This window comes from Pieris brassicae, chromosome 3 (genome assembly GCF_905147105.1).
Source record: "Pieris brassicae chromosome 3, ilPieBrab1.1, whole genome shotgun sequence".
In the NCBI taxonomy this organism is placed as follows: domain Eukaryota; kingdom Metazoa; phylum Arthropoda; class Insecta; order Lepidoptera; family Pieridae; genus Pieris; species Pieris brassicae.
This window is the reverse complement of record NC_059667.1, coordinates 9,758,621-9,830,709: the sequence shown is the minus strand read 5'-3', so window position 1 is coordinate 9,830,709 and position 72,089 is coordinate 9,758,621. Positions and strand designations below refer to the sequence as shown.

At 33.7% G+C, this 72,089-nt stretch overlaps 1 protein-coding gene and 1 pseudogene across 8 annotated transcripts; one reads left to right on the top strand and one right to left on the bottom strand.

Annotated features, from left to right (window-relative positions):
* Positions 1-11,445: 11,445 nt before the first annotated feature.
* LOC123707774 lies at positions 11,446-19,463 on the bottom strand (annotated as a pseudogene).
* Positions 19,464-45,542: 26,079 nt separating this feature from the next.
* Positions 45,543-63,605, top strand: LOC123707590 (alaserpin-like). 8 transcript variants are annotated; one of them, XM_045657761.1, is made up of 10 exons: positions 45,543-45,685; positions 50,278-50,366; positions 52,590-52,733; positions 53,680-53,883; positions 54,600-54,698; positions 55,544-55,684; positions 55,964-56,173; positions 56,591-56,735; positions 62,988-63,115; positions 63,526-63,605. In XM_045657761.1, exons 1-9 carry the CDS (start codon positions 45,664-45,666, stop codon positions 63,113-63,115), a joined length of 1,182 nt encoding a protein of 393 aa, XP_045513717.1. In that variant the 5' UTR covers positions 45,543-45,663; the 3' UTR covers positions 63,526-63,605. The 8 variants fall into 8 exon arrangements, with proteins under 8 accessions (XP_045513717.1, XP_045513716.1, XP_045513719.1 ...); XM_045657760.1 differs by lacking the exon at positions 62,988-63,115 and adding an exon at positions 62,466-62,593; XM_045657763.1 differs by lacking the exon at positions 63,526-63,605 and adding an exon at positions 62,466-62,593 and having other exon boundaries at positions 62,988-63,102.
* Positions 63,606-72,089: the final 8,484 nt, after the last annotated feature.

The following is a 72,089-nucleotide window of genomic DNA, read 5'->3' as shown; positions in this document are numbered from 1 at the left end:
GGATAATATCATGGAAATGTGAATCTGCGGTCATAGCGTTCAGAATGTATTTCTAAAAATACTGATAAACTTACGTACAATATTTATTTATGTATAATATTTATTCATGCCTATTCCCGGACAGAGTCTATGGATCTCTACTTGGTCCAGCCATACCTCTCTTGCTTTATTCACCATGCCTGCTCTTCGGTAATGGGATTTTTTAACTTGTCCCTTCTCTAGTACCACCTGGATTGGGTATTCAAGTTTCTTACTGCATTAGCGTCTTTGTATTAATTTATTTTATTATTGAAATATTGACAAAGTAAAATGCTTGTCAAATATATTTTAAGATATTAGATATAGTAATCTGTGAGAGACTAAAGACGATAACTTGGTACTAATTATTTGAGTAATTTATAACATAGGACCAGGTGTCCTTTTCCGTCTATTAAACTCGAAATCTAGCAATCTTTTGTGGCGACTAAATTCTTTCTTTATAACGTAAAATTGTTTTTATCGTATTTAAATTATTTTTTCCCTCTTAGTAAATACGAAAAGCCGATAGAAATACTCAATCAAACGTGAATTGTGCCTTGGGATATAGCCAAAACTTTATTTTCATATTAAAGAGGAGACAAGGGGTAACACATGTCATATCAGATATAGATCTGATAATCTTACTAGGAACACATCTCGAATTATACTTCATAATATTTAAAGGGCTTCTAAGAGAAACCACGAGAAAATCTATATAAACAAGACTGGGACTTCGCAACTCATAAATAAACAAAATCTGAACACGGGCCAGGCTAACAACGCAAAAATTCACGGCTCGCCGACCTTCTAAGCGGACCCATTCCTCAAATCTTTCAATTTATTTGAGCATTTCCTTCTGGAATTAATATTATTTATTCACACTGTTAATGCAGTTTAATGTTCAGTGACAGTGACAGTTTCTATGTGTCAAGTTGAACTGTGACCACAATGAAAATGTTGTTTTATAATTAAATTCAAAACTATTAATAGCCCATACGCATATTTTATTTTATAAATAAAATGTTAAGCAGAACTACTTTAAAGAGATTACATTTAAACCTTAAAAGTCCCTATGTTGTCTTGTGTACAGTGCTTGTGTGCAATCTTTAAATACCTTCAGTATATACCTAGCCATAAGTTCTTTTACAAATATATGCATTTTTTAATGAAGTAATGTCATATTATTAAAATTTATACCTTATGTTCATTAAGTCTCAGCAAAAAATTAAAAAAAATCTATTCGAAATGGCCACCTTTGTCTTTAATACAGGCCTGTTAGGCCAAGAATCTTTGGATTTACGCACTGTTTTCAAGCTATCACTGCAATCCTATTTTCTTTAACATCCAATTCTATATATGTATTTGATAATAAACACGAAATAATGTGTGAAATGGCGCAAAATTGAAATAAGTTTTTAAAATAATATACGTGTTCCAAATACAAAATAATTTTAAAAAATATTAAAAATTTATGGCAAAACTAGTTAGACAATATTTATAGAGTTTATTAGGTAAGTGCATACAATAGGCAAGCTATTAAAAAATAAAGCTCCCACGTATCGTAAGTAATTACTAGTACTATCTAGGACGGAGGAACTGGGAAGAACCGAATGGAAAATCCTTCTCAATTCAGTGAAAGATAAGAATTTATGAGTATTTATTTTAAAAAGCCACACTAATGAAACACCTACATATTTACAGAGAACACATGACATACAAAAAACACAACACATGTATGTAGCAATGACAAGTGAGCATAAGTTTTAGAAGGAAACATTACAATTATAAAGAGAAAATTACTTATGCATTAAAAATAAAAGCCAAGCTAAATGTGCAATTTTAAAATAATATATTTCTACTTTGCAATTGCTATTATTGGTGACGGATCAACAATTGTGCAGCATCTTACGCCTGAAGACATGGAGACTGTCATTAAAGGGTTCTGCTTAGCATGTATTCATAGCGTGGTATAATGCAGATAGAGATCTGTTTTATAAAAACTAATAAAATAAATCAGTAGTGCTACAACCTTTTAGGGTCTGGGCTTCAGATTTATTTATATGTTTCATGATCATTTGTCTATCTAATAGGCAAGTAGGTGATTAGTTTCCCGTGCACGCCGTCGACTTTTTGGCTGTAAGACAAGCCGGTTTGTTTCCTCACGATGTTATCCTTCACCGTCCGAGCGAATGTTAAATACGCTTATAGACAGAAAGTCCCAGTGCCCAGTAGTGGCAATGGCTTGTTTTCATAAGTTCGATTTTGCGGCACTTTTTTCCACACACCACCACCATGTGGAACTAGCTGTCATATATCCGAACCAATTCGACTTAAGGTCCTTCACGATAACAGTGTATCGACCTAGAAGGCCGACAACGCACTTGAGGGTCTTCTGGCAGTGTGCCCATGGGCTCTAACTTATCACCTAACATCAGGTGAGCTTCCTGCCCATTTACATCCTATAAAAATAACACTCAAATCCGTTAATAAGCTACATCCATGGCAACTTTAATAGGCGTAATTTTAGGTTTGATTCTTGTTTAAACAATAATTGTTTCGTGTAGCTACCGATTGTTATATAAAAATAAGGAATAATTCACAAGCGTAAATATATTAGTTTTCTTTATATTATTCTTGTTTAATTTATTTATAAATGCATTGTAAAATCATAACTTTCGGCTCAGGTTTCCTTGCGATAAGTATTTTCGACGAAAATACTAATTACACATTTAGAAAGTAAAATAATAAAACCCCAAGTTAAAAAGTACCTAAACTTATTATGCTCTGTAAGTTACGTTTGTAAATTAAAAACATGTTTAACATTCATAGTTGACATATGAAAAAATCATGAACAACAGTAGTTCAGTTGACATAGTAATTACGGTGAAAGTTTGCGCTGCAAAGTTGTAAGGCGGTAAAAACTCGTTACGCCAAATCGGCCACTAAAACTCGCGAAGCGAAAATTCTATCCAACTTCAATTTACTTTTATTGTTCTTGCTTCCTGTTGTGAAAAAAAACTTTGCGTCAAGACACGCTAAACACACTTATAAACTAGCTGACCCAACTTCGCACGGGTCCAGCGGCTTCGTCCACTTATTTTTTTTGTATTTCTTGCATTAACTCTGTATGAACATTTATAACAATGTTAGCCCTTTTACAGTAAAAGAAGTAATGCCCTTTAACTTGAATTGTTTAATGTTTAAGTATTGTTATTCTTATATTTTTTATTCTAAACTGAGACTCCATGCTATTTGGACGTCACAGATTTGTTAAATTAATTTCACTTGCTCTGTATAATTTATAACAATGCTAGGAACGAAGAAGGTATCAAATAGCCACTCTTTTCTTGTGTCTTTATCCTTCTGTGTAACATTATTATTTAACTCATCCAAAACACAAACGCCACTTAGAATAAAAAAAACCACACTTACAAATTCTACCCAAATCTCGCGCACCAGTATTAGTTGCGTATATCACTAACATGTAGGTACATAGACACGGCAAGACGTTGTTTTATGAATGTTTGTTGTTTGTTGAGCCTAGTATGACTTCCGTATGTCAATATGTATGTTTGGATTCTGAATCATATATATTCAAGTTAAATATTGCAAAGATTTCGTTTATAATTTACAAGGGGAATGCACTTAATAGTTAATGTAATAATCATATCTATTGTCGGATAGCTTGAGTTCCATGAGATTCCATGATTTTTGAGCTAAACGGTAGTGCTAAATCAGTATGTAGTTGAAATGTTATTAGATTAAAAAGTGCAATGTTTAGATAAACGGCTCAACTATTGGAGTACCGTCCAACTTCGAGTTTGTTCCATTTGGAGTAGATATTCTTGAGCCGTGGGGTGCACAGGCGCTAATGATAGATTTAAATTGGCACCTGGTAGATACAGGTGACCCCAGAGCTGGTACTTTCCTTGCTCAATAAGTATAGCAATACAGTGAGGAAATGCTGCCAGCGTTTAAGGTACACTTCCACAGGGACCACACTTTTTACATTTGTTTTAACTTTCTTATTATTAAAATACATAGTTTTAATTTGTAAATACTGTATATTTGATTGTTATCATTAGATACTACACAATCATCATATCATTAGATACTAAACACATTATTATTAAAGTTCTGCTTTACGCATCTATGATTATCAATACTACTAAATAAATGTTCGGGTGTATTGTCAAATCGGAGATTTTTATAAAATAAGTGCCTACAAGTGGATTTTTTATAGCGAAACCAGGGCGGACCGTCAGTTATATACTAATTCTTTTGAGTTGCAAAATTTCACGTTTGAATTCGCTTTCTTTCTGATCAAAAGCCTCCGGGAAAATCTTTCTCAGTGATCTGTATTTGAGTTTTCGTTCACGTTCGACAGAGGTAACATTTAATTTGCGGATTTTCATCAAATGGCCTTTGTTTAGCAGACGAAAGATATTTTTGTATGCTTTTCAATTTTCTGAATTACTACGGTGACATTTAAGTTGTTTTTAGCCGCTCTAAATAATAGTGTCTATTGATAGAATCTTGATTATAAAAACTCAAAAATACTTCACTTGTTTTATAAGAGTAGTAACTTTTAATCGGTAACGAGTTTATTTATAGTCTTTTATTTCGAGGGGCACGGGAATATAGGAAGTGTTTTTTGGGGTTTGCTATTGCGGTTATTAGCAGGATTGAGTATCGCTCAGGTACGGAGGGCAGTTTTTTTATAGTACCTAAGGAATGTTAAGCTGCAATTAGCTTTTAATTCACTTGGAATTAATAATAAATGGAATTTTAATTCAGTTTATCGTCGTTGGAAAAAAAAAATCCGTAACATTTTTCGGTTACACGTCACATTTTGCCGCTTGCGCCATCTTTTTCTTGTCCCTACCAGGGTTGATTCGAAGAGATTCGAAGCCATTAATAACAAAATATATAATTACGATAGCAATGATAGTAATCATTCTATTACACCCCTCTATTACACCTCTCCCAATAATTATATTATCCCTTTTGTTAAACTTTATCTAATTTAAATTTATTCAACCAATTTCTGTAGATAAAGTTGCATATAGTAGCTCATTTTTCGAAAAATAAGGTCATAAGGAAGTGTCACTTCTTACGTGTGTATACAAGTACACGCACATATTTTTTCTGCCCAAATACAAATATAAATCTTCTTTGCATGTGTTCGTAATTAAACAACTAAATGGCTGGACAGATTTTGATGAATTTTTTTCAGTCGAGAATTATTTATTATTAATATAATTATTTATTTATTTATTAGATTTTTTTTGTATGTGTGTACAGGACATCTATCGGATCCGCTAGTAGTACTATAAAATAGTATTGAAAAGTTTTAGCTATAGTCGTTGTATCGCTATCGAGACCATCATCAAATCAAATCAAATTCTATAATATATATTTTTTTCCTACGAACTTTTCAGCCCACCGATTACACTAATTTGTTCGGAAAAGACTATTGATATTAAATACAGATAACAAGTATATTTTAAATAATTATATTGCCATCGTTCTGTTCTATTAATCATTGGGTGACAAACGTTCAAACAAAACGCCAAAATCGATTATAAATTGAAAATGCATTTAATAAAATACTAATTGTCGATTTGCGTGTTAACTTTATACAAAGCTTTTGTTTTTGAATAACACACGTTTGGTATTGATACTATATAATTACTGTTATAACACTTTAAATGGATTAATACTTAATTAAGAATTACATATATATCAAAGATCGATGGAATAAGGAAGGTGACATGTTACAATATACATAAATAAACTAAAGGGGACGCTGCTGGAATCTTCGAAACCTTACCTAAAGGGACTCCTTTTAGTTTATATTTATTATATTTTATATTGTCAAAATAATTTATTTAAGCTGTTTACTTTTTATACGTTAATTATATTAGGTTAGGTTACATTATCAATAAACTAAAGGGAAATGGGCGTGGCATATCACAAGAGGAACAGAAAAGTGGAGTCAAAAGTGCTAAACTTTTGCCCATAGTACAATAAACGCAAAAGAGGAAGACAACTTAGAAGGTGGAGATCAAATTAAAGAAACAGTCGTTCGCACAGTGTGAGAATGGTGGTATTTGGAGGAGGCCTTTGCCAAAAAAGGACACACAGATACTTAAAAGAAGTCTGAAATAAAAACGTATTTAAAAGTAACAGAATTAAAAGGCTGTTATTATTACTTACTTGCGGGATTTGGACCTCTAAAAGCGGATTACTTTGATACTGTGTAATTTTCAATTGCGATACGGATTGATGTATTTTTTGTATACAAATTCAATGTTCTCTAAACATCTGTTGCGATATCAACCGCTGTACAATAAGTTACTTTTTGGAAGTTACATAGTATCCGCGCTGGTTTGTCTTTTTGTGTTAAAATTATGCTAATCATTTAGCAATTAGAAATGTGCCGTTTATTTAGTATTTTTTCAGCGTCCTGTTATTGCATAGTACCTACTCATAACTGTGCTTATATCCATCAGGTTTATAAGATATCGAAGTTAGTATGGCCATATCTTCCAGTACGGAAGCACAGTGAATGAACTATAAAAAAAAATTCTAACATATTTCGTGGCTTAAGAAATTAACAATAAAAATTACACGAACAAGCTTTTGAAATAAAAAGTATATCTAATTCAGACTGCGGCCATTCTAATAATGCGTAATATAATTATCTACGAAGCTCAACACTTTTAACAAATAAATCTCAAAAGCAACCTTTATATCATCTCGGTTTTCCTTATTAATGTTCTTTAATAAAAACAAAATGTCAAAACGGAGAAAGAAAGCAATTGTATACTTCATCATATTTTTAAATTTAACCTTAAACAATCTAATAAAAGCCAAAGATTTTGGTCATAATAGCAACTCGTTCTTATAATTACACTCATAATGGCTTCGAAACGATTAAACTAATTGCTGTGATAACAATGTGGCTTATAATTACATTATTTAAGTTTAATAAATTAAAACCATAGTTTTCACAGTATAAAGTAACATGATTATTATTACTTTGGTTACAAATTAAACCGTGAGAACGTAATCTGTTCACTATACGCTTATTTGATTGGTCGAATGGAATGACTTTCTGATTGAATTAGAAATACTGTTGACCAATCACAGTCAATCGAATCTATCGTTTCGTTTCTCCCAAATCAATATTATTATACTTTAAGCTTAAGTCTATAAGGTAAGGAACATATCTTCTTTCGTTAAAACAAAATAAGATTAATATAACGTTATATAAATGTAAAAAAAAATACAAATTGTTACAAAAAGGCATTGGCAGTGTAAATGGACGAGCAGCTGGGCTGACAAAAAGCTTGTCTATTTTTAAAGAATTTCTTTATCTGAAATTTATATTTCTATGCCTGTAATTAAAAAATGAAACCCTACCCTCGTACCATGTGACAAAACTATAACATAAAAGGGACTTTTTTATTACTGTCCTGTTCACTGTTTAGATATATTTGAATTCCTTTGTTTTGTTCAAATAGTTTTGTCTAAATGACTATATAAGAGATAATCCCGGCAGTTGCACTCAGTTTTATTTAGTTATGTCAATTGTAGTACATTTCTGTTTAGATATAAATTAGTAAAATAAAATGTACTTGTATTATTACGAGATAACAAAAACATTTAAAAATTCGACAATTTTCTAATTGCAAAATCCATTGAAGAAATTGGATATCTTGTTATGCATAACTCTTGCTTGTTGTACAAGTTTGGAAATTACATTTTCTTGCCGCATTGAGAAACTGTAAAAGTTATGTTCATGAATAGCGATCAAGTTTCGATCATTGTTACTCAGTTATAAGAATTTTCAAAGAATCTTTGTTAATAAAATTTATTTCTTTCTATTATTAATAAATTTTCTAGTTTACAATTATATAAATGTAATAATATCGTTTCAATAAAGAAGCTGCTATATTTATACTTCGTTAGATTAAAATATAGCAATATTAAGGGTAAAGTACAAGAAGTGCATAGTACACTGATAAATTATAGACTTACCTAAATAATCTAAAATAATAAAAAAAAACTAAAAGCCAATCTCACTGAATGCAAGTATTATTAAAAAATATATATAAAATCTCTAAAACTAAGCATGTTCTTTTAACACATTTAGTATCATCAAAAGATATTTAAAATGGCATAACAGATTTCTCCATTAGAGCTATTCAAGAAGTTGAGCTAAAATCCTTTAGCAGCTGGAGCATTATATTTTTGTACCGTGGCTGCAAAACGTGAAGCACATACCAACGGTCACCCGATTATAGTTCACAGCTCTCACATTATGAAACGGGCATTTTTTGAATACAAAGTCATTTCGGAGACACTCGTCAGTGTACTGACTCAAAATTCTTCTATAATACAAGTCTAATTCAAATTCAAAATCATTTATTCATTTAGGTAACACAATGTACACTGATGAACGTCAATAAAGGACCTTTCAAATGCTTCTAATTTTACATCTTCTGCCAGTTCTCAAATCAAACGTAGAACGGACAAGAAGAAGTGGCAATAAACTCTCCGCCACTCTTTTTACACCATGTCTTACATGACATCTTAAAGTAATTAATAGTTAACGAATAATAAAAATAAAAAACAAACATTTATCTTCTATCAGCAGTAGGCATGGTGTAATAGGAGCACGCACTCACATTCCCGTGGGAACAACACGCAAACACATAGTCGAAATAAGTCACATTGATCGAATTCGTATATGCGGTGAAATCCGACCACTCACCACAACTAGCACTCGTTCATGAATATGACGCATAGCCAGCCATCGGCCACTGGCCATATTTTAGGGAGAGAGACAACCCAACGCATGGACGCCGCCACAAGCAATGACATTTAAGCGAGCATAACGATCCTTGAAATGTGAACTTTGCTTATTAGCGAGTACTATGAGATATTTACCCACTGAAATTCTTTTTTCTATAATTACAGCAAGCGATTTAAATATCAGTACTGCGATTCCCAATAAGCGCCAAAGGACAATCAAACTATACAAAATCAACTGGTTTATGTAAAATAATAATAAGTTTATAATAATACAAATAGCTTTAATCCGGTTAAAAAATTGTTTTCTTTCAACTGGTTGTTAAGTTAGTTATATAAGTTTATATTTCCTTTTTTAGAGAAATCAACTTTGAAGTAGCTAACACACTGTTTGACTGTACGGGAATCATTTCTTTTTTTATAAAGAATAATGTAAAATCTATAGTTGCAATATTTGTAAAGTTGTGAGCACAATAATTCAGTAATCTGCTGCATTGTTTTATAACATTCAAGCCCATGAGATCTGGGCATATAAAATAGTGACGAAAACTTTATTGCCACTTCTCGTCCGTTCTTGATTTGAGGACTGCCGCTAAACATAACATTTTTTTTAGGTTCTATAAGTTTAACTTATGTAACCAACTACCTATAAGATTGTTAAATGAATCCAGTAACACTATATACACCCAAATTTCAATGATACCCAAAGACCTAATTAAAAAAAAATTCAAGCATTTGGGCTTCAGATTTTTATCTCTTCCATGATCAATTGTCAATCTAATAGGAAAGTAGGTGATCAGGCTCCTGTGCCTGAAACACACCGGCAACTTTTTTTCGTCTAAGGCAAGCCGGTTTCTTCACGATGTATTCCTTCACCGTTCGAGCGAATGTTAAATGCGAAAATAGTAAGAAAGACCATTGCGCACAGCCGGCGGTCGAAAATACGACTTCAGGACGACTTCAGGCCAACACTGCCAAAATATAATTAACATTCCACAAGTCTAAATTTATAGACTTAATCCTGATTGCTTAGTTGCATAAATTATTATATATCCCTTGTTTACACTAATTAATTATTATTGGCGAAATTAACTATATATCAATTTCACATTTGTCTAACGATAGTACAATTTACGGGCAATTAGCAGACAAAGGGAAAATACGAACTAGATACAACAAAAGAAGCGACGTGGTTTTTGTCATACCGTATTCTACTTGGCCATATGTGGCTTCATTGCCAGGTGACTAATGTGTCCTGTCCGTCAATGATTTGTGTCCACACTAATGACTACGTGAATGTTATAGTAGCCACGGGCTGGGGCTATTGCCATTGTATATTCCAGGTGACATACAATTTAACATGTCTATGTAATGGTTATAAATGAGAAAATGGAAAAAAACATTTTTTTGGGTTATATGCCCTCGAAAAATAAATGGTAAAAGCATAATTTAAAGATCTCTAGACTTAGATATATGTGTACAGTCCCATACTTTGTATAGGCTGGATGCAGAAGGTCTCTAGCGAGAAAGTTGTTGTTGGAATGTCGAAAAAACTTATGCAGAACTTGGCGTGTATTGAGTCTTCACCGCTACCATCTCCTTCAAATAATTATAATTGGTAAAATCCAGGATCAAAGGCGTGTTGGTAGAAGGAAGTAGTCATAGCTTCGCAACTTCAGGGAGTGAAAGGGCTGCTGCATGTGGCAGAGGACAAAAACACGCTTCAAGAGACTGACATCCAGTAGGTGACGTTGGCCTCCGGTACTGGTGAGGCACGAAGAGCAGAATTTAGTTTTATATTAATAGTTATTGAAGTGAAACTTCTTTATCGGCGTTGGAAAAAAATACCGTCACATTCTTCCGATACGCAACATCTTTTTCTTGTCCCTACCGCAGTTGATTCAAAGGGATTCGAAGCCATTATTAACAAAAATATTTAATAAAGATAACAATGATAGTAATAATTCTATTACAATTCATGAAATTCTGTAAAAACGAATTTTTGTAAAGTTGCATATAGTAGAACATTTCACGAAAAATAAGGTCATAAAGAAGTTTCACTTCTTGCGTTACGTACGTTACTTCTTACACTAGGACACGCACACATTTTTTTAACCATACACGAATCATATTTACTAAGCCTGCGTGTTTAATAATAGTTACATAAAGAGAGATGAATTAAGCCTGATTATAATTTAGAGTTTTTGTAAACCAATTACAATCGAAAGATAAGTTTAAACCTCGCAAACGCAAATTTTTATTGTTGCCCTCGAACATCACACATTCAAGAAGTACAATCATATACTTATGAAGATATGTTATAGAAAGTATATACACGTGTTTAAATGACATGTGATCCTAATAAGGCGCAGCGCCAACCAGATCCATGCAACTTCCTCACAATCGTGTAGTCCGACACAACTCTCTTTGCATCGAAGAAGTCGCATTGTACGAAAAATTATGCAAATTAATTATTTGACGGGAGTCATACTCAGCGGAAAGACTTTTCTTTTTCTATAAAACATACGTTATTCGTTAAAAACAACAAACTCAAATAATACTTTATTAAATACATGTCAGCTTTCAATTCCCATCAGTAAAGTAATTTTAATTAGCTTTAACACCGTTAAAAATGATCAAATCGTTGAGCCTTATTTCAAAGTAGAATGGTCTATCAGCCAGGAACCTCTTAGGCTGTTCTCGAATAAATCCAGCGGTGAAGCCAACAGCGAATACTGAAAATAAACGATTGATAGATATTTTATTAAATTCCGTATCGAAGGAACATTAATATCCATTTATAAATGAAAAATATAATTCTCTAGGATAGCAACTGATTGGACGTAGAATAAAGACGAATTATATAGTCTAATTTACGTTAAAAACTTTTTACACACTAAAACTTCAGCAATATAAATACGAAAGTTACATTATTTACACAACTCAATTTTGTATGTTAATAAGGAGCTAAACTAAATTTGTTAAAGAGGTTCAATGTCAGAACTTGTGTGGTATCGATTGCGAGACTATTTTATTTACGTTACTTTTCATTTAACATATAAACCTGATAATTATATAATACCACCGGGCACTACAACCTTTTTTCGGTCTGGGCCTCAGATCTCTGTACGTGTGTCATCATTTGTCACTCTAATAGTGTAGTAGGTGATCTGCCTCCTGTGCCTGACACACGCCAACGACTTTTTGTATATAAAGCAAGCCGGTTTAGTCATCATCTTTCCAACCTTCCAGCGAATGTTAAATGGTGAGTCCATTGATGCCCAGCCGGAATGATCCTACGACCTCTGGGAGTCGCTCGCTGAAGACACTAGGCCATTGATCTTTTTGATGACACTTGATAATTATTTACCAATTAAGCTCTGTCAAAACTAAATTGGGTGAAGTTTGGTGGCATCACAATGTATTATTGTGGTTCTGACACAATTTATTATAATATTAATAGTATCGTATCATCGTAAACATAATGTATTACTCATCTACATGACTTACCGTTAGCTGCTGCAGCTTCGGCACCATCCTCATTGACTTCAATGAAAGCCTTTTGTATAGCACCACTTATTGCTAGCTCATCCTCTCCTTTTGTCAGCTTAAATGAGCTTGGCCACGTGTAAACATTTTTTTAACGCCCATCTAAGGGAAATAACATTTCATTTTAATTAAATGATTCGGATTTAGCAACGTATGCTTCATAAAGAGTATGGAATATTGTTAAAACTTTTAAGTTTGTGAACAAAGAAAATAGTTGAACATTTCTTTTAATGTAATAGAAGGCAAACGGCCAGGGGACTCACCTTACGTTAAGTGATACCGCCGCCAATGGACACTTACTTTGCCAAAAGGCTCGCAAGACAAGACCGACGCTTTGATGTTCAAACATATAGTACTTAATCAAATTGAATTCATGTCGCTTTTAGCTTTATTAATTAAGTTCTTCATAAATTAAAACCTCACGAAATTAATCTTCATTTATTTTAATAGACGCAATATGTGTTACAAAATCTAATTCATCGGGAATGATACTACGTACCTTTGATAAAACATCTTTCAGGTCTGTTGTAGTCTCGATTTTGAACTTAGGAATTGTGACGTCCACTTTAGTTGAGTATCTTAGAAATAGCATCGTTCAGTGCTGATAGGTCTCTTAACTTCTCCTCTAACCGCGTGATTCCGTCAACTTCATTCGGGAGAACCAGTATCATGGAAACATCATTTCCTTCGTAGAACAATTGAAGAATCTGTAAGAAATTGTAAATATTAAACGTCTTATCAGTAAAAAAAATATTATCTTCATTAGTTTTTCTGACTTTTTAGTTTGGCTCCTGGACAAGGGAGCGTCATGACCTGGTATCGGTCATAGGGGTGGACCTCACTTTACCGGGTATTATATTGGCTATGCTAGGAAGTGAGGAGGCCTGGACTACAATGGGCTGTGAGCATGTAATGCTGCCGAAGGTGGTTGCTGTGCGATTAAGAGGTCTAGGGTTGACCATAGACTGGTCTGTAATTCAAGGCTGGGGTCTCAGTCTTGAGCGGCCCGAAAGCGTAGGTCTTGATTGAGCTCTTTGTCGGATATAAGCCCGGATCCCTTGGGTTAAATGCCTTGGAGTACCCCAAGGGCCCATCTTTAGAGCGTGTCCTCCACACGATCTAAAGATGGGCTGAGGTGATTTTAGTGGGTAGGGTCTTACTATCCCTCTGAATAGCGGAGGGCTTTGCGTGTAAGCCAGCGTCAAGCTCGATCCTTGGCTCGGGCGCGGGCATTTTCATCTCATTAAAAAAAATCTATTTAGCATGTTGTCCATATTATAGATCTTACCGTGGCATCTAATTCCGGGACCTCAGCATATTTGAAGTCAGATTCTTGGGACATCATAGGAATTGTAACTGACGAATCTTTTGTAACATAAAACGGCCTGTTATTTGTGGCGAAAGGACTGAACGAGTTCTTCTAGTGACCCTATAAAAATTATGCATAAGAACTATGTTTCACACTAAAATAAAATATAATAGATACATAGTAATAATTAAAAATAATTAGTAATATATATCCTTCATTCTGAAACTATAACCTAAATAGGGAATTATTTATTTATTAACACTGTTTTGCATATTTGGTACATGTACAATGTACAAACACCTTATAGCTAACAAGCGATCTCTTCCAAGCTTGTAAGGAAAAATAAAAAATAAATACTGTGCAAAAGACGAAACTTTTAAACATTGTCAACGTATACAATTACAAAAAAAAAACTAAAACCTAATCAGAAGAGTCATGAATCATAATGCATCTAGCATTGTGATTCAAAATACGGTAAAATAATATACAAAAGTCACTATTAAACAGATGGAAAAGAGAAATTGTCAAATTTAATTAAAAATAAAAATATAAATTGATGTCCTTTTCTCAATTCAAGTCCATACTAAGCGACACCGCTTATAATTTAATTAAGTATTATAAAACAGTTTAGAATTTGAGATTTATTTATTGTATAAGTGTTCTTAATATAAAGGAAGTTGATGTGGTGGAAACACAAACTGTGCACAGTTTTTCTATCTACCAGGACGTCGAACATAATTAAATCATTAACACACATATATATATACTAAGGCCAGTGACATATAAACTGTAAATTTATAACAATCAAACCATTCAAACGATTTAAAATTGCACGTAAAACGTCATAAACAAATCTAAACACTGACGTGCCATAGATAGCCGATGCAAGAAACCTGTTCTTGTCGAGAATTCTCATTCACATACAGGATGAGTTCCTATATTCGAATATATTTTTTTTAATGACGTATATAGCATAATTTATGTTATGCATAATTTATAATTGTTTGACTTATGTAGTATTTTTTTAATTAAAATTTAATATTGTTTCTTGTTATATTAGTAAGAAGTGTAGCTGGTATCGAGTTTATTAAATTTGGAATAATGTAATCTAATGTTTTTTTCCCATATAAATTATTGTATTTGGGTAATAGAAATTCGTTTTTTAATTTTCTACGTGTTGAGTAGTGATAGTGAGTTTTAATTGTTTTGATGTAATTTTCTGTAAAGTAGTTTTCATTTAATAATCCTAGTTGCACTTTCTCGTGTATAGGTATAATTTTGAAATATGCAAATAGCTTTCTGTAGTCCTCTTTATATTGTGATTTTAATTTTATGGGAGCAATTGTTTTTAAAATACGTGTTTGTATTGCAAATATTTGATTTAGATAAGTTTTGCATGTTCTCCCATAGCTTGTAAGTCCATATGTTATAATGGATTCGGCTAGTGCTTTGTATAATAGTAGCAGAATTTTAAGAGGTATTTTATTTTTTATTAAAGTGAATTTGGCAAGTATCGCTCTTAGCCTATCACAGACAGAATTAATGTGCATTTTCCAGGACATTCGGTCATCTATTGTAAGCCCCAGGTACTTATGGTTATGAACTAATTCTAAGGCGTTGTAGTTGCAGCTTTTGGGGTACGAGTTATAAGAATGTGCACATGTGTGGTTGTGATGGTTGTGATAGCTGATAGACTTATGTATAGAATCGATAATACAGAATCAGCGCTAATAAACTGTTTAAACATTCTAATATACATGCTTGTATTTCAGCTTTTCTTTCTTTTTAATTTAGTACTGAAGTGGATACTACATATATCTTTAAATATCATATTTATTTATTTTTAAACAATTATATCATTTTATATAACTAATGTGGTCATAAATACTGTTACATAAAAACTTTTCTCTTTTTCAACATTTTGAATATGGAACACGTAAATGATTTTAAAATTTTTGATTTGGCGCCATTTCACATATTTTTTCGTCTTCATTAGCAAATTACAAAATGGAATGGGGTGTTAAAGAAAATATCAGCCGTTTGTTCAAATATCGTACTAGCCTCAGATACAGCCTATATAGCCTGTTGGAACATTGACGGAGGCAAGAGAGCGGCGTCGCGACACAAACGACCTGCACTGTTTTGGCATCGGAGGCCATGATGTCCAAGGTTACTTGCTTCGAAGCTTACTTATTTATATATTATGTTTATTAATGTACATATTATAGTTACCTTAAAGTATATAGCGTTCACCAGAACTGCTCGAGTAGCGGCATCCAATGAATGGGGGTCAACGAGGTCTTTAATTTTTTTTATTTGTTTGGTCGTCAACCTGTAAATAAATATAATAAAAAAATTGCTTAACTGAAATTAAAAAAAAACTAAAATTTATATTTTTCGACACGTTTAAAATGATCAATCAGAAAAGTCTTCGGTTGTTTGATGACCAGGCAGGCAAATTGGTTAGGTCACCTTTCCGATGAGGAGTACCTGGTTAAGGTCGCTTTTACTTTTACCCACCTCAGAATAGACAATTATATCTACTTTTAAAAGTAACTGTTTCAATACCTAAGAAATTTCTGGGTCGTAGATATTTCTTTAAAAAATGCCTTGATACGCGAATGCTTATGTACAGTTACTATTTAAATACGTTTGAGTGTTACATAGATATAATTATTATATTCTGAATATTATTTATAAAAACGAATTATTCATGCCAGAAATAGGTTGTGACAAAATCACCTATCACTAGTCCCCACACTAGCGAGTCCCTGTGTTGTTGTTATCTATATAACAATTATTCCGTGGTACATGGTTCATGTTAAAAATCAATGTTTAACAACTAATCAAACACATGCCGTATAAGACATTAAGTATGCGTGAATGTGTGAGTATGTGAATGGGTGTATAACGTGAGTGCGTATGTATTTAAGAGTGTGTGTACTAATTCAATTATATATGATACTAGCTGACCCAGTTTTATATATAATTAAGGTAGAAACGTTGTTTTGCCATGTATATTATTTCAAAGAAACACTTTTTTAATAAATATAACCTATCTATTATAATAAAAAATAGGGGTTGATCGTAGAGGGGTGACACTTAAGGGTTGTATGTATTTTTGTATATATAAACTATTGGACACCCCTTACTTAGGGGTTTGAAATATAGATAGTAGCCGATTCTCAGACTTACTGAATATGCATAAAACATTCATAAGCATCCGAGGATTATGGGAACGAACATTGTGACACGAGAATTTTATATAGATCGAGATTACCCAGGAGTTGATTTCGTTTGCGGCTCTTTGTGCATGTGAAAAGTCTATATTTTTAATTTCGCAATTAAATACATCACGGGTGGACGTTGCAAAGTCTTCATTTAGTTGGTAGATTTGTCCGATGTACACTTTACTTGCTGTTTTAAAATCCACACCTCTCACTGTTTTGAGGATCTGTTCATTCTGAGAAAATGCAGCTTTTGTCTGAAATATAGAAATAAGCAAGATTCATTCAGACATTCTTCGAAAATGAATATATTGTATAAAGAATAAATTCACCAATTGCATTTTTAGTGCTTCTCAGTTGAACTCGCTCTCAGGCTGATTATATTATATGGAATGGTCGATTTTACTGGAATTTGAATTTATAAAACCTACCAATATTATGTATAATAAAAATAAATCAATGGCGCTACAATATTTTTAAGCCTCAGATTTCAGTATCTGTTTCATGATCATTTGCTAATCTAATAGGCAAGTAGGGGATCAGCTTTCTTTGTATGACACACGCCGTCGACTTTTTGGGTCTAAGGTAAGCCGGTTTCCTCACGATGTTTTCCTTCCCCGTTCGATGTGCACATAGGAATTGGTGCACAGCCGGGGCTCGAACCTACGACCACAGGGTTGAGAGTCGCACCCTGAAGCCACTTAGCCAATACTGCTATTGTTATGTATAATGCAGAAGTAACATATATTTTACCAATGCTTATAGACATTGTTATATTATATCAAAGTCAATTAAAGTAAATAGACAAATCATTGATATGTAAATGCCGTAACTATCATAGTAATTGAAATTTTTGTCACAAGCTGTATTTAAATAAGAATGTTAATAAGTTCGAAATGTTAAGAAACCGTGGCGTTGATAAAATGAATAAAAACCTTTTTACACTATTGTTAGATGTGAAATAAATTTTATTAAAACTTTGCATTCATTGAATTTAATATTTTACCTTAATATAAAAATTATCATTGATTCCAGCTTGTAATAGTGGCCATCCCGCCCTCGCCAGAATTTTTTATATATTTATTTTATATGATCAATGCTGGTCTATTACTTTATTTTGGTATCTTTGGTTACATTTACAAACATATATAAACACTTTGCCGTATATTAAAGTCTAATTAGAATCAGATTGGCCTTTAATTTTCAATTTCCAAATTTACTCTAAATGAGGCTTTGTATTTATGTATAAAAACACTACTTCAAAGATTATATTTAATTATGTTTTTTTTTGTCATAATGTCGATAATCAGAAACTTATAAATATGTGTGCGCTAACCAGATCCATGCGTCTTCTTACTAAACATACATACAGAATACTTAGCGCCTATGAATTATAATTTGCAATATCTTTTTCGCTTTTGCCTTCTGGTAAGTCCACATGATCATTGGGCATGCCAATTGCCTTCAAAAGCTCATCGTGTGATTCCCCCTCAGAGGCAATGGCGAGCTGGGCTAATGGAGTCAAGACAGAGAAAGGTGACATCACCACACTCTGTTGGGGCTTCTCTCTTACTATTTCCTGAAAAGGGTTTAATACAAAGTTCAAATTTATTCCAAGATATTTGACGATAGAGATAATTCAGATACGGTTTTGCCGATTAAAGCAGACTTTGAAGGGTTTTTTGCAATTAATTTATTTACACTTCATTACCTTATACGAAAACATGCATATAAAAAAGCAGCTTACGTAAGTTATAAGGCAACGGGGGGCCTTATCGCTAACAAGCCAATCCAGGCAACCAAACAAAAACATTAAATTACACAACTAAAATAACGTAAAATTTAAAAAAAGTTATAATAATATAAACAAAAATGTAAAAGCTAATCTTAGTGTTAATGATGCAATGATGTTAAAGAAAAATTCAAGTGAATATTCTGTATAGTATAGAGAAAGGTATCCTTTTCTTATTTTTAAAAACTACATTAACTAATTGGCATGAATTGAATTTCACATACTTCCTCGACTTCCCATTATGAAATTAGGCTGTTCGTATTAAAAAGAACAACTCCTCTGAACCTTGTAAATGTGGTAGAAGACACAGAGAGGCCAAATATCTCTACGCAACGCCATGGGAAAGAGAAGGGAGGGAAAGAAAATAGTAGTCAACGATTTGAACGGCTCTTCATTGAGAAGCTAGTACAGGAGAGCTACTGCTCATAGGTGAGAATCGTCCTTCATGTGGTGCGTATTTTGTGCTTTATACTGTTGTAAGCGATAGCCCGAGTTAAAGTACCGTCTTGCCATGCTGAGCACACCAAGCTTCTTGAAATTTAGCATTTCTGGAGGGACTTTGAAGCGTTCGATATGTCGACGCCGAGTATTCGAGACAATGACAATGTGTATTTTTTGCGGCTAACGCGCAAATATGTGTCTTCTTGATTTGATAATTACTTTAAAAAGTAAAAATACTTACAATAAACATGCTGTATGTAAAGAGATCATTTCCATTTTTGAGGCCTCGGGATAGTACGTTGGCCATCGTGACAGCTGTCACTGTGAACACTGAAAAATATTAATACTCATCAGGGATTATGTAATATGGTCTTGGCAATCCATCCAGAACTTTTTGAGTTACAAACATAAAAAAAGTATTTATAATATTTAGTCCTAAAATATTATTAAACAGTTTCCTGCGTTTATATTTAAATATAAAGTTAAAAATCCCCGTTTAGGATCGTATACAAGGTCATAGAAATATGGTATGTTTATTACGTCATTTTAACTGAACATCGTTACATGACGGTACGATGTTATTTACTAATGTGATAACTAACTGCAATAAGTAATAATTGCTCCTGAGAAATTAAAATTACAATATAAAGAGGACTACAGAAAGGTTTACAAAAGAAAGTGTTAGTATTAGTGCAGTAAGAAGTACTGATATAACAAGAAATAATATTTAATTAAAATCAAAAAAATATTACATAAATCAAACCATTATAAATTATGCATAACAAAAAAAATATACCAATCAGACATCAATCAAATCAATCTTCATTAAATTCTATTTCGAATACGGAATGCAACCTGTATACGAATGAGAATTCTAGGTGAAAACAGGTTTCGTGCATCGACAATCTATGGAGCGTCGATATTTCAATTGCTTTGTAACGTTTGAATAGCGCAATCTAATGACTATATTGTAATGATACGTATGTCATTGATCGTATATAAGTTAATTATTAAAATCTGTTCGACGTCCTGGTGGACAGAAAAACTGTGTCCAGTTTGTGTTTCCACGACACTGTTAAACTACTTTTTATTTCAGATTATGTATACAATAAATTAATAATCATTGAGATTGAGATCATTTATGAAAACAGACACTATACAGCAGTTGTGGTCAGCAACAAAGTGCCCTTGAAAGGTCATATAAAAGATAATATAACATTTGTGTTTCTACCCTTTAAAGAAGACTTCTTAAAAGCGTTATAAACCATAGTACATAGTATAATTTCCGTACAAATGGAAATACATAACGATCGCATTAAAAAAATGGTAAAAACATACCCGGAACAAAATTAAAAAATAACAAGACTACGCAGTGAGTCCTATTATTTTAAATTATGCTTGGTTTTTTACGATCATCGGTTCAAGATCAAGACAAAACACTTGAACTCAACATTACGTAATAAATATACATCTACGATTATCTGTACAATCGATAGAATAATGTATTGTTGTCCTTCTGGCATTAAGAGTGTCCATGGGTGGTATCACATAACATCAGGTGAGCCTCCTGCCCGTGTGCCGTTTTTGTTCTTCAAAAAAATATCTATAAAGAAGCCCGTTGTTGCCTCTTATTTAGGTATTTATTTATAAAAGCTTGCCGATGCTCGGCACTTATTGGTAAAAGAACAATAGAATACAATTTCTCATGTGACAAGCCCTTATAGGCAAACATAACATACACGAAGTGATAATAAAAAGAAATAAATAAAACAATTTAATCATAAACTAAACGAAAATCGATTTTAAAGTGAGGGGAGCCACTATGGATATCCAAACCCAGCTTGTTTATCAATACGCTCAATCTGGATATCAGAGTTTTGACCAAAATACGGTCTCCGTAAAGGCGGAACAAATGAAATGATGGGAAGCCTGGTATCTAGATAGTACACGAAATTTAAACGACTTGTTTGTTAAATATCATAAATGCTAATTAATATCAATTAACTTTTCACGATTCTCCAATGAAAACACCGTAAAGTGCGCTAGCCTGGTTTTTATATGTTAGCAACTTTGCCACTGGAGAAAAGTCACAGTAATCTTTTTGTAAGCGCTCGAGACTTTTAACAGACTATTTGAATAAATAAGTACAACTTTCAGATGGTAACTAGAAGTGCTTTGTAAAATAAATATGTACTAACGTTCGCTTTGACCGTAATTTGGCGTTCTTATGATAAAACGTAAAGAATTAAAATAAATCTCATTTGTCTTTTTCTGACAATTTTCTTGTTACTACGTCCATTATTAGCAAATATATGTATAGCGTCAGATATAATAAAAATATCCAGCCAAAGGTTATTTTTATTATTTATATTGTAAATAAACTTAAGTTATTTAAATACAACGCATACAATAAGTTAACGCCTGATAGAAAGTACCGGTATTTTTTTTATACATGTGTGTTGTGTCTTTACTATGACGTCATGGAACATTATGATCTAGACTAACTTAAGACTAATAAGTAATTTAAGTCTAACCTAACTTGCTTAAAAGGATTTTAAACATAAGGAACTGTCCAATAACACTACTTACAGTCTCTATTAAAGGGAAGACAGTCTGTTCTTGTGTTCTATTTTTTTACTCATTTTTTAGCACTTAATACTAACGTGCACTCATAGAACTTAACATAACGAATAATATCGAGGAAATTCTGCCAGCATTTAAGGACTCTTTCACACAAATTTTAAATTTGATCTAATTTAATATTATTATTACTATATTGGTTACTAATATTGAATACTTATATTGGAAATAAGTTAGTGAAATAATAAAAAATAAAGACTATAAAATAAAGCGAGCTTCATAAATTTCGATGTTGTTATCTCAATTAGCAACGAATTGAGAATTCACAGAATCTTCGTATATATATATATATATACACATATATATTATACTTGAAAATCGTGATTTTTTTAATTCACTAACTTTTTCACTTTTATTTGGTTTTAGTTGCTTTGGATTACCATACATCATAAATTCGCACGCGGTTATATGTTTTTTCCGTCATTAAAATCGAATGAAATGAAATATAAAGAGAATTAATAGAGAATATGCCATTATTTTAAAACGGAATATAACAAATATATAGATAACTTGTTTGCATGTTTTTCAACGATTTTTTTTAATAGGAGGCAAACGGGTTCATCTGATGTTAAGTCATACCGTCACCCATTGCCACTCACATTGCCAGAAGGCTCGCAAGTGTGTTGCTGGCCTTTTAAGAGTTGGTATTCTCTTTTCCTGAAGGACCCTAAGTCGCATTGGTTTGAAAATACTTATCGCTGTCACAATTGGAAGTACATAATACAGAAGAACAGAGTACGAGTACAGTTCATTCTCCGCTGACTAGTTCATATTTATTACAAAAAGTAAAACCTGAACTAGTCACCTATGAATACTGTTATAAAATGTTTAAAGAGGAGTGTTGGCCTAGTGGCTTCAGTCTGGCTGAGGTCGTAGGTTCGCTCTCCGGCTATGTGGTAATGAAATTTCTTTATATTTTTGCATTTAACATTCACTTGAACAGTAGAGGAAATCTTGAGGACGGCAAGCCGCCTCAGACCCAAAAAGTCGACGGCGTGTGTCAGGCACAGAAGGCTGATCAACTACTTGCCTATTTGATTGACAAATGGAAACAGATACAAACAATTATCTATTATGATACCGATTAAATTTTAATACATATTTAGATTACTTTCGATTAGGTATTTAAAAAATCCTATTATTCTAGCGTGTAAGTAATAAATTAAGTAAAATGAGAGTTCGTAGGAAATTTTTCATATTAAATTAATTGACATAAGAGTCAGCTTCAAGGTGAGTTATTGTTATTGGGATGTGATAATTACTATTTGGATATCGCGATTCAGTAAGAGCTTTTTTATAACTAATTAAACAATAGTTTAAATCAAACACTAAACTTAATATTATTTTAATAAACGTTTTGAAATTTTAATTAAAATACTAATAAGTTTTTGCAATTGGAATCACGGCGGTGCACGCAAGCACGTTTCATTCCATGTGCGCTTTTAAAACTCGCTCGTGAATTGAAATTAATTTATATTGTTAGAACAATGGCGTTATTGTCAGCTGCCGTTGTCGTTATACTTTAATAACATCAAAATCAAATTAATCCAAAAGTAGGGAGGTAAAGGAGTAGGCCTTGGACACCACGGCCTACATTGCAAAAAGTTCTGGTCGTTTTTCTCGCCACGCCGCGGTCTTGCCTCCGTCAATGTTCCAACAATTTTGGAGCCAACAGGCATCGCAAGAGACGATAGCAAGCGGCTGGATGGGATTTCGTTGATACCTTGGAAAATGGCACGGGCTTTAGTATGGGATGCTACTTGTGTGGAAACGTTTACCCTGTCTCACGTCCTTCGGACAAGCAAAGAAGCGGCCAGAGCAGGCAGAAAATAATAAACGGCACAAATAAAAGATAAGACTTCCCTCCAACTTTGATTTTGTTTTCTTTGGAGTAGAGTCTTGGGCCGCAGTGTTCAAGTGCACAGGCGCTTATTAAAGATTTAAGTTGACGCCTGGTAGATAGTACCGGTGAACCAAGAACTGGTGCTTTGTTGGCTTAAACAATAAGTATCGCAATACAGAGAGGAAAAGCTGCCAGCGTTAAAGATACACTGCCACAGGGAACACACTTTTTAAACACTACTTTGTAGGCTAATACATAAATCACGATTATTTATAGTTATCTTAAATTATCGTGATTTTTGTATCTTTTTACTTTTTATTTTTAAAGTATCATCATCATGTTTATTTTTTTTGTTCCTGTTTAGTTTTGTCTTAATAACTATGTATAACATGTATTTTTGCACTTCTTGCCTATCTTATGTAATTTAATACATTTTTTTTTCTTTACTCACAGTGGTTGCCTGGAAGAGATCGCTCGAAAGTGATAAGGCCGCCAGTTGCCCTCCTTTTGATTTAATAATGTTAATTTTTTTTATATTGTAATGTAACGAAGTGTTAATAAACAAATAAATAAAACTGTAAATACGAATTATACGTATGTAGCATGATTAATGGATTCGAAACTATAAATTATCGACTATTTAATGCTCAAGCGTGCTATGCTTAACATAGCCTTCGTTTGTACAGGTCCTGTTATTGTTAAAATTCAGGTCGTGCTTTCTCGTTATTCTGCCTAGTTCTCCGTTCATTGTTTTACTCTCTTTTGCCGATTGTCTTGACATTCCTTTCTGTATGCCTTCCCTATTCATGCTATATCTCATAAACGCACGTTACCGTTAGAAATAATTACCAAAACGTTTCGACTCCATTGTTTATAAACAAAGTGTGGCGGAAATGAATTGATACTACTTTTACAGGTGATTAACCCACGCATTGTTATCATTAGTAACATATACCTTTAGTAATATTTAGGAGCTACGAGCGCCTGTTGCAGCTGCGTTTGCTATCGGATTGTAAAAGATGATGAATTTGACTGATTGGGCCTGGCCAGGCTTTTATAAAAAAAAAATAACCAATTAAAAATTACGTATTGACTTTTGATTTAAAAACAAAACATAAAATCCAGACAAAGAATATAGAGAAGGGACCATGACATCAAGCAAACGGCCAAATATAAAATACAGATATCAGGAAAAGAACAACTATTACTGAAGCAGTAACTTTCTCCCTTCAAACAAAATGAAATGGTTTAGACAGTGGGCAGGTACAACGAAGACAGGTGGACACAAAGACTGGCTCAATGGCAGGGGCCATGAGGCAGACAATCGAGAAGCCGCCCATGTGGCGATGAGGACGGGTGAAAGTGTGCTAGAGATAATGTAACATAGAAAATTGTGGAATGCCCTGTACAAATACAATATTTTATTACAACTAACTATACAAGATTTGAGAACTATTTAAGAAATTTACATATCTTAAATAGTTGAAAACTAATAAAAATTATTACGCGCCAATTGAACAAACGTATGCTATATCTGACATATCTATAAGGATATCTAAGAATTCAGCTTATATAATATAATACAATTAAACTATATTAACAATTTTTTTAACCTACAAAGTACTAATTAACATTTTTAAAAAGAAAATCAAAACTAATTCAAAAAGTTTGGTCCCTGTGGCAATGTACCTTTCGCGCTGGCAGCATTTCCTCCCTGGACTGCGATTAAGTATCGCTATACCTTTTTTATTACTTACTGTAAATGTCTTGTGTCATATATGCGTTTGTATTTTTATGAAATAACATAAAGCTACATTATTATATTAATATATAATAATTGTTGGTTTCTCTAGCTAAAACAGTCTCCATTCAATGATAGTCTCCATGTCTTCAGGCGTAAGATGCTGCAACCACTATTGATCCGTCACCAATAATAACAATTACAAAGTAGAAATATATTATTCTAAATTTGCACATTTGTGTTTCTTAATTTAGTTTGTCTTTTATTTTTACTGTATAAGTTATTTTCTCTTTATCGTGGTATTGTTTTCCTCTAAATGTTGAGCTCCCTTGTCATCTATGACAAGGCATCTATGCCTTGAGAAATTCTTTGTTCTGGTTCTTAGCTTTGGTCTTTTTTGTATTAAGTTTTGACACTAATATATGTGGGTGATAAGTTCACGGAGCCATTTTGTTGAAGATAAGAAAAATATTCAGTGTGCTCTCAATAATAGACTTGAATAAATATGAAGTCTGAATCTATATCTATAATTAGTTTTAGTCTAATGTGAAGTGCAAAATTTACTTATTGTATTGTATTTTTTTAACACGCCCATAATGTATGACCGACTTACACGTCCTTTTTAGCATTATTCCAGGAAATTTATCGTAATTTTTTGTACATATATTAAATTTATAACTAAATTAATTAAAAAGCCTTTTTATTTTTTGTAAAAACAAACTAACCTCAATCCTATTATACTTAGTTATATCTATTTACCATCACTTTGCAAGAACCTCTCCGCTGTGAAGGCTCCTCCTAGGATCTACAGTCATGGGCGAGCCATGACTGTAGATAACGAGCCAGCTGTTATGTTAATGTCATCCCATCTTGCTTTTCCTCTGTTTTCCATTTCCAGTAGGGCCTCCCCACCAGGTCACCCTTATGGTCCATCAATCGTTCGACAGTCTTGCACCATGCCCTGGCCATCTACATTTAACCAAGCATCAGACTTTTCCAAAACTACCAAAACGTATATTATATCAAAACACATGATGTAAATTAACCCTGTTTGTATAATTGGCTATTTTTCGCATGTAGTAAAAGTGATAAATAAAGCCTTATTATAATTTATCGTTTATATAATAAAGCCCACGGGTCTAATAATTCTTTCGGAGAAAGTTTAATGGACTCGGTTTTAAATTTATCTCATTATCTGTAAAATTTTCATTACAGCGTAGCTAATGAGATTTAAAATATATAAATCAGTGTTTTTGGGTGTGTCTGTGACTATTTTGAGAGCGTTAGACATGTAACGACATTTACTATAAAGTTAACGATTATCTAGTTTTCATTTTGTATGATGATTAGCTATTCTAAAAGAGTACCGAGAATTTTTTTACGCCGGCTTTTTCTCTCGGCCTACACCCTCTGTTTACTTTACCGATGAGCAGGGATGTCTATCGATTCAAATTTATTGAAGTGGAATTATTTTACAACCATCAGCTGCTAATGAGTACAATGACGTTATAGCCTGAAAAGCTAATAAGTTATGTACAGTTATGTATCCGAGGGGCTTGATCCCTTGGCGTTGCGTAGAGATGTGGGGTCACTGAGCATCTTCTACCGCATTTACCCAAGAGTTTTGTTCAGAAGATATTCGGATTAAAACCTGCAGCTGAATTTCATCGGACGTCGAGGCAGAATACGAAATTTCACCCGTATCACCTTGACGTCCGTCGTTCCACAACTGAGCGTTTTTTAAAGCGTTTCTGCCGCGCACCACCATTATTTGGAACCCACTAAAGTATTTATATAAAAAATTACACCATCCTTTCCATCTTCTTTTCAAGAGATAAAAACGCGAATTCCATAATTCTCATCTTGTTTTTCAGTTATCGTAACTTTTGTTATAATTTTATAGTACTTGTAGGTCTTTGATGTATAAACTATGTCCTAAAATGGTATATGGGTGGTATGGTATATAATGGTATACGTATAAGTTGTAAGCACTATAGTCGTAGAACTAAGCTTTTAACTCAATGAAAGCTGGCAGTACAGTTTCAAATAATCATTGGAAAAGGGAATAAACATTTTTTAGTTTTTGTAAATGCCTTAATTGATTGGATGCGTATGTTACTGTAGGTTAGATATGGAGTTAAAACTAACTGAGTTGTTCTAACTATAGTACAATCACTACAGACTACTATGACTGTTTTTGCCCTATAAAATAACTTTAAGCTTTAGTTAAGTTCGGTAGCGGTTGTTGGAGGAATGTTCAAATCAATGAAAATATTTAAATTTAAAAAACTTTTAAAAGTACATATAATTAACAACATACCTATAAAATGCCTATATATATATTTATTTATATGTCTATAAAAATCGTTAAAGTTCAATAATTAATAGAAAAAATATATATTTACAAAACATGAAAAACGTCACTTCTACCATTTATTTATGTGAACGAGCGTCTAAGAAATTATTACTATACACATAATGCCTGTTGTAACATCGATCATCATCGATCGGTAGTGAGGTTTGCGGTGCTGCACTAACAAAAACTGTTATACTATGGGTTCTTAAAACTAATTTACACATCTGTTATCTATAAAGGATAAAAGCGATGACGAAAATGATAATAAACAAGAATGTTATACTCATGCGAGCAATAAATAGAATTTCTATCGAGATAGACCTTTGCGCGTTCACAAGAGTTGCTTGCTATGAGTAGTTATAAGATCTCTTCTATATATTAGTAGTTATAAGATTTTATCGTATTAGTAGTAACTGTAAGGCCGTTTGTCCACCATCGCCGTCACCGAGAACGAGATGACGGTAGTTGTTGTGACCGCTAGAACTCGGCACTGTTTTATGACGGGACGATGTGCTGGCTATACAAAACACGTTTGTTCTTGTCCACATACTACCGTCGCACCGCGCCATACACCCGGTTTTTGTTTTGTCTATCAGAAAATAAAATAAAAAATTGGCTAAAAAATTCAAATTCGATATTATTATGTAATTATTTCATTACATTTCTAGAACTGAGATACGGCTATCGGCGCGGTGGACACACGATCGCCGTCACGTCATTTTAAACTCGGCCATCTCGTTCTCGGTGACGACCCGGTGACGGAGGCGGTGGACAAATGGCCTTAAGATAGAATAATTATGTGGAAATAACATAAATATTACAATTTATAAATGTATGAAAAACTAAAGTGCTCATATTGGCTTCAAACGTGCGATGATTATTTTGATTACATTTTGTTTACGTTTTGAATTATCTACTAATATATATATATATATATATATATATATATATATATATATATATGTTATTTAAGTAATGTTAGGTTATATAACTCTCTTAAGTATAATTAACTGAAAAAGAAGTCAAAACTCAAATCATTTATTCCAATTAGACCAGCTAAAATGGCATTTTTGAACGTTAAATAAAATATAACGATGATTCTAGTTGCCCCTTCCGAAAGAATTGGCAAAAAACTCCACACTTACTCTTTATAAATAGGATTTACAATATTTGTATACATTAGATAAACAATTATTAAGTGATAATATAAATCTTAGGATTAGCGTCGCGACTCTAGTATTATTATTTATAGAACTGGGGCAAACGGGCAGGACGCTCACCTGATGTTAAATCACACATATAAAGACTCTTAATGTCATAGGGCTTGCGAGTACGTTGCCGGCCTGACTATTTTTTTCTAGTATGACTCCGGTATATCAAATCTAAAGAAGAAATTTAAAATGAAGACTTAGCGCGAATCATAACTCTAATCATTTACAATATTCTTAACCTACATAGTTATAATAATAAAAAATTGATAAATAGAAAATTAAAACAAATTTTGAAATTTGGTCCATGAGGCAGTGTACCTGTAACCCTGGAAGCATTTCATCGCTGTATTGCAATACTTATTCTTTAAGGTCTGAGGTCACCGGTACTATCTACCCGGCGCCAATTTAAATATTTTATTAGGGCCTGTGTGAATTCAATACACTTTTGACGTACCGTCTGAATCTTATTCGACTCTTACGTTTAGATAGGGACTATAGTTTTTATTTAATTAATGCTCTCAAACATCACACATATTACTATTTTTACTTTCTATTTTTAATGTATGAACTTTTAGTTTAGTTTGTTTTTTTTGTTCCTGTTTAGTTTTGTCTTAATAACTGTATATAACATGTATTTTTGCACTACTTGCCTATCTTATGTAATTTAATACAATTAATTAATTTAATTTAATTTTTTTTCTTTACTCACAGTGGTTGCCTGGAAGAGATCGCTCGAAAGCGATAAGGCCACCAGTTACCCTCCTTTTGATTTAATTATGTTCAATTTTTTTTTATATTGTAGTGTAACGAAGTGTCTATAAATAAATAAATATTAAAATGAGGACAATGAGAATCAAAATTTGTTATAGAAAGAATATACACGTGTGAAAATTACTGAGGACTTAAGAATTAGAAGAACAACTTCCTCCACCTAAATTTCATGGTAAAAAAGAACAGTGGTTTTCCCTTCTCTTCTGCACTGTAGTAAAGTATAATTGTGATCCAGAGCGCTCTGCTGCCGTATGTCTGGACCCCCTATCTCCCAACTGCATGTCAACCTACAACTCCAAAGTTACCGCAATCGAAAGGATACTCGGCATAACAGGGTTGGCTGCGGGTAGGCTGGGAGTGGAGTTGGTGGCAAGAGGGTAATTGAACTTGCTTGAACTTGGCTTGAACATAGTTCATATTGCGTATCATCCACCCTTATGCCCGTTGTTAGTTTGATAATGAACCTCAAAAACTCGCCCAAGCGAAGTCACAATCACTAACTGGTTATAATATTACTAATTTCTTTTGAATAAAGTCATAAAAGTTTATTACGTTTCCCAACTAATCTCGCATCAATTCTCAAGTCATCTTAACCGGCAACAGTTCTGGTTAGTGGATTTCAAAAGTCATTTTTCATCCCTTATGACGTAATCGCTTATGAACTTTTGGCTTTTTATTTGACAAAGTAGGTTTTATATTCACATTTTATAAGCTCGGCGGAAAACGGATTAAGGATTTATTTACTTGGTGATAGAAAATTGAATTTTTCAAATTCGGTGAGTCATTAAAAAATGAATTTATTTCATTCATAAGATTCATAAGGATCATTTACTGAAATAATTGTTATTTGGGTTTAATTTTTTCCTGTTAATTTTAACTGGCAAGTCAAATAAAATAAATAACTCAATGGTGGAATGGAACAACCTTTTTAGGACTGGACCATAGATTTCTGATTCGGGTTCATGATCATTCAGTCATCAGTCAATCTAATAGGCAAGTACCTAATCAGTCTCCTGTGATACGCGCCGTTGACATCACGATATTTTCCTTCACCGTCCAAGGCAATGTTAAATGTATAGAAAGAAAGTCCGTTGGTACACTGCCGGAATTGAACCTACGACCTCAGGGATGAGAATCGCACGCTGAAGCCACTAGGCCAACACTGTACTGGCCAGTAGGTGATCCTTATTCACAGCTATTTGCCAATTAAGGATATACATATATATTGATATGTTCTTACCCGTATAAGCAAGTCAATAGCGCTAACAGAAAAATAATCTCATTGCTACTAATACTGGTAGTAATTATTTTATTATTTTTTTGTTCCACTATATTAGGCTGAGGGTAGTACAACAATCACCGTGCGTTTCTTAGGACACGTGTTTAATGGGCCTGTCTTGATTTATAAATTAATTTCTTATGTTATATCAAATTTTAGATGTTATTGTAATTTTATAAGGTGTACAATTGTTGTGTAATAGAAAAACAATTTATTTGTGTGGTAATATTTAAAAACAGTTTCATAGGATAGTGCAATAATCCTCCTGGCGACTTTATTTATTTAATTTAAAGATTTCGTTTAGTTTTATATCAGTTATTGTATTATTTTAGACTACTTGTTTTTTTAAATAAATATCCTACTCTCATTTGTTTTATTTTACATTAATATTAATACAAATATATTTAACAGCATTCCCTGTTGCTGCGTGATAATGAAAGGCGTTATCATTTAACATCAGATGAGTTTAATAGACAAATGCGTAGTTTAAAATCATAATCTAACCATAAAATGTATCTCATCATCAAAATCACTCACAAATTATCATTAAAATACTCTTGTAGTTTTTCGGTCAAAATATAAATTAAATCAACACACAAGGAAACCTGGTTAAAATATGTAGCAGGGACTTATTTTTGTTAATAAGCAATAAGCCTCTTTCGCTCCTCCGGGGTAATAATATCCTATTAGTTACGTACGTGTCGCGGAATATCGCAAAATGAGCAGTAAAAGGTTTTTTAATAAAAAAATCGCAACTTCAAGGACCGAAGATTAATAGTAAATTGGTTTAAAATTTTATTTAGGGGTTGAATATCTAACAGCGCAACTGTATTTGATTGTTCATCCATCTCTTATCGCGGTTGTAAATTCGATCCCTGGCTGTGTACCAATGGAATTTCTTTCTATATACGCTTTTTACATTCGCTCGAACGGTGATGGAAAACAGTGTGAGAAAACCGGCTTGCCTTGGGCTCCATCGACGGCGTGTGTCAGGCACGGGAGGCTGATCACCTACCTATGACTGATTGATCAGGAATCAGATTCAGAAATCTGCGGACCAGTTCTAAATAGGTTGTAGCCACTGTTTTTTTTTTTTTTATATATAACAGAGCAGTGTGCCGGCTGTGCAATAATTGACCTTTAAACACCCGTACAGTGAAGGAAAACATTGTGAGGAAACTTGCATTAAGCCGTCTGAAACCCAAAAAATCGTCGAAATTAAACTTATTACTTGCCGAACAACAAATGATCACGAAATACATACCAAAATTTGGCGCCAAGATGGGCCTTCTGCTGGGTTTCAGTATAACTAATAAGGTTTAACGCGTTTAATAAAAGTTTAATCCATCAGAGGGATTAGTGCACACACGCAACTCGAATGCGCGACCCCTAAGTCGTTACATTCAAAAGAGAAACTTAATGGCAACGTATGATTTCTGTATAATGCATTAGAATAAACAACAACAAGAACACATTTCATTAAAAAGATAGAATCGACATTCCCAAACTTAAAAGGTCATTGTTTTTTATCAGTCGTTATCTAATCGGGCATCGACCTTCATATTTACCTTCATATATTTATACACATAGTTAAGATAAATACAATATTATAAAAATCTATGCCAAATACATGTAGTCGTATATATTATGATACCGTTTAAATATAATTTAAAAAAATAATAGCATAAATAAATAAGTACTTTAAGCAATTTCTTATGATAAGGGGCAAACATTCTAGTATAATTCTTTAGAAATATTATAAACATACCTTAAAAGTTGACTCAATATAAGATATTTACCTTATATATGGTTCCAAGTATGTTTTCAGTTCACAAAGGACTTTGTATGGGCTGGAAACTTTGAAACCAAGATTGTGTTTAATGAACTATAAAATATTTACAAACGCTTAGGGATTTGAATTGTTCAGAGTTTTGTTACGGCTACTTGAAAATTACATTATTGCTGATAACTATTTACATAATAACAAATATGGCCGATGGATTTTAAAATCCGGCTACGCATTCGCGAGCAAGGCATTGAGAGTATCCATGTACACTTATATCAGGTGAACGTACTGCAATTTGCCGCCTGATCTATAGAAAAAATGTACTAGCCAGGTTGATTTTGAGAGCAGCTAGTCTCTTTATTTAATATACTTTTGATAACAGGTACAGTGAAGTATTTACAAGTAAAATAATTTCTCTGAGAATACTGATTTAAGTCTTTCGGTGTTCGTCCAATCAAACATCTTTCTGTTTTGACGATTTTTCTTATAAGGCAAATGGGTATCTACCAAACCCAAAAACATCGTTTCGGTAGGAATCAGCTCGTGGTATATAGAACTAGTCTTAGTGTTATAAGGGACCGTGCAACAGACGATATATTAATGGTTTTTTTTCATTGAGGTCCTTTAACAATAAGTTTATTTCCTAATTTTTTCCTCTTATTATCGTATCTGTAGTGAGTGTATTCTTGTGGTAATAAGTTAAACCGTTTTGTAGCTTTGATACATATATATATATACATAAATGATTATACAATTATTACGATCAAAACTGGTACAACTGGAAAGAAAAACAGAATTTCTCCGCTTCTAGTGAAATGTTTGAACAACGTAGTAACACACAGCCATGACAGGTCCATATTGCTTTCAACGCATTAGTCACTGTTGTCACCACTGATGTATTTGATTGAATATGTATACTCTTTCTAGCTATCTAAAAGAAGCGAATTAAATTTAATCATTTAATTCCCTAACCTTGATCTAGTTCTTTATATACAGTAAACAAATACAATAAAAACACTAATACGTAAAGAGTTATTCGTATCGCTGAAACCCATTCAAACCAGTGAAAATTATCCAAGAATTTGACGAACGAGCTCTAATGAATTTTAATTTTATGAACGCCGCGTTACGTCGTTAGACTATTTAGCATTGTACTTTAAAGCTGACTTTATTACGGAGGTTGGAATTTAATTAATGCTTTTCTTTACGAAATTAGATAAAACATTATGAGGAAGTTCCGGTGGAGCCTTTGAAACCAAGCTTTCTTTGAATTTTCAATATTTTGCCCTATGTTGCCTTGCAAAGTTCTTTGAAGCTGTAACTGGACCACTTAATTCGTTTAAAGATACGTGGAAAGAATAAACTTGTAGTATATGCTTTTTTAATATACCTTATACTTCTATTTTAAAGCATGTATTGATTTTATTGTTTTTTTTTTTTTTTATAAAATAGGGGGCAAACGGGCAGGAGGCTCACCTGATGTTAAGTGATACCGCCGCCCATGGACACTCTCAATGCCAGAGGGCTCGCGAGTGCGTTGCCGGCCTTTTAAGAATTTGTACGCTCTTTTCTTGAAGGACCCTAAGTCGAATTGGTTCGGAAATACTTCAGTGGGCAGCTGGTTCCACATAGCGGTGGTGCGCGGCAAAAATTGCCTTGAGAAACGCTCAGTCGTGGAACGTCGGACGTCGAGGTGATACGGGTGGAATTTTGTATTTTGCCTCGACGTCCGATGCTGAAACTCAGCTGCAGGTATTAATCCGAACAACTCCTCTGAACACTCTCCATGGTAAATGCGGTAGAAGATGCAGAGTGACCCCACATCTCTACGCAACGCCAAAGTATCGAGCCGCTCGGAGAGGGATTGGTCATCGACGATTCGAACCGCTCTTCGTTGGATACGGTCAAGTGGAAGGAGCTGGTACTGGGGAGCCCCCGCCCAGAGGTGAGAACAGTATTCCATGTGGGGCCGTATTTGCGCTTTATAGAGTTGCAAGCGGTGGCCCGGAGTGAAGTACCGTCTCGCCTTGCTGAGCACACCAAGCTTTTTGGAGGCTAATTTAGCCTTTCCCTCCAAATGACCGCGAAACTGAACGTCGTTCGATATGTCAACGCCAAGTATTCCGATGCTGGCTGTGGCTTCAAGAAGAGTGTTTTCGAAAAGAGGAGTAGCGACAAAGGGTATTTTTTTCGCGGAAAACGCGCAAACTTGTGTCTTCTTGGGGTTAAATTGGACTAGGTTTAGTCTACCCCAGTCCGAGACTCCACGTAAAAGAGTTTCGACTTCAGACACAAGTTTGTTCCGGTACTCATCGACAACTGCCCGAGAAATACCTGCCCGGCCAGTGTAAAGAGTATCCCCCGTGCTGTCGTCCGCATAGCAATGAATGGTGCTAAGTTGCAACATGTCATTGATATGCAGAAGAAACAGGGTCGGGGACAGAACACAGCCTTGTGGGACCCCAGCATTCACGGGTTTAAGGTCGGAACATGCTCCGTCGACGACGACCTTGATGCTCCGATCGGCTAGAAAGCTGGAGATCCAGTCGCATAATTTCTCAGGAAGCCCGTAGGCTGGTAGCTTCGAGAGCAGTGCTTTGTGCCACACCCGATCGAAGGCTTTCGCTATGTCCAAACTAACCGCTAGTGCCTCCCCCTTGGACTCAATTGCCTCTGCCCATCTATGAGTAAGGTATACTAGAAGGTCACCAGCTGAACGACCACGACGAAAGCCGTACTGATAATCGCTAATCAGCTGGTGGCCCTCTAGATAACTCAAGAGCTGGCCATTAATAATGGATTCCATTATTTTGGAGAACAAGGAGGTTATTGCGATTGGGCGATAGTTGGATGGATCAGAGCGATCGCCTTTTTTAGGGATCGGATGTATCGAAGCGGTCTTCCAGCACTTCGGGACAGTGCCGAGCGAGTACAGGTACCGGAAAAGGCGCGTCAGGACCGGAGCCAACTCAGGAGCACATGTACGCAGCACAATTGGAGGGATACCATCCGGCCCGCTCGACTTATGAATGTCCAAGGAAGATAGTGCTCTGCGAACAGCACGTTGCTGGAATGTGATTTCCGGCATTGAGTTATCACACCGCGAAATCGCCGGTGGTGATCTCCCCCGGTCATCCAAAGTCGAGTTGGACGCAAAGAGACAGCCCAAGAGGTCGGCCTTCTCCTTCGCAGTGTGGGCGAGCGAGTCATCCTCTCTGTGCAGCGGTGGTATCGATGGCTGACAAAAATTCCCTTGTACAGCTTTGGCGAGAGACCAGAAGGCTCGGGTCCCAGAAGGGAGTTGGGCCAATCTCTCGCCAAATCTGGCGATGTGCTCTGACTTTGCCTTAGCGATTTCCCGTTTGAAGGACCTGGAGGCTGAGTTATATGCTTTTTTATGTTCGCTGGTATTGGCATCACGAGATATCGCCGCTTCCGCCCATGCATTAAAGCATTCTCGCTTTCGACGCGATGCCGCCTTGCAAGAACGCTTAAACCAGGGCTGTGACCTGCCACCGATCGGCACCGCAGAGAATGGAATAAAAAGTTCCATGCCCTGCAGAACCACTTCGGCGACAGAGGCAGCGACGGAATCTGGAGCTTCCGACGAAAAGCACATAGGCCCCCAAGGGTAGGACGCAAAGAAAGACCGCATCCCATCCCAATCTGCTGACCGATAGTGCCAAATACGACGACAACCCGAAAAACGGGGCCGAGGAGGGCGCGTAGTAGGCACAGTACTCCGGACCACACAATGATCCGATGAACCCAATGGCGGGTCAACAGAGACTTGATAGGTCTCCGGATGTGAGGTCAGCAGAAGGTCCAACAAAGAGGGTTTATGACCATCCACATCTGGTATTCGCGTAATCGCAGGGACCATTTGTGACAGGTCGTAAGCTAAAGCAAAGTCGTGAAAGGATCTTCCCTCGTGATCGGTGGTTTCCGAACCGAGCCAATCGGCATGGTGAGCGTTAAAATCGCCAAGTATCACGATTTCAGCGGTAGGAACCCCTTCGAGCAGGGAATCTGTAGCCATTTGGATGTGCTCAATGAGTCGCTCAGTTTCGGTATTTCCGCTATGGGACCTATACAGGCATGCGTAGAATCGCGGATGGTCATCGCAGTCTACGCGCAGCCAGAGGCTAGATAGGTCCCTTCCTTCAAGCGACCCGAGGCGACGAGAACAGATATCCTCTCTGACGTACACGCAAACTCCCGCCCGCGGCACAAATGAATGTTCCAATTTGTACCCCGGGTAGGAGAGGTAGGAAGTATCAGCCGGGAAGGATATCTGAGTCTCAGTAAGGAAGAATAAGGCCGGCTTCGCAGTTTCGAGGTGAAAGTGAACCGCGTTAAGATTAGAGTTGAGCCCCCTAACATTGGTAAAGTCCACTGAGAGCGTGGAAGGGGATGCCTTCGGTAAATTCTTCCGTTTGCCCCGAGATCGAAACTTATAGTTTTTTGAGCAGTTTTTGCCCACCCCAGAATACGAAGGGCAGCCTGTGCATCCACCACCGAATACTGATTGTTCCGATGATGGACGCTCAGAGGGGGATTCTCCACAGCGGAAACGTGTGGTACCCCCCTGGGGTAATCTCTGTTTAAACTGCATCTTCATATTCTGGGGGAGGGGGGAATTGATGGGCTCCGGGAGTCTCACTCACCGCACGAAACGCGAGTACAATAAGATGAACCTATTGCATCACTTCACGCCGGTTTTCTGTGAGACAGTGGTACTGCCCCGGTCGTGCCTGCCCGATTGGCTGAAGCCCGAAAGCAACAGCATGGCACTCCCACTAGTTTGTACATGTACTGGATTGTTACGTGAGTCATATTTTACCGCGTTGATAACGAGTTTCGTTTTATACGGGTCAAAAGGTGTGAACTATTAAAGAGAATTACGAATAGTTGAAGATATTATTACCTAATACCGATAACCTTAACAACCTTGGAAAATTGATGCAACAATTTATTTTCCTTATATACTAGCAACATTGATGCCTAAAATTTAAAAATATTATATCATTAAAAGTTATTTTCCCATAGAGCTCACTAGTTTTGTAATATGATTTTCAATTACTCTTGTAAGTTTGTTTAAAAAAAATCAGGACATAATCTATTTCATAATTTGTCAATCTAATATGCAAATAGGTTGTGCCAGACATAGACATTAGACATTTTTAGGTCTAAGGAAAGCCGGATTCCTTGCGATGTTTTCCTTCACCGAGCGATAAATGCGCACTTAAAAAGAAAGTCCATTGATGCACGGCCGGAGATCGAACCTACGACCTCAGGGATGATAAACGCTGAAGCCAACACTGTTATTGCTTTCCTTATGTTTACGATAGGTTTTATTAATAAAATATCTAAGGCAGAAATATTTTCTAATTTACACTTACCACGAATTTTCCAGGTGTCAGACAGAAGTCGACTTATCCTTATGAATTGTATCCTCAAATAAGGAATCGTCATCGTATCTCAGAATAGATTGGTCAAATCCCCGAATTTCAACCCTCCTTGATCTAAATGTACGTATTCAATTCGAACACAGGTGATAGATGTGATCGTTACTCCAATAACTCATGAAAATGGCCGAAAATTCGTTTCTGCCTGCGGACACGATATGTTTTCTAAGGATTTAAACCAATTACTTGTTGATTGAACTTACTTAAAAATGTATTAAGGTTGTCGTGGGAAAATACTGGTCATAGATTTTTTCATTAAGTTATTATTTTTATTTATAATATTTACATTTATATATATAATAATTGCTTTGAATATAGTCTTCACTTGAGCTATGGATAAAAGTAATTAAAACTCTAACATACATTTGCAAATGTTCGTCTATAGACTTTACCCTTGCATAAAAAATTTACATAAAGCGGGAAGTTGAAAACTAATGTTTTAGTATTAAATTCTGAATGTTTGGTCAGCCTTTTCTATTGTTTTAGGAAAAAATAAAAAAGGACAAATTTAATCATTTGCGCTTAGCTTTATCATACGAGTACATAAAAATAGCCTTTATTCAAGTACACTATAATTACACTTAGTCCATGACATTTATGTTTACACTAGTACTCGACCTCCGCAGTGAAGGCCTCCTCCAAATTTTTCCATTTGCCCCTATTATTTGCAACAATATTCCAATTTTTCCCTTTTATCTTATCTTCCTAAGTTTTTTGTGGGCATCCTCTTCTTCTTCCCTCTGGGCCATTCCAATCAAGGATATTTTCGACCCATTTGCCATCACAAATGCGGCTAATGTGACCGGCCCAATTTCATTTTAACATTTTTGTATATTTTACGTCATATTTTTGTTCGACTTCGTATCACATCGTTTTTTACTTTGTCTTTTAGTTTCAATTAAAGAATCGAGCGCTCCATACCCCTTTAGCATACTCCAATCTTCTTTATTAACGTCTTATGAGAAACGTTTAGTTTGTAATAGGACAGTCAACATTTAATACTATTCGTTTAGTAGATCTACGAGATTAGATAGAACGTGGATGTACGTACATCTCACGTACACCCTCGCTTATCTTCATCATTCAAAAAACTAAATCACTGTTTTAACTAAAGTACTCTTTTGTTTTCTGTCGGTATATAGGTTAATGAAATGGCATAAAGGTTGCATAGCTATATTAAATTATTGATTTGACCAACTTATTTTGATAAAGACACCAGGTAGACTGGGAACAAAAAAGTTCTCATTTGATAAATAAAATTATAGCAAAATATACAGTTCTGCTGAGGAATGGAAACCTCTCCTCTTTCCCATTCCAAGTGTTCATCGAAAGTTAAAAAAAACAAGAACTGATGTATTTATTTTAGTGGATTTTGTCCATGACGAATTTATGTTGATTTAAAGATAATTAAATCCGTTGAAGACATATCAAGAGCAGATGATCAAAATGAAGTTCATGCATGGTTTATCGCTGTTTAACATTTAGAAAAACAAACGAAAGTGCTTACTGATGTTTGAAATTGGATCGTTCGGGAACCGGAAATTATTCGAGCCGTGTCACGTAACCTTATTACCGTGTCACGTGTAACACCCATAACTGTAGGATGTTAGTAGCTACACTGCTCAATGGCTCAGTAGTTCAGCGACTTAAATTGTTGGTAAAATGAAACAATCGAAGGACGCGGTAGAAGGCGAATGTAGGCCTTTTGAGATGACGACGTGTTGCCCGTATCTCAGCCGGTTTTAGTTTATATAGATATCAAACTTACGTCCAGTATATTCCTTTTGATTTGACTTTTTTTACTTGGGGAAATGCATTGGTTATCTGGGACTCGCTATTGTGCACCCACTAAAGCCCAAGGTGCCACCCACAATCGTCTTAGGTGGGATGTGGTAACAGCAAAGCCTTATCTGCGTCCCGACATGAGATGCAGCGGTTGCGTCCCGCCACGACCATTGTTAGTTTGTGAAAATACTTGGCACAGCAAGTATCCTTCGCAGACTGGGCTATTCGCTTTGGTAATAGCTAGGGGATATCAGGTCCAGTACTTGCAGGGATGGATCACCATCCCTTCTTTTTTTTTAAGAATACCACTCTACTCCCCTGCCATAATGTCCAGGGACTTTTTATACCACATTTTTTCCAAAAATAAAAACAATATACATTTAAATAATTCTACTAGTTCGCGAATGGCAGGCTACGCGTCGCGAAATACGCCCCGGCTGCATCGGTAATATTTTTATTTACAATATTCATGGGCCATCCCTTCTTTTGAACGCATGAACCTTCCCCGCTTGGATGTTTTTTAGGTGGCGAGGATTTGGTAAGCGGGTTTTCCGGGGCTGCAGCTTCTTTGACTTGACCTGACTTAATGTATAACTCCTAGATGGATCTGTCGTGCACAGTAAGTCTCCATCGCATTCCAAAGCGAAATTCCTTTGATGGTATAAAGAAGGATCGCAATATGTAACACAGTGTGCACTCCAAAGACGAATAAAGACGGTGATGGCTGTAATAGAATACTTAGAAACCATTTTTCATAGTTTATTTCTCACATCAAACTGGTCTGCCACTGTTTTTAAAACCATTTGAAACGGGTCTATATAGGTATATAGTTAAAAAAACTGGTTGCTAACTCGTCTAGACTAAATCTCAGACCTAACGATATCCAAATAATAATTACATCTTCAAACTTAAAGTCACCTTGAAGCTAACATCTGGCAAATTTAACAAAAAATTATATATTTACATTGTTTAGTACATAAAGTTCATATTATATAATATATATAAGAATTACTTTACTTAGCATCATATGTATATATCTGATTTATTTATGATTGTTCTGTTGGTTGGTCATATGTCTTACATCTGTAATTTTTCGGATGTAATTGTCATTCAGAGTCGAGACGTTGCATTGAGTATAATTTCCATGTTTCAAATCCAAAATCATTTCTCATCTCTGGCATCGAGAGTGTCCATGGACGGTGGTATCACTTAACATCAGGTGAGCCACCTACCCGAATGGCCCCTGCTCCATAAAAAAAGGTTTCTAGAATCATTCTCACTAAGAGTAATATAATACTGAAAATCAACGGGAACTATTACTCCCATATGTCAAAAACGTATAACATTTAACATGCGGAAGTTATACTCATTATTTTTTGTTTCTACTAATAAAGTATAAGTATTATTAGATTCTTATTCTCTTTTGCGACTGAGGCGCAAACTAGCTGCCGTGGTCTCTGGCATGACCAGCGCTGTGGAACAACTCTGCTCCTCAGCATAATGCTGAGCCAGGGCCAATTAAAACCACAGCACACACGCATTACACAGTTAAAACGTACCTTTTTCTTTAAAATAAATGTTATCACTCATTATTTTGTATATTTTTGATTATTGTTATTTTATGTTCCTGTGTGGGTGTTTTGTTAGTAATAAATGTTATGTCTATGTCTATGTCTGTAAGTGCTCTGAGGAATTCTTCCTGCGACTGAATTCGATCAACGAAGGTCGAGTTAGAATTCCCGAACTGATACAACTTAGGGGCCTTATAGAAAAGAACGTACCGACCTTAAACGTCGGAAACTCATCCGCTAGACCCCGGCGTTGTAGTTGTCAATAGGCGGCGGTTATCACAACATTCAAAGTGACTTGCCTGCTCTTTTGTCTCCGGCCCCATAAAAGCATCCTAAGTCTGGTCTCTAAATCTTACCCTTTATATACGCCTATTAAATCTTCCGGATACTTCGCACATTTGTATCAATAAATTTGATTCTCAACTAAGGAATAATGTAGCATTGCATTGGTGTAAGAACTTTGAAACCGAACCTGTATTTTTAAATTTATTCGGTACGAACAAAAAAAATATAAATCTTTCTATTTATGTTATTAGTAGAAATTATTCTCCATTAAGTTCTCGTGTATACGTAACTGGACTTTTCTCATTGAACTACATGTAGTATGAACTATATTTAAACTTGAATAGTTATTATATATATTAGGTCCTTACATATGAAATTGGCGTATTTCGTACTGGCCACTTTAATTACGATGTTCTCCTCTTTGGTAAGGAATTCCAAATTCAAATTTGTACAGCTATTTACTCATGTATTTGTGCTTTGATGACCGTCATTCATTTGTTTTTTTCTTCTGTTTTTTTCTGGTTGCGTCACTCATTTTACAAAATGGAAAACTTAAAGTATCGCATTATTTACGAGTACGAGTTCCGCCGTGGCACTAGTGCTGCGGAAACGACTCGAAGGGTGAATGATGTGTATGGCGGTCATGTTGCAAAAGAAAACACAGTTCGTTTTTGGTTCCAACGTTTTCGTTCTGGAAATTTCGACCGGCAGAACAAGCCCCGTGGACGGCCTGAGACCCAAGTTGATAATGAAGTATTGAAGGCTATCGTGGAAGCGGATCCATCGCAAACCACGTCCGAGTTAGCTGCAGGCTGAGGTATTAGTGATAAAACTGTTTTAATTCACTTGAAGCAAATTGGGAAGATTAAAAAGCTTGAAAGGACCTCACGAATTGACTGAAGCAAACCGGCAAACGCGCGTCGACTGCTGCGTTACATTACTGAACCGGCACAATAATGAAGGTATTTTAAACCGAATCATTTGTCAACTCAACCTGTGATGAAAAATTGATTCTTTACGATAATCGGAAGCGCTCAGCGCAATGGTTGGATCCTGGCCAGCCAGCCAAATCCTGCCCCAAGCGAAAATTAACCCCAAAAATGTTACTTGTAAGCTTGTTGGTGGACTAGTGCCGGTATTGTTCATTGCAGTTTTCTCAAATCTGGCCAGACTATTACGGCTGATGTCTATTGTCAGCAATTGCAAACCATGATGGAAAAGCTAGCGGCTAAACAACCTAGGCTGGTCAATCGCTCCACGCCACATTGCACAACAGACGGCTACCAAATTAGAAGAGCTTCAATTGGAATGTCTAAGACATCCTCCGTACTCCCCGGACCTTGCTCCAACAGATTACCATTTTTTTCGAAATTTGGACAACTTCTTGCAAGGGAAAAAATGTAACTCTGATGGGGCAGTCCAAATCGCCTTCACAGATTTTATTGATTCCCGTCCGACTGGATTTTTTTGTAAAGGTATCAATGAACTACCTATGAGATGGCAAAAGTGCATAGAAAACAATGGTTCATCAATCATCAATTCATCAACGCCAATTTCATATGTAAGGACCTAATATATATGTGTATATGTATATCTTTGAAGTAGAGCCCTCTGAAGTATTTCCGAACCAATTCGACTTAGGGTCCTTCAAGAAAAGATCATAGTAATTCTTAAAAGGCCGGCAACGCACTTGCCAGCCTTCTGACAACGTTAGTGTCCATGGTACATCACTTATAATCAGGTGAGCCTCCTGCCCGTTTGCCTCCTGATACTTACAAAGTAAATTATATACATGCCAAAGTTCTCGTAATAAATATGTATCATTGATCTGCTATGCGTTATTAGTCCATAAACAATAGACCACAAATAGCAGACTATACATTAGCTTATCTCATTTTTAATTTATTTTTTAACTAATTATACAATTGACAATGCTATTACTGTAAGGTGCGTCACGAGTGCTGTCACTGCGCAGGAGTTTAATAAGGTTTATTATTTATTTATTTCTTTAGCTTATTTAATAAATGGTGCGTCTACTTATATACTAATGTCAAGATTTTGCTTAGTTCATATAGAATATAAAATAATACAATCAATAATTATGGTAACAATAGCAGTCTTATCGGAGCGTGACAAATACATATAAAACAAATTCTTTGAGTGAGATTGTAATAAAGAATAATGTACTGCAAAATACACTTTACGGGCTTAAAATGCGTTTAATAATGATAATTGTCAATTAGTTTCATTTTAACACAAAGTTTACCTTGAATGAATTAAGACTGTTTTAATATAATGTTAAATACATACTAATTTAATTTATTTAGAAAAAAATTGCTGTTTTGACTTATTTCACTGGGAAGTCAGGCTGTGTGTTCTTTTTATAAAATAAAACTCATACTTCAGAACACATTTGTTAATTAATGGATACCTAACTTGCTTAACATACGTTTCATGGAATCATAAAATATAAAAAAGGTTAAATATCTAAAGCCGTTTAATTTCATTCATTATTAAAGATTATTTTATGGATGTCTTTCGACTGACGATTTCAAATTGTTCTGTTCATGATGCCCCATAAACCATCGTAAGTCGATGATGTCTTCCTTCATAACGAATTTGTTCCCAATATAAATATATACAAAAAATAAGTTTTATGTTATAAATCAGAATTTACAACTTAGCATTTAAACAAAACAAATACGGAGACATCAGAATGTTAAAATGTAAAAAAAAACTACACCACATAATATATATTTATTTAGTAAACAGCTAACATAAATGATATATAACAAAAAGATATAGCCAAAGATAATAATATATCAAGGTTCAAACAAAAACCAAAAAGAAAAAATCAATCAAAATGATTAATACCTAACTTAACTAAGTAATACCAAATTCGGTTGTGTTGTTTGATGGTGTGTAAGTGAGGCACTGAGGGTGTGTATGTAGGATGTGCTATATTTTGTATTATTTAAGCATATTCCACGAATTAAACAATTAAAAAAGCAGTAAATATACTAGATTATCTATATTAATGTAGAACATAGTAGTATTGTAAACACCGAAGTTTGTGTCCTTCAGTATTCACTGTGTTCAGTAAGTACTGTATAACCTCGAAAAGTTGAACTTAAAAAACGTTCGTTGACATCGTAACCTTGAAATCGCGTGTGGCAAAAACTTAATACTCAAAATCGGGATCGCTGTTATAGAGCATCGATTCTGTTGTTGCTATCGAGAGTTACACGGCTATTAATTGCATTATATATAAATAAGTCAAATAATTAGCATGAAATTCTCATTATGCTACATAAAAATGTAGATTAAGAGCAAGTTCTCTTATGAAATATGAATATTAAATTATATTCTCGTATTTATATGTCATACACTTCAACTTCAAACCCAATTTACCATTTTTGACAAACAAAGAGAACACTGTTTATCGCGTTAAATTACGTTAAATAATTTTTAATATCCCAACCATTCTGTTGTTTTTGGTAACTTTAGATTAGATATATACCTAATTCTGTTGTTTTTAATTTACATAACGTACAAATGGATTAATAAAAATAATTTTGTATTTACATATTATTTCCTTAAATAAATTATGTGAATTACTATCACGCATTCAAATATAAACAAAGATTATTCTGTGAATTCCCAATGACCCGGTATTGTTTGACATAACAACATCGAGATGTACTTAAAGAGAAGGTACACCTTTGTAACTGGTTAGTGTGTGACCGGCAAGAGGACGGATCGACTGGCATTATGAAGCTCGCTTTATTTTATTGTAAGTTATTTTTTGAATTTAAATAACTTATACCTTAACTTTATTTATTAGTTATAACGTTAAAGTTAATAACAAAAGTGTAATTAACATGATAGATTAGAGGTCAGTTAAGTACAATTGTAGTTATTTTATATTAAAAAAATGCAATATTGTTTATTATGAGGATAAAGTTTAGTAATATTCTTGGTCACCAACATCCATCTTTTTATCAAGTTTATCTTTTAACCTTGACTTCTTGTGTCTTGTATATCGAAAAATTGACCTTATGCCAAATGTTTTATTAAAAATAATAAATGCTTTTGGATATGTATGATTTTCTTTTTGGAAGTGGCATCAGATTAGTTTTTAATGGTTTCTTCATTATTAGTGACAGATGTTTTAATTTATTAGCATATTTTAATTACAGTTATATGTGACACTTGTATTATATAGTAATAATAATAATATAGCCTTTACATACCGAAACTATGTAATCATTTTTATTATTTAACTACAATATATTTTGGAGTTCAGTGTGCTTCTTGGCAAAGGCTTCCTCTAGCCTGTTCCACTGTTCTCTATCCTTTACGACTCTTCTCCAGTTGTAGCCTTCTGTTAATTCCAGTTCTTCCTACGTCGGCATTTTCTTTGTTTTCCGTCTCTAGGGTACCGTTATTATTTTAATATTTTATGCAACAGCTTATGACCTGTCTATCTCCATTTCATTTTGTCTATCTTAGTGAGAATGCCTCTCACAACTGTTTTATCTCCTATGTCTGTGTTTCTTTGCTTGTCTAACATGGTACATGTGGCATGCTACCACACTACCAAAGACCCAAGAAAGGAAGCATACTGAGAATAAAAAAAGGACAATTGCAACCAAACCATACTGTATGCATGTCACGGACACAAGTTAAAAATATTATTCTATAGTATGTTCGAGGCCAAAACAGTTTCAATATGAAATCGGTTAAAAGGGCAAACGTTTACATTACAGAGGGGTCACCGTAACCGTAAAAGTTGGAATACCTTAAAATGATTAGGTATTGGAAACTATATCTTGACTCAAAGTGTTAAAGACGTATTTACATTACATAAAAATATAATCATTTAATACCTCCGAAATACTATTGAAAATTAGTTTCGATACATTTTTAACTTGGAATCGAAGGTAGAATTTTCATAAGTATAAAAATATAAAACAAGTAATTATATTAATTATTCATTTGATATTTTTATATGGGTATAATATATTCATATTTGTGTATAAATTTGGTACATTTTTACCATTTATTAAAGGGTAAAATTCACCTATACGTTTTCTACCCTCATTCTGGCGAAATGAATCTTTAGTCGATTTTCTCAACCTTAAGATCGTACGTTTAAATACCAGCTTTACTTCAATTATTTTTTCTACAAGCGCAATTAACAACGCGAACGACATCATAGTAAAACCGGAGTATGTTAAAGCCAAAATTTCACTTGAGTTGGGAAAATCACAGATAATAAAATTCCACATAGACGAAAAATGCGTGCCCGATGCCTTGTTCGGGCAGACTTCAAAAAACCTCTTTAGATACAAGTGAACAACCTTTCATGCCTGACACAAGCTGCTTAAATCTTGGACGTGCTGTTTTCCTTCATCGTAAAAACAAGTGACCGAAAATCCATTGCCCAGTGGGATCCGAACTCACGACCAATAATATCGATTACTTGTGACAAAAACAAACTTCCCCTTATCTATGTTGGTTTCATTAACTTGTTATCAGGAAAAACCGTAAAAATATATAGGTTTTTCCACTAATTATCATGACTAATTTTGTATAGTTGTAGTAAGTAATTGTTATGCTTACGTTATGTCAAAAAAATGGCGAGGCACTCAAAAACAACAAAAATTGGCACAAATATATGCCTCAAATGTAACATACATACATACAACTGATATAATTTTTCTTAATAGGACAGTGATCCTGACACTGACACTCTGACGTCTGACACTCGTCGTTTGACGTATTTTGGGTTCGAGGCTGGTTACTTAACGATGTTTCACTTCACTGTATGATCAAATATCACATATAGGTGGGCTGTAAAGTTGGTATGCTGACACATTGATGGCGCTGCTGATTAACAGTTTTAGTTAACCCTAACCATTAAAAGACACGTGCAAAAATTTGACAACTGTCGTCCTATTAGTTTGTAAGATATAGTATTTGGAATGAAAGAACTTTTGTTTGTTTAAATAAGGAAAGAAAGAAACGTCCCTCGGTGACGTTTAGAGTTGTATACATATAGTTATATATTACATATATTCATGAATAATAACAAATTAACAAATAAATACTAAAGATTCGTCACAGTTACATACGTTCTAGTTACGCATTGTATTTTTAACCTAGTTTAATGTCAAGTTTGTTTTTCACCGATTTCAAAAAAAGTAACGATTAGCCAACATACATAATTTATATATTAAAAACTTTAATTGTTCACTTAAAAAATTTAAATCACTAGGAAACTGTTAACGTAACAATTAATAAGTTTTAAAAATATAATGAAAAACTGTAGTTAAAATTCCAAATAATTTTAATAAAGATTTTTCTATATTAATTAAGTGAGATCCTTGCGATTATTGAGTTCCAATTACCTTAGTCTGAAGTCAGTCTGAAGTCTCAACGTTGTTATATTAGCTGATTTCGATTGCCATTCTTAACAATTAAATTGCCCCCCTGTGGGGCATGGGCCCCATGTTGGGAAACACTGGTTTAGTGCGATAGCTTCCTAGATAAAATAATTAATGTATTCAAAAAATATGTAAGGTAAACAAATGCTTACGCGTACAAGGCTCAAGGTTGTGTGTTGAAACCCCGTTTGCACCAACATATTTTACTTCCTTTTGCAGTTCTATTAGTTTATTTACCGTCTCGATCTATCATACTATGTTAATAATAATAATAATCAATGGAGTTACAACTTGTTTAAGTCTAGGCCTCAGATTTCTGTATCTGTTACATGATCATTTGTTAATCTAATAGTCAAGTAGGTGATCAGCCTTCTGTGCCTGACGCACGGCGTCGAATTTTTGGGTCAGGCTGGTTTCCTCACGATATTTTCCTTCACCGTTCGAGCGAATGTTAAATGCGCATATAGAAAGAATGTCTATTGTTCATCGGAGAACGAACCTACGACCTCAGGGAAGAGAGTCGCACGCTGAAGACTAGGCCAACACTGCTATATACTGTGTTAATATTGACATAAAAAGAGACAAACGAATACTTTAAAAACCCCGAAGAAGGAAGTTTAAAATTCGACAAAAATACAAGATGTCGGTTTTTTTAGTACCCTACTAAGAATTTGCATTGCATTTGGGGTTGCTTAAATCAACTCCCTTAAAAGATAACATGATACCAGCAATGTATATGGTTATTTGATCAGGATGTGAAGTTTCATCTATGTTACAATGACGTAATAAATACCAAACTATTGCCTTGGCAACCGCAAAAAAATCTAGACGGTGATTTTCAAACTTGTTTTTGGAGATTAATTACTAAAAAAACGTTTGGTTTTTTGTTTCCGTGTTAATTTTTTGTATGATTCTATTGATAACAAAAAGTTGTTATAGATTATTGTTTAATTTAATTTAATTGGTGTTCAAAAAATTTATTACTGATATATAAAAATAACAAGCTATAAAAACCTTTTTATGATTCATGAATATATCCGGTGTTTTCATATGTACAAGATTTTTCAAAGACCCAAAGAATGCGTTTAATGCATTTATTCTCTAAAAAATAACACACTATAAGGGAAACCTAACTATAACTTAAAAACATATGTTAACTGAACAAAAATTTGATACGAAATATTGTAGTTTTAATGAAATTATAGATTCAAATAGGGATTTCATAAATCCGTGAGATAAGATTTTCGGTTTTTAGTATATATTTTTGTATTATTTTAGATTAACGTTCTATAATTTTTTTACAAGATGTTGTTATGCACTTCGTGCACTTTACGCATCATATTTTCTTTTTTAGTTTTGCTCTTCCTAGGGTTGCCTGAAAGAGACTACCGATAATGATGTTCATGTTGTAATTCAAACGTCAAGTTCGCGTCGTCTTTTTTAACGAAATAAGCAAAACATTTTAAGATCACAACGCACACACTTACTTATTGTCTTTAATAGTACATATTGTTCTTCGTATATGTAATCCGACTTCATTATATTTTTAATTTAAAAAGATTATCAACAAACTCTTAATTAAAAAGTGAGTTTATATATAAATGTTTATTTATTAAGTTAATAAGTTGAAACGTCAAATACATTGGCTGGACCATTTATGTTTAGTCATATTAAACTAAGTTTATACGAATTTTAGTTGACAGTAAGCTCAGTAAATCGAATCGAAAAAGCAAATTGTTATCGACCGAATAGCATTATCAAATTAATAAACTTGGTTCAAATCTACGTCTTCTTGACGTTATATTAAGATTGACGCGCTCCTTTTTAACATTTAATTTCTAACATAGCTTTTAACTTGAATTCACCAGTTGACCTGTATTATCCAAAATTGAAATGAAGTAAATTTTGAGTATTAAAATTCGCTAATGTTTTTCAGTGTTTACGGTGGCCGCGGTCACGATGGCCGAAGACTTATCGAGAGACCTCAGAAATGGAAATGAAGCTTTCACATCGAGAATGTTTTCTGTGAGTATTTTATTATTATCTATATTGTATACAAAGAGAAATTACATATTTTCATATGTGCGTTTTTTTTTCAATTTTTTATTAATTAAAGTACATGATACATAATACATTATCTACAGTATATATGCAAGCTTTATTTTCAAAAATTTATAAAAAAATGCCACTAAAAATAAAAATAAAACTTACATAAAATAAAAATACAAGTATTTTTTAGTTAATTATTAAGCAAAAAATCACTATCAAAAGAGCGGATTAGGTAGCGGATAGACTATAGACTATAAACGACGACTATAGATTTAACAATGTTTTTTTGAAAAATGATCAGCCCACTACCGATGTCAAGTTCTGGATAGAAAGTGTTGATTCCATTATGTGTAATAAACTTAAAAACTACTAAACTTTGTGAAAATATTATAAAAAATGAATGTCGAATCCATGCTTATAAAATTCTACTTGCAGATTATCATACATTTTAGAGTTAAATCAACAATATAATCAGTAAAATGCATAATTTAATTCCGATAACAGTTATGGGTTTTATAATTTCTACCTCTGATTGATTGATTACTTTGCGTTTCTACTGTAATATCTTGAATTCATCATTTATATGAAGCTATTAATACATGTGTATGGTACCTGGGACATCGGGGTAGTTTAAATATTGAAAGATTTTAGTTCTACATTAACTACTCGCGTACAACAATAGAATATAAGCGAAATAATGAAATGTTAATTGCTATGTAACGAATGAATGGAACAGGAGGCGTTCCTACGTCTGGCTATACTAACGGGCCGTAACTCCCACGAATTAGGAAATCAACACGCTTATAAAACTAAGATATATAGATAGAGCAGTGTTGGCCTAGTGGCTTCAGCGTGCGACTCTCTTCGTCGAGGTCGTAGGTTCGATCCCCGGCTGTGCACTAATGGATTTTCTTTCTATGTATGCATATAACATTAGCTCGAACGGCGAAGGAAAACATTGTGAGGCACAAACCGACTTGCCTTAGACCCAGAAGTCGACGGCGTGTGTTAGGCACAGAGGGCTGATCATCTACTTGCCTATTCAATTTACAAAAATGATCATGAAATGACACAGAAATCTGAGGCCCAAATCTAAAAAGGTTGTAGCGCCATTGATTCATTTTATTTTGAAAAACTAAGAAAGCCTAAGTGAGAAAAGTGTACAGCCTTGGCTCGTACAATAATTTTACAACCATATACCCACACACCCACTCACCCACACAAAACAATTTTTTATTAATTATAAACTTATTTAGCTAATCCTAGATGGTTTTTTTTTAATTTCGTACCGCATACTAGCTTCAATGTCTATGATGTAAGTGATGTATTTTTAGAATTCAATTAACTCCTATGACCATGTCCTTGCAATTTTCCTGTATCGGTATTGTAATAAAAACTAGCCATAACAACGAATTATATATCTTCTGCGAGGACAGTAATAATTTTTATATTGATTATATATTACAAAATATCCTGTATGTTATTTTATTATGTTAGTTTTTTTACAATTACAATTATGGAGTGATTAACAATAGTCAAGGCTTGTGCTTTAAAACCCACATTAAGAAGTTAAGCATCGTGAGGAAATCGTCATGTCTTTGACCCAATAAATAAAAATAGGACCCAAAAATCTACTTTTTTGGGATGGCTATATTTGATGTATTTTGTAATGAAATATATTTTTTTATTCAAAACTTGACCGGGAAGTCCATGATTTGATTTACAGTAAAAGAAGTTGAATTTTGTGTAGCAAGGCTTTAAAAGCTTGTTATGTATCTTTATATGATAATAGAAAGGTGTAGACCGCAGACGTACCACAAATTGAAAATATTGTATAACCTCAAAATATAATTACAGTAGTCAACCGGTGCATAGGCGTATATAGGGAGCTATGTGTTATCCCAAGATGTTAGGTATATTGTAGACTGGACATCTAAGAAAAATAACACAGGCAAATACAACTCCCTTAAAAAATATCAGGTTCAACAGAGCTTGTCCGTCTGTGTTTATACTTATAAATTGGAATCGAATATAAGTATAACAAAATAGCCTCATTTTTATTATTACAAATAAATATTGTTTATATAAACATAAAACTTCTTGAACGACTGACCACTGTACTCGAAGCGTCGAGAAATGTAAGTAATGAAATAACGATTGCTTAGCAGTTAATTAAAATACTAATTACGTTCTTTACAGGAAATAGTGAAGGAGAAGCCTCAACAGAGTGTAGTGCTGTCAGCATACTCTGTGCTGACCCCGTTGGCCCAGCTCGCCTTAGCTTCCGAGGGTGAATCACACGACGAACTTTTGAAGGCCATTGGCATGCCCAACGACAATGTGGTAAGTGGAGGTTATTCGAGGGATTCAAGTTACAGTGTAAACTCTGTATAACGACACTAAAGGGACTGTGCAATTTATGGCGTTATAGAGAGTTGTCGTTAAATGGAGAGAAGAAAAAGGTGTAGATAATCCATGACTCCAACTTATTAGTCACGGTCATCAATAGTCTACTCAATTACTAGTAGTATAGTTATTGCTATAATGGTGTAATGTTATGTAGATTGTATCATGTCTTCCATACAAGCTAAGCCAACCAAAGTTTCACCGGGGAGGGACCTATTTGTGAAGCATATGTGGGTAATATACTGTAATTTAAAAATGTACTTGGAAAAGATTAGATAGCAGGAGGTTTACTGTAAATTTTTTAAATAGCTTAATTGTACTTTATTTTAGTTTTATGTTATTCTTAGTTAGGATTTGACCATGTTTTTGACGCATTAGGGAGATCCTCGTTCAGTCGAGAGATGTTATTTGGAGTTTACTCTGTACTTAAAACTATAATTTATTAAAGTACATGACTTTATATATAATGCATTTTGTTAATATAACTAACAATTCTAAAATACAATACTAAGTAGACATAAATTTTACAATATAAAAAAAAATTACACTTCCAATTTAATTTTTAGTAATATTTTTTTTATTTAAAATACTCAGTCGCTTAACAACTTATATTATTGTATTGATAGTTAATAACCTATCTTTTTATGTCTTTTAATTTTATTGTAAGACAAATGCAATAGCTGTACTTTATGTTGTTAGTCGTAAACGGTTTAAGTATTTTAAGGTCAAGAGATATCTGGAATCTAAAAAGTTATTTCACAGACTAAACTTCCATATTTCGTTAAACGTAGCGTAACATCATTATAATTAGCGAGATATAATATAATGCATATTTTAATTAAATTGAAAAAGTTTACGGTTCTTATGAATATTTATGTTTCAGACAAAAGCCGCGTTTTCACAGGCCGAAAGAAGCCTCAAATCCGTAAAAGGAGTGGAATTAAAAACAGCGAGTAAAATATACATCGCGTCCAAGTATGAACTAAATGAAAACTTTGCAACGACCACCCGTGACGTGTTCAATTCCGAAGTTAAAAATGTTGACTTTACTCAAGCACAGAAAACCGCGAGCGAAATCAACGCTTGGGTAATACATTTAACGACAATAATTTTAAAATTCTAATAACTATTTAGACAATTATTGAAATCATTGTAAAATAATTACAATGCATCTACAGAGTAATTTTAGTCTAATCCAATTCAATAAACATATTGTGACAAGAATAAAACATGAAGTTTTATTCTCATCACAATATGTTTGATGCGAAAACGGTATTTTATAACATTCGCAACCTTCGCAGTACTGGTGAGACAGTTGATTTTTCTACCAGTGTATATCTATATATATACGGTTCAATAAAATTTTGTGTTTCATAGAAACATTTTTTAATACGGGATTTTCATTATTATTTTGCAGAATTGTAGTGTCTGTCTCAGTTTTCCTATACAACCTTCGCAGTACTGGTTAGGCAGTTGAATTTTCTACCAGCGTAAATCTATATATTTACGAGTATATCTGGTTTAATAAAATTTTATGTTTTTATACGGGTTTTTTTGCAGAATTGTAGTGTCTGTCTCTATTAGATTTCCTATGCCGCCTTCGCAGCTGAGCTGGTTAGGCAGTTTTCTGCCAGTAACATTTTGTATAAATTTTTAGCAGAAATGTAGAATTTACTCAAACCCGGAAAATCCATCAATCAAACAAGTCATCAATGCAATTAAAATCGTTATCTGATTTCCAGATGTGAATTCCATTAAAAAATAAACAAGTAACAATTGGGTTGACACAAAAATTAATTACAGGTTGAAGACCAAACAAATAAAAAAATTAAAGACCTCGTTGACCCAGATTCCTTGGATGCCACTACTAGTGCTGTTCTTGTCAACGCCATCTACTTTAAGGTAATATTTAACATACGCAATTACTTCAAAATTAATCATATGTTTGCTCTCTAACATAATTCATGTTACAATGAGAACAATCTAATACTTATGAATGTATGATATAGAAAAGATAATCATGTGTAAAAAAATAAGAGAACTTAAGAAGGCGCAGTACCAACCAGATCCATGCAACTTGCTCACAATCGAGTAGGCCGCAAGATCTCAGCACACAAAACTCGAGAGGACTCTTTGTATTGAAGAAGTCGCATGGGACCAAGCATCCACGAATATACACTGTAAATACATAATTATAGGAAATAAATGGACATAGCAAGGTTTCTAAAACGACACGATGAAAGGTCTCCATGGAGTTGCTGAAAATTTCCATCGAAGTGAATTTTTATCACAGTTTTTTTGCAAATTAAAAGAGATTTCAGACCAAATACAGTCGTTTCCCGCCGTCGGTATGCTTCGAGACTGTTCACTAAGTGTGACTTGTTTATGACAAATCCAATGTATCCAAATGTATATGACATATGAGATTCTTAGTACTAATTCTCGACTGTGTCTTAACCCTTGTATCTTATGAAATACGCTTTCATTCTTTCTATAAAAACGAAGCGTTTCTCGTGCGCGTTCACACGTAAAATATAATATCTTCAATTATATTCACATTTATATCGTTTATTTAAACCTAAAAAAACAATATACAGTATTTACAATTTTCATTACCTACTCCTTCATTACCTATTACTATATAGTAAAAATAAACTTAGGTATATATTAATATATACATGAATATGTATGTACTTTATTGTATTTCTTATCAAATTGTTTTGCATTATTTATTTAATGTTCTATAGGGTCTCTGGAAGAGTCCATTCAGCACTTACGCGACATACGACCAGGAGTTCCATATTACAAAAGAGAAATCAGCAAAAATTCCGATGATGTCCCAAAAATCTGAATTCAACTACGCCGAGGTTCCAGAATTAGACGCTAAAGTAAGAATTATAGTATAGACTTTTATAACTCTTGTAGTTTCCAGATACCGTAAAATCTCTTGGTTTAAATAACAGTACATTAAAGTATTGTAAATAAAAGGGATAGCGGAGAAGTATTGGGAAATAATGGCAAGGATGTGAGACAAGTGAAAGAATTTGACTTTCACTCCGTTGGAGATCGTGTACTACTACTGTTAGACATAATAACATGGACTTAATGTAATCCTTATTATTTAGTACTCGAGTACAGGCTAGGCTTGATTCACATGTATTTTACAGATCCTACAAATGTTTTATGAAGGTGATGAAGCATCCATGGTACTGGTGCTCCCCAACGAAATCGATGGTATAAACAAGCTTGAGGAGAAATTACGAGACCCATCAGCACTCAACAGAGCCATATCTAGCATGTACTCCACTGAAGTTGAAGTCACTATTCCTAAGTTCAAAATCGAAACTACAACAAACCTGAAAGATGTTTTATCGAAGGTAATTTATTAACTGGTTTTTTTTAGTATAAAGATTTTTGATCTAACCTGCGATTTTAAATCTTCATTTATTATGGTGAACATAATAATAATAAAACCCTTTTATTATCAGCAATGTAGAGTTTAGATTTGTTAGAAACATTTTCTTTTTCTTGTCATCCTAACTTTCTTCTGTGCCATTGATCGGAACCCCTTTCACGGTTAAAGGACTCCTACAGATTTTTCCACGGCCTTCTTTCTCTATTCGCTTCCAAAACTTCTATATATCTTCTATTCACCTTTTCTTACGGTGCCCTCTTCTCCTTCTTCCTCTGAGTCCTTTCGTGTTAAATTATTACTACATTAAACAATCTTATTCCTCAAACAATTTTGTGGGATGCCCATTAAAAGAATACTTTAGAACTGAATATTCTTTCAGATGGAAGTTACGAAACTATTTACACCTGGAGAAGCCCGTTTAAATAACCTGATCAAGGGACAGGGTGACTTAGTCGTAAGTGAAGCTATACAGAAGGCTTTCATTGAAGTTAATGAGGAAGGCGCTGAAGCTGCAGCAGCCAACGGTAAGTCGCGATATATATTATGATGACAATTTTATATAATTCTAACTAAATTTTGAACTGCATCCGTTAATGAGTATGCTCACTGAGAGAGGGCTAATAAAGGATTGTAAGGAACAAAACAAAGTAATGCGGATAAAGACTGCGATTAGTCAAAACAGAGCCTTCCAGTGACTAGACTTAGTCCGTAGTCTTAAATGTATGTACAAAGTGATCTAAAGATGGCAACAGCGCTACGGATATTGGCATCAAAAGGACTACATCGAAGTTGTAAACAAAAACGTCGATATATCGTTGTAGTTGATATTGCTCTCTTGGCGTAAAGTTCTTAATAACAGTGGTAGGTTAATAACACGAGCAAAAATTGACATGGATATTTTTCACATTCGCTTCTGTATTGAAAAACCTTTTTCATAATTGATGTGCAATGTTCATAAAATATATAAGTTAAAAGAAGGAACCGACAAACATGGTGAATGTCATGAAAGTGGTTGAAAGGAGAGAGGTAGGTCAGGATCGTAGGAAGTGGAGATTCGATCTGCCTACCCCTTCGAGAACAAAGGCGTGAATATATTAATGTATAGGACTAGTGGAAAATTTTAAATAAAAAATAAAACTATATTTGGCATGAATGCGAAACATATTTAACGTTTATGTTTAAATATTTATTAAAATACTAAAAGTTTCAAGTTGGGATTTTGCCAAATACGAACCATAGGGCTTACATTTTAAACCACATCAGTCGTCATATAAAATAATTTAATAACGAAAACTTATATGGTAAAATAATATACTACATAACATATATTATTATATGTAAACGAAGTATTACATATTGCGACTAAGTCTAATCTACTCTTTGCACTGAAATAAATGCAGAAAATACCTGCCTTACTATAGAAAGTCTATTAAATAATTAAAAAATTATGAGTGTTATTGTTTATTAGTATTTTTTATTTATTTAAATGATTAAACTGAAGTATCATGTAACTGAGTAGCCACAGGCTTCTGAAATACAGTTCTCACTACATTAGAAGCCAGGTTGACGTATTTCTTATGTAACCTAAAAGACCGGCCACAAACTTGCGAGCCCACTGGCTATAGTCTATGGGCGGCGGTATCACTTAACATCAGATGACAATAGTGCTCGTTTGCCCCTCCCCCCTGTTACATAAAAAAAATTACGACAGTTCCTTTTTATGACATGTTTAAGTGGATGTTTTTGGCCTTACAACATTCTTTCAATTATTGTTTGATCATTTTCTATCATATTTTATTATATTTCATTCGAAGGTTTTTTTCAGCTTTCGGTGTTAGCTACGCATCCAGTTTTATCCCTGACCCGACTAAGACCTTTTTTGCTGATAGACCATTTTACTTTGAAATAAGGCTACACGATTTACCCATTTTTAACGGCGTTAAAGCTGAATAATATTGAACTTGATTTGTATTTAATAAATTATTCTATACATACTGTGGGTTTCTTTAAGTCCAAAATATGTACATTAACAAGGAATCTATTGTGTGTATTCTCCGCAAATGTCTGAGACACTATTATGACACTGAACTAACGGAAATTCAATTTTCTAATACTCAATTAACGTATTTAGCTATAATTCAGCCTATAATAAATGCCTAGAAAATAAACGATTATTATCTGTATTAAATCTTTAAAGTTCCAAAAGTGGCCAAAAATGGAACGTTTCGTGTCAGGTTAACAGAAAAGTTAAAATAAATCATTCCTAAACTTTGCCTTCACGATATGCGATTTTATTGTTTGGCATGCATTATACAGTCATCGTGTAGTTGATAAAGACACCTTATCACAGCTGTTTATATTTAGTGTTCGATTCTTGTGGAAACAAAATACGAATTAAATTATGTTTATATTTCAGAATATATAGTAGTCGTCGAAAGTTCTATTGCTGATCCAGAACCAAAGATTTTTTTCGCTGACAGACCATTTTATTTTGAGATCAAACTCAACACAGTTACACTATTCAGTGGTGTAAAACAATAATCACACACAACAAATTATAAGTTCAACAGTATCATACAATGTAACGAAATTGTCTTAATCAATACAAACTAATTGCCAGCATTTTTTGTCTTATTTTAATTATTTTTTTTGAGTTAAACAATACACATAAAAATCAACAACCAATGATCAATAACTCCAATATATTTTCTTTATTTTACTGATTACGTTTTGCCACATCCTAGCGATGTCTTTGTAATTTTAAAAGAAATAAATGAAATATTGATTAGATCTTATTGTTATTCTGTGAAGCGTAGGTTAAAGCATCGTTAACCTTTCTTCCCATAATAATATTTTACAAAGCAATTCAAAACCAAAATGTAAATGGCGTCACCGGAAATAGGTACTTATTTTTAAATACTAAGCTTATAGCTTGAATCCTATCATTTACATACAATAGTAAATGGGTACATTTATATAATACTACACACATTCATGACCTCTGACTTGTTAATGTCCACTCCACTGTCCAATTTATATATAAGAGACTGGAGTCTCTTATATATAAACATACATGCGTGAATTCTTTGTATGTTCTCACTTTATTCACGTATTTTTCTTATAAATATGCATTTCAACAACGAGGAAATAAAAAATGACTCCAGCGCATCCCTCGCTAACCTATTTGCTATAACATTCATTATATTTGCAGTAGAGACACATTTTTACTTATCTTTCATTTGTTTTTCAGCGTTCGCAGCGGTCGCTACCAGCCTTATTTTAGATGAACCACAAGCAAAATTCTTCCTGGCTGACAGACCGTTTTATTTTGAAATTAGAACCGAATCAACTCCCATCTTCAGTGGAGTCAAATTTGAATGAATCTAATTTCAAAATTTTAAATTTAATACGTACTGAAATGTGATATTTAAATTGTAACCGAAAGAACTAAAGCTTTGACAGTTTGCTAAACTTCCTTCATAATTGTCAAAATTCCATTCGATATCATTTATATTTTTATTTTCCAAATTGAACAAATTACAAATAAATGCCTTAAAAACATGATTTTTGATCGTATTTCCCTCATTTAACCTAAATTTAAAAGGTATGTTTATTTTTTGTATTTCAGGCTTCCTACAATTGCATTCTTATATAAATTCAGAAAGATTTTGCGCTGACTCGCCTTTTCTATTCTTCTTAAGAGTTCATTATCGCACTCTCTTTAATGGTGTCTTCTATTCTTTGGTACTACTTTCTCTTCTCTCGCTTTATCTAGAAGCCAAACTGTTTTAAAAATGCTTCTTAACTTTTCTAACGTTGGTCTGCTTACTTCATTGCTTTTTGTTTTGAAATTATTTACTAACAAGAGTTAAAAACATTTAAAAAATGACAAGAGACTACACACACATTTTATTTTGGCGATCAATTCATTACCACACAGGAACTTAGTGCTTATGTGATTTTTTTGTAATAAGTTATTTTTTTAAACTTATTTATACGCATTGCAGGAATTCTTGTACTGTATATAGCAGAGTCCGAAGTGATTCATTGCCAACCATCCCTTCATATTTTACCCACGATCATGAGAGATTACCATTTTTAATGGTGTTTACTTTGCTTAGGTATACAAATGTATGGTTGTGTACTACTTCTATTATCAATTGCCTCGAGCCGTCAGCTCAATAACAAAAACATCGGACCTCTTTACTTTTAAACTTTATTTTCAATTCATTAATTAACTTATAACTATCTTACCTCACTCTATAACACACACTTCTTTGTCACAAAAATTTGATAAATACTTAATTTACAATGTTAATTTGGCGTACGATGTCGATATTTTACGCGTCTATAAACCACTTACGAATAATTGGTAGGCGTATTTATTATTAAGTAGAATCGTTAACTAAAAAAAGATCTTGTATTTACTCATATTTATTGATTTTTGGTATTCCAGTATTCGGCATAACTAACATCTTCGGATTTGAAGCCGTTCCTCTGAAGCAATTTTACGCGAATCATCCTTTCGTTTTTTATTTAAAAATGGAACAAACGACTATTTTTAATGGAGTTTACATCACTTAGGTATAAAAATAATTGTGGCTAAAGAAACTTTTGACTCATTAACATGTATTTTTTATCAGTGGCGCTATAACCTCTTTAGGTCTGGGCCCTAGATTTCTGAATCTGTTTCATGATCATTTTTAAATCTAATAGGCAAGTAGTTGATCAACCTCATTTGCCTGACACACGCCATCGACTTTTTGGGTCTAAAGCATGTCGGTTTCCTCACGATGTTTTCCTTCACTGTTCGAGCGAATGTTATTGCGCACATAGAAAGAAAGTCCATTGGTGCACGGCCGGCGATCGTACTTACGACCTCAGGGATGAGAGTTACACGCTGAAGCCACTAGGCCAACTCTCATTATCATAAGCTTATGCAATTATTAACGTTGTGGTTACAAGCGATATTCTTCGTTTCTAATATCTATATTATTTAATCCTGTAACAGAACATAAATTCAAAAGTCATTTATAGGTTACGATTTCTTTGTAATATTTACAAACTGCGGCATATATTAAACTTGACATTAGTTTCAAGTTGACCATCAAAAAAAATTGCTACCTAAATTAAACAATTGAAATTTATAATAAAAAAATCAATTATGTGAATTATATGTACACATAATACCTTTGTTTTTTAGGGTTTGAAATTATATTTATTTAATATTTAATTTATCAACATAATATTTCAGTGTTTGGCGTGTATCGAAACATGAAGATGATATTTCCTCGGAGGATTTTTTTTGCCGATCACCCATTCGTATATTATTTAATGAGTAATGAAATCATTATTTTTAACGGCGTGTACTTCGATTAGGTATTTTAGTTTTTATTTGTGTTCACGTCAGTTTAAATAACATTAAACTTGTATTTTAAAATTTAGCACGATTAGCCGCCAAAAGAAAATTTTGGTTTAACATATATATGTTGTACGTAGACAAAAACATATGCTTTGTGAATTTCTATGGAATGCTCATAAGGGTATGAAATTATAAAAATTACAACGTTTTGTACTCATGCATGTCACGGGTCTTCCATTCTCATAAAAATACACATATATAAATGCAATAGAATACATATTTAATAAAAATTCGATAGACGAAATGTTCCAAATAAAATTTACTGTCGTTATTGTTTGTATATGTTGCAGCCAACTAGCTTAATTAGCCGTTCAATTAACGTTCAAATAAAGATGTTCAGCCGTAGCGTTTGTTACAACATTTAATAAACTGGCTTGCTAATTCTTAGGCCATTCTTTTCAGATTTTTTGACAGCTGACCGTATTTTCAACCCAGTTCCTCGGATAGAATTTTATGCTGATCACCCATTCCTCTTTTATTTGATAAATAGAAAGATAACTCTTATCAACGGAGCTTACCACGCTTAGGTATTTTTAGGAGTTCATAATTTTTTCATCGGCATGTGGGTTGTGTTCATGTGTAGTGGTACAAATAGCCAAAACTATGACCTACTCCAAATTCGCGATCCAATCGAAATTCATTTCGACCACATCAACATTTTAATTGAGAACAAGTTACTCTATACGTACTGTAACATTTATTATCCTAGCTCTCTGAACTCGTGACTCAACACTAAATATAACTCATGTATCCTATACATATGGAAATAACAGTAACGCTAAATGTCCCTTGAAGTTTCTTCCAACTAAATTTGTATGTATTTTTGTTCCAGAATTCGGAATTGCTTTACTTTCGGCAGTAGTTTCCTTTCCCACTCAGAGGTTTAATGCTGATCATTCCTTCCTATTTTATTTGAAAGCGGGAGAAAATATTATTTTTAACGGAGCATTTTTCAATTAGGTCAGTCTTAATACAATTATATCTAATATAAGTGTCATTAATTTAAATATTTTGAATCTTTGCATATTATAAAATAAAATGAAGAATTTATCTACGTGTAATATTTTTAGAAACAATACGCATTTTCTACTGCTCTGTTTGTGATGTTAATTCCAAATTTCTGACCATTAAATTTAGCAACTTGCTCGGAAATTCAAACTTCATGGGTTTGCATGTGTGAATGGTGATTGGGCTTCATTCTTCTAGTATATGTTCTAACGCATCTATTTGTTAGTTTTTAAAATAATAGCTATTTACTGTAAGTATATATTTGTATCTCCGTATTTCCAAGTATTTCTCTCAGTTGTTCCAACGTTTATGTATATTCCATAATTAAATTTAAATTTTGTTCCAGAATTCAATATTGCATTTCATTCGGCCATAATTTCCTATCGCCCAAAGAGGTTTACTGCTGACCATTCCTTCTTATTTTATTTGAAATCAGAAGAGAATATTCTTTTTAATGGAGTATTTTGTAATTAGGTACAGTCCCTTGTCAAATATCAAAGGTCATACAGAGATCGTACTCTACCAATTGCATCTTTGTTTAATTTACCAAAAATTAACAAGACCTCAAAAGTTTTTATAAAATTGTAAAAAATTTAAATAACTTTTATTTTCCAATTAATGTAAACACTTCATTTTCCTACTTATTTTATGTATGTGCTTTTGATTACTCCTATATATTGACAAATTTGTGAATCAATTTCCAACTTGAAATAGAATATTAAAAGTATTTTTTATCAAATTTGCTGAAATTTGTCAGAATATTGGTCGTAAATATTTTATGTATGAGTATGCATGTATGAGAGTTATGGCTGTTCTCATTATTGCGTTGTTTTGTTTACAAATATGTTTATAAAGTATACGTATTAATATATCACTATTTCCAGGTTTAAAAACTCAGGGACGTGAAGATAACCGAGAACTTAGGAAAAGTGTATACAATTTAAAAATAAATGCTTCAAATGTACCTAATGTTTTTTTTTTTAATTTTGCCTATGCGGAAGATCTTAACAATACCATAAAATTGTATCGTCCATATTATTATCCTTTGTTTTAACTTAAGGGGTGTAATATTCCCTTAAAATGAATCAACTTCGACGAGTTTCGAAGCCATTAATAACAAAAATACATAATAACGATAACAATGTTAGTAATAATTATATTATAATTAATGAGATTCTGTAATAATCTTAGTACTAATATGGTAAAATGAAATAATTATTGTATTATTTGTATTCAGATCCTTATTTAACCAATTTCTGTAAAGGTGCATATAGTAGATCATTTTTCGAAAAATAAGGTCATAAAGAAGTTTTACTTCTTACGTGTGTAGACTAGTACCCGCACACATCTTTATTTTTAATCTATTAATGTACGTAATTGACACATACTTTCTGTTTCGTACAGTGTTTATCAATGCAATCTGTTTTGGCTTTGTATATTAGTTTTATTTAATAATATAGATAAGTGTACCATTAAGATATCAAATAATGATTTGACCTGAACATTTATTGGGAGGTTAAGTCGCCATAAATTCACAAACTGACCGGTCTCGGTCTAGAATTCCCGGCTTATACCAATTTGAAAAGCACAGCACGAATAGACTTCGCTTTTGTGCCTTAATGAACGCTGTCAGAACAAACGGTGGAACAAGCAAAGATTAATGCGGCCCACCTTTCACCGCCCTTGTTATCTTTATAGCCATATTGTACTATGATTTACATTGTCTTAGGGTTAATGGAATCGTGATCGATTTATGACTAATTTAAGATATTGATTAATGTCTTAAGTTACAAGGGAGAGAACGATCAAATCAATTTACGAGAATTAAACAATTCCAATTGACTTATGGTTTGCTTTTTGACTATACTATGTTATACGGGAATATATTGATCTATTTATTAAAAAGACAATGTTGTTTTTTTTTATAATCACAGGTCATAATAAAGAATGCACAACAAATGAAAAAACACTAATAACCAACACTATAAGAATTATGAAAACCGAAATTATATATTTAAAAAATACAAAAACTTAAGTAACTAATAGGCACTAGTAAACAATTAAACAGTGTTGGCTGTGCTCTATACGCCTGGGTAATTAATACATTTATTGGATGATTTTGTAAAAAAATAAATTATATATTATATACACAAAGAGCTTCTTTACAGCTAACCTGGATCAACATTGGTCATCCTAAGTTGTATAGTCTGTCGACTAGCCTCTTTCTTCTTTTGTTGTATGTTTGTTGGTTTCGATGTGAGGTTCTACTGAATTTGTTTTTACGTAGTTAAAACTGCTACAAAACAACTAAGCAGAGGATTCCAAAGCGTTGTGAACGTATACGTGGCGCTGGCTTAATGAACAGACATTCTCTATATTAAGCTTTAGTTCTGGTAAGTATAATCAAAAGAAAATAGATGAGACGCGTTTAGGAAAATCGTAAAGTAAAATAATGTCGCGTTGCGTTGTGGATAGGGAATGCAATCCCGATCCCGTGTAATTTTTCGGGATCAATCCTGAAACATAATATGACGAGATCCCGTTCGAGATTGACGGGATTGGGCTGCAATGGTCAGCGATTCTACACACATCCGCTCGGAACGCTTCACGCGACATTGCACATTACATAGGGTACATTGCAATGGAGCAGATAGCACTCTTGAGACACTTTAGAAGATACTCTTTTTTTAGAAGTTACTTTCAAAATCACCAATTTTAATCTCCTTGAGCTATACCTACTTTTGTTTTGATTATGTTCATGTAATTAAAATTGTTAGTTGTTTAGTTCATAATATTAAAGGATAAAGGCTTTTGTTTTCTTTCAAATAATATTTTATTTTAATTAACCTCACTATCACAAACATGCAGTTTTCATCGTATTCAGTCACGTGAATTATTTTTTTAAACTATACGAGATTCCGAAGATTTCGGGATCCCGCCGGATTGATATTTCTAATCCCGCGGGATCTGGAATGGCGGCTGGTGTCGTCTGTCTCTTATTAGACTTGAAAATCTGTTGAACAATATACGACAATATACAATCAATAAATATAGGACATTGATAGTGTTTCGGTTTATTTACATTACAGATTACATTATACATTACATCTAGCTCTCTGGATTTTGCACGTTTAACACTTTTTACAGATATAGGCAGGCAGGCATAATTGTGAAATTCTAATATGTTGGTATCCATTACCAGGAATCACCGAAGAAAGTATATTAATTAATGTATTTTTTATCCGTCTAGAATAGTCACAAAGAGATCTTAGTATCAACAGCCTTCGTAAATCACAAAAGAATATTTTAGTAAACATAATTGACTTTAATTAATTTCAGTAATACCTTCTTAGTTCAGATGGCGGATTCGATCTAGGGTATAACAATTTTTTGCTGTACCACTGAAAATACGTAGAACTGTTTGTATCCCATGTGAGGATTGCACACACTTAAAAATACTCGTCTTCGAATATCAATAATTATATTATTTTTTGATTCACTGTACTCTTATCTTTGAATTAAATTAAAGATGATTGATAAACGAAATCTGGTATGTTTAATAGAAGCCGTGTCACTCTCTCAAAGCATCTTTATTCTTAAGCTTTAAATATTTAAAACAAACCAATAGCGCTACAACCTTATTATGTCTGGGCTCAGATTTCTGTATCTGTTTTATGATCATTTGTCAAGCTAATAGGCAAGTAGTTGAAAGGCCTCCTGTGCCTCACACCCGCCGTCAACTTTTTGCAGTAGGCTAACCTAATGTCAAGTGATACCCGTGGACACTCAGATTGCCAAAAGTCTTTTAAGGCATTCATTTAATAAAGACCGGTCACTCTTTATTAAATATATACTTGTATAAAGAGATTTTTAATACGTTTACTTAATAGTTAAAGTACAAGAAATATAGCAATGTATTTTATCGAAGTAATAATAACCAATGCTAGCAATTGTCTGGCCACAGATAGCATAGTTCTACTGTGCACAGACAATACGTTGTCTATAATCTCGCATAGCATATACTATTGCGTAATAGATTTAGGGTTGACTTCAAAGAAAGTGACTTCGTGGAGTGGTCATATCTAACAAAGATTTCGAATCCCTAAAGCTACCATATCGTTACGTACCCACTTACAAAATAGCAGGTGTCTGTAATAAGTGGCCCGAATTTATCACGGCCTTACCTTGTTGAGGCATTGAAGGCTGTAATCTGGTGATTACAAGGGATCTGTTTACCTACATTTGTCTCAGGGTATTTCTCATCAGTGTTGTAGTTATTATATAATCGCTGGCAATTATTATATTGTTAAGCAAGATTAAAATCTTGGTGAAACAATTTTTCATTATATAATCGGTTGCTTATTCTATTCTGCAAAGTCTCATCGATCTTGGAGGTTTTGAAAAATGAATAAATAGTATTCTTAGGCTACTGTGTCCATTTTTAGGTTCCTTAACGAAAGACATGTTTGTTAGGTTCTGTACGGACGCAGACTCAATCAAATTGTTTACAAAATATTGTAAAACCATTATAAAAGTGTAAGTATAAAGTTTGTACCTCATTATTTTCTAAATAATAACCTTTTTTGTAACCTTATGTAAAAATTACAAGTTAAAAAGTAGATTTTTCTTGACTTGACTTGATGGCAGTCCAGTCATTCGAAAAGTATTGTTGTACAGAATACGAAGAGCGTTTTGTCGAGAGAAAAACCAATAAACACGTGCAAAATACTTCGTACCGGGCTAGACAACACTCACAAGAATTTAAATTTATAATGAAACAATTTAGCTAGTACTGGCTCAGTTATAAAATGACAAAAATGTGATTACCAGAATTTAGAAATTTAATTCACTCGTCACACGAGTTAATATTCTGGTAAACCCTTTAAAAAATATATTTCTAAATTAATCTGTATGTAAAGGATAACACCGCTTATATAGAAAAACATCAAAATATATCGAATAATGTCTAGAAATTTCTTACAGACTTGGCCAGAGATCTCCCATTTACTGATAAATATGTTTTGTACATATACAATCAAAACCGTTTAACACGACATCGTTTAGAACAACATACCGGATCAGATGCATAGATAGAACAACACAACAGACCAAAATCAAAGTTTCCTGTATATATCTTAATAGATTTTGATATATTTGATTATTTATATATTAAAGACGTAGACAAGTAGATGAGTAGGCTCTGTGCGTGACGCATTGCGTTTATTTTAAGTCTAAAGCATGCCTTAAGCGTACGAACGAGTAAAATTCTGAACACAGGAAGAGGGGCTAACAAAGTATAAACGTCTCAGGGTTCGTAATTCACAGTTTTTACTATTATTAGTTCGTTGGGTACAATTTTTATTTAGCTTAATTTAATTCATAATGTTTTTATGCGACACAAAATTCCAATTAAAGCTTAGGCCGTCGTAAATTCAAACCTACGGGACGTTTCGATTCCCTTTTCATTAAATTGATTATATCACCTCTGTTGTGCCTTTTATAGGGACTTTGATCATAAAATCCTTTGAGTGTTCTGATGAATCGGATTGAACACATCTAAGTAGTATTACGGAATTAAGTTTAACAATTTGAAATAATTAATTATACGCAATGACACTTAAAGTAATCCCAAAAAAATATAATGTATAAACAGGGATCATATTTTCTCCTTAATTTTTCTAATCGTTTTTTCGAACAAATATATATCTACTGTACTAATACTTCTAAATGGTAAAGTATAAGCATTGTCAGCTAACCTAATTTGTAACATTCTTCAGACTGCAGTGATAGTAGAGACGCGTAGCTGATTCTCGAATTTAAAATGTAAAAAAAAATTTCTATTCTACAAAAAAAATACAATAAATTTGTTAGAAATTGCTTAGAAAATTACAAAATTCTACCAAAGGCACCATTTATCTATTCGGTCCATACGATTCAAACGAGGTTCTTATATGAAACTAATTATAATTTGATTGGGTAAACGTTTGCACAGTATAATTAGTTTTAGTGTTTAAACTGTGGGTAATAAAGTAATCATGTATTTACAAATGATTTATTGCTAAACAGCTTTTGTGTTGTAGCAATGTAGTTAACGATAAACTATCAGAACTTCAACTTCTAGATACCACAGGCCTAAGCAAATATTCTTTTTTTACGAATCCCCCACCCCCCGCTGTCGTACTTTCTTAGACCCAATATAAATGGGATACAGAAGATTTGGAGACGATCCAGTTTATTTAGCAATTACTCGTTTAGATCAGAAGAACAAGAATCGGCGTAGTCCAGTAATGGCAGGAAGGCGGATTGTGCCCGTATGGTTTTAGTGCTAAAGGGAAGAAAATTACTAAGAGGTCGAAGGATACTGGAGGCACCGTACAATTTGCGGCTAACTTCTTTAACATGCTGCTCCCAGGATAAATTTTGATCAATTAAACCCCCAAATTTCAATCATGATTAAGTTACTCCGGCGATATGTACAGGAGGTATCCTGGACCAATTATATTCGTGAAATAAGGACTCCTGATAATTATTATTTTACTCTTGTTGAGATTGATTAGTTGGCCTAAATTTTTACTCCAGTCAACGATCTTTGCCAGTTCATAATTGTATGGCTTGCGGGAGACCATTAAGACTTGATTGAACGTAGATTTCAAGATCATCGGCGTATACATGAACATTAGTTGAAAGACGGAAAGTTAAGGAGTTCATATAAATAGCAAAAAGAAGAATTCATTAGACCCCATTAGAATTTCGAAATTAATTAAAAGTATTAAAAGTGTTGCTGAAATCTAGCTGTGTGAGAATTGTGAGTTTTTTGTGGTCCATGCCTTTGCGAATATCATCGACAACTCGCAGTAGTCGTGCTATGACCGGGTCGAAACCCAGACTAAAGTGGATTAAGTACGCAATTTTTGTTTAGTAAATAATTTAATCACTTTTATATAAATTAAAAAAAAACTTTAACTAGTTAATACTTAAATATGAATGATATATTTCAAACCAGAAATATACAGTTTTTACAATATTCTTAACTTTAAGTTATACTATGTAGGTAATAGTAATAGTGCAAAATTGATAAATAGCAAACATAAAATTTAGCGCTGGCAGCATTTCCTTGACGTATTGCGATACTTATTGGTTGAGCAAGGAAATCACCAGTTACCGGTCCTGTCTACCAGGCGCCAACTTAAATCTTTAATTAGCGCTTGTGAACCCCACGGCCTATTAGTTAATTAGCGATAATTCACGTTAATGAAAGTGTCAAATAGTAGAAAGTCAACAGGAATAGACTGTCTAATAAAGACTTCGTAGTACATATGTATGTATACACTTGCTTATTTTAAATATTCAAAGTCAGCTGTCATATGTCACATAGCTTATAAACTAGAAACGTCAACGTCAAATCAGTTCTAACCCATTTGCAAATATTACTAGATCTATAAATTAATGACTATTGAATGTTCGATAGTAAAATTTGATTCCACAAGCTTTATTATTATAAGTAATTTATTAGCACTTTATACCATGTTAACTTAAAGTCAATATATATTTAAGTTATCATTGACACTGTTGTTGGTTCGGGTTCAGTTGCGGAACGGATCACGAAATGTCATAAAACTTCTTTATCGCAAATTCAAGTTGCTTTAAATATAGACACTTGGACGGTCCTCACTTCGTCAAAGCAAAACTCTACTACGCCTTCCCGAAAAAATGGCCCTCATGAGGCCTGACAGTTCAGCGGATCCGGATAATCCAGTCGCCGTAGTTAATGACCAAATAAAAGCTGCCCCGTAAAGTTAAAACTATTGCCTTAATATAAAAAAACTGCCCGCTCGGCAAAAACAAATCAAATTATTCTATAACCGCCTTCATCAGAGGAGGCGAGATCTTACTACGTTATTCCTCCAGCCCAGGAGCTTCCATCTGGACCATCGTGCGAATGCCCAAGCTGAGGTCCAACTCTCGTAGGAGACTCCCTTGTGTTGCCTAGTCACGGGAATAGCCGGCCAAGCTATACTTGACATAACTGTCGAGCTGAGCTGTCAAGGACCTTCAAGCCAACAGCCAGATGCTGTCCAATCATACTGTCCTTTGGCCAATTAGGCGGTCAACCAATTAGGTGCTCATACCTTTAGCAGGCATCAGCCTCACCCAAGCATTTCCCTCAATTGAAGAAAGAGAATTATGTATTTATAATAATAAATAACTGTAATTATTTATGTATGAACTTTTTGTGAGGAAATAATATTATTTATTTATTTTAATTATTAACACTTCGTTACACTACAGAAAATAAAAAAATGAACATAATTAAATCAAAAGGAGGGCAACTGGCGGCCTTATCGCTTTCGAGCGATCTCGTCCAGGCAACCACTGTGAGTAAAGAAAATTGTATTAAATTACATAAGATAGGCAAGAAGTGCAAAAATACATGTTATACACAGTTAGTAAGACAAAAACTAAACAGGAACAATAAAAAAAACTAAACTAAAAAGATGATACATTAAAAATAGAAAGTAAAAAGACACATAAATATATAATAATATTAATGGCCTTTGTAATTTCTTCAAACAATAAATACAATCTTTGTATATCTACAGTTCTATTAGATGTAGTTTTTTTCGTTAGACAAATTATGTTAATATTGAAATCAGTTACAATATTTTAAAGCCACATAAGTAACAATAAAAACCTTAAATCACTAAATATGTAATGCCGACACCCATGTCGGGTGGGGTCGATGGGTGGGCTTGTCGGTCGTTGGAACTTCTGAATAGCACATAGTTATTATGTTATATATAAATCGATATATATATATATCGAATTCTTCGCGATTTTAACGGATTAAACGGTACTTATCTGAGCTGGATATATTCGGTAGTGGGCTGATCGGTTTTAAAGAAAGCATTGAGAGTTTCAGACTTAGCAATAAGGTTAAAATTTGTTAAATCAAATAGAAATATTTTTTTTTCATATAACACACAATGTTGATGTGTGACGTTAGTAATAACGTCAATAAATCAAGTGCTTCAAATCCAGCTCACAAATCAAGAAGGTAAAACTGGCAAGAAACTCTTCATCACTCTTTTTCCAATTTTTCAGGGGAGGAGGAGGTATAATCGTACATCATTTTCAATATTACTCATTATCATTTACGAATATGTATTGGAATACCTGTTTAAATGTTATACACACTTCAGTCAATCTCAAATTAATTCATTTTCTAGCCGTGAATCTGATGTGTACAGCTTGGTATTTAAACTCAACTTTGAAATCGCAAGAGTAACTCGTAAGCGTTACAAAGTATCGGAGCAGATCTTTGGAGACGCCGGTTAATAGAGGTTAAGCGATCTTGACATTTAATTTAATTTTAAACGATAATATATGTTGGAGTTTAAATATGTAAATAATGGCAGGCAACACTTGTCACATGTTAAGAAAAAGTTTT

Excerpts from the sequence above, each read along its gene's own strand:
- LOC123707590 (XM_045657759.1), top strand. The coding sequence starts at position 45,664 with ATGAAGCTCGCTTTATTTTATT. Across the intron at positions 50,367-52,589 it reads TCACATCGAGAATGTTTTCT|GAAATAGTGAAGGAGAAGCC; the intron begins GTGAGTATTTTA and ends CGTTCTTTACAG. Across the intron at positions 56,736-59,461 it reads TGAAGCTGCAGCAGCCAACG|CGTTCGCAGCGGTCGCTACC; the intron begins GTAAGTCGCGAT and ends TTTGTTTTTCAG.